The following is a 72,089-nucleotide window of genomic DNA, read 5'->3' on the forward strand; positions in this document are numbered from 1 at the left end:
CAAAACAGGATAGCAGTGGGCAACCCTGCTTCGTTACAACTCCCAGCAGTTATTTCCAAAACTTCACCGTGACTCCCCATGTTTGCTTCACGGGGTACACCTTTTCGTCCTTCCAGCGATCCTACGGCTCAGTTATTAAATAGCATGCGTCACTCTTCTGTCCCTTACTCATTCCCTACTCCTCTTCCCAAGTTCTCGTACAAAACGTTTACGGTCAGATATTTCAGACAGACAGCTAAGAGTAGCTGCCAGACACACATTGAGACAGCGCCTCATCGATTAGCGGGTAACGCTGCGTGCGGAATTAAGCTGCGTCCACGCACCTGCTCGGCACGGCGCAACCGTTCCCGCATTTGTTGCGTTTTAATTACGGCTCGACGCCAGTCGCTTCCACGGGCTATTAAACAGATTAACTCCACTTGCAGGGTCCGTTCCGAACGACAGAGTCCACTGCAGAATGTCGCCGTTAATGGAAAGGTCCGCAAATTTGATTTGGTGTCCAATATCTAGATTTCAATTAAAATTGTGATGTTGAAAAATACAGCGAAATCGTACGTCCTGACGTTTGACAAGTAGCTGTGAACACGAGACAAACTACATTTACAGATTTACAGTCTGTGAACGTGTGTGTGTGTGTGTGTGTGTGTGTGTGTGTGTGTGTGTGTGTGACTATCTTCAGTCTTTATGCTAGCCTGTTCCGCCTAATTTTCTTCAGCTCTCACTTTATTAGCTTGGACTAGTTTATTGCTATCGAGCCTTGGTCTCCACCACCTTCACTCCGCATACGCATACTTCTTTCCATTACCAGTTTAACTACTGCCTGACGCCTCAGGATGTGTCTCATCGATCTACTCTTTCTTTCAGCCAAATTTTCCCAGAAAACCCGTTTCTCCTCAATACGATTGAGTACCTCCTCATTAGTTACCGATCTACCCATAAAAGCTTCAGTATATTTCTGTGAAACCACATTTCAAAAACATCAGTTCTCCTCTTGTCCATATTGTTTATCATCAATGTTTCACTTCCATACAACGACATACTTCAGACAAATTCATTCATAAAAAAAACTTTCTAGCACTTAAATTTGTATTAGTTACTAGCGTATTTTACTTTTCCAGAAATGATTTTCTTGCTAAAGCAAATTCACATATCATACCTGTTTGCTTCGCCCATCATAATTTATTTTGCTTCCCAAGAGCAAAACTGATTTATCAGTTGTAAAGTCTCATATCCTAATTTAATATACCCAACATCACTTGGCTTAATTCGACTACACTCCTTTTCCTTTGTTCTACTTTTGTCGATGGTCATCATATTGTATGATTATATGATAGCGGAACAAACACTGGTAGCAGTTACTTCTGTAAAATAACTGGGAGTGTGCGTGCAGAACGATTTGAAGTGGAATGATCATATAAAATTAATTGTTGGTAAGGCGGGTACCAGGTTGAGGTTCATTGGGAGAGTCCTTAGAAAATGTAGTCCATCAACAAAGGAGGTGGCTTACAAAACACTCGTTCGACCTGTACTTGAGTATTTCTCATCAGTGTGGGATCCGTACCAGGTCGGGTTGACGGAGCAGATTGAGAAGATTCAAAGAAGAGCGGCGCGTTTCGTCACAGGGTTATTTGGTAAGCGTGATAACGTTCGGAGATGTTTAGCAAACTCAAATGGCAGACTCTGCAAGAGAGGCGCTCTGCATCGCGGTGTAGCTTGCTGTCCAGGTTTCGAGAAGGTGCTTTTCTGGATGAGGTATCGAATGTATTGCTTCCCCCTATTTATACCTCCCGAGGAGATCACGAATGTAAAATTAGAGAGATTCGAGCGCACACGGAGGCTTTCCGGCAGTCGTTCTTCCAGCGAACCATACGCGAGTGGAACAGGAAAGGGAGATAATGACAGTGGCACGTAAAGTGCCCTCCGCCACACACCGTTGGGTGGCTTGCGGAGTATAAACGTAGATGTAGAAGTTCAATTGGTCTTCCAAGTCCTTGCTGTTATCACAGAATTATATATTCTCGAACATTCTACATCTGCATGGTTACTCTCCAATTAAAAATTAACTACCTGGCAGAGGATTCCTCGGACCACCTTCATGCTATTTCTCTATCGTTCCACCTTCGAACAGCGTTCGAGAAAAACGAAGACTTAAACCTATCCGTTCGAGCTCTGATTTTTTTTTTAATTTCATTATGATGATCATTCCTTTCTGTGTATGTGGGCGCCAACAAAATATTTTCACACTCTGAGGAGAAAGTTGGTGATTGAAATTTCATGAGAAGATCCTGCAGCAAAGAAAAACGCCTTGTTTTAATGATTACCATTGCTTTCACAACTCTCTCGTTTACTGCTTGCTGTACCTATAGGTTGGATACCATCAGAGATAGGCTGCAACACTGAGCCACTTCCTTCTCAACTAATACTTCCGTTTCATGTCCGTTGACACTTGTAAGTATAGTCTGTTTCTGTACGACATGTAGCAATTTATAGACAAACATTGGCTTCCTTAATTTTTGTCCCTGATAAAATTCTAATTTGAAACAGTGCATTAAAGCCAACACTGCAAAGGGTTTTTCTGATTCCACAAATCCTATAAATCAACTTACACACTGAATAGCCAAAGAAACTGCTACATCTGCCTAATATCGTGTAGGGCCCCCGCGAGCACGCAGAAATGCCGCAACACGACGTACCATGGATTCGACTAACGTCTGAAGTAGTGCTGGAAGGAACTGACACCATAAATCCTGCAGGGCTGGCCATAAATACGAAAGAGTACGAGAGGGTGGAGATCTCTCCAGAAAGGCACGTTGCATGGCATCCCATATATGCTCAGTGATGTTCATGTCTGGGGAGTTTGGTGGCCAGCGGAAGTGTTCAGACTCAGAAAAGTGTTCCTGGAGCCACTCTGTAGCAATTTTGGAGATGTTGTCAGTCGCATTGTCCTGCTGGAATGCCCAAGTCCGACTAAATGCACAATGGACGTGAATGGATGCCGGTGACCAGACAGGTTGCTTACGTGTGGATCACCTATCAGAGTCGTATCTAGACGTGTCACGGGTCCTCTATCACTCCATCTGCTCGCGCCCCACACCTTTACAGAGTCTCCACCATCTTGAACAGTCCCCTGTTGACATACAGGCTCCATGGATTCAGGAGGTTGTCTCCGTACCCGTACACATCCATCCGCTCGACACAATTTGAAATGAGACTCGTCCGACCTGGCAACATGTTTTCAGACATCAACAGTCCAATGTCGGTGTTCACGGACCCAGGCGAGGTGTAAAGCTTTTCGTCGTGCAGTCATCAAGGGTACACGAATGGGTCTTCGACTCCGAAAGCCCATATCAATGATGTTTCGTTCAATTATTCGGATGCTGACACTTGTTCATGGCCCAGCACTGAAATCCGCAACAATTTGCGGAAGGGTTGCACTTCTGTCACGTTGAACGATTCTCTTCAGTCATCATGGGTCCCGCTCTTGCAGGATCTTTTTACGGTCGCAGCGATGTCGGAGACTGAATGTTTTGCCGGATTCCTGATATTCACGGTACGCTCGTGAAATTATCGTACCTCGGAGAGGCTGTATCCCATCGCTCGTACGCCGACTATAACACAACGTTCAGACGCACGTAAATCCCCATAACCTGCCATTGTAGCAGCAGTAAGCGATCAAACAACTGCGCCAGACACTTGTTGTCTTATATAGGTGTTCCCGACCGCAGCAGCGTATTCTATCCTTTTACATATCTCTGTATTTGAATATGCATGCCTATATCAGTTTCTTTGACGGTTCGATGTATAATAAAAATAAATATCGTGTGTCTGTATACACCCGCCACAACTCTGCTAGCAAATGTCGCACCCCCAAGGGGGGTTATATGGTGTGATTATCCTTCATCCCCAATACGTGAAGAAGCAGCGGCTGTTATGAAGATACGGGTGTCTAAAGAGAACATTTGTTCACAACGACATTACCGATGTCTGCCACACACTCCCGCAGCCCCATAGGGGTTATTTGTACTGTAGCCTACCATCCCCATTCACGAAGAAGGTTTTGTTTGGAACTGCAGGGATTAGGTTCGGAGGTATAAGTGTGAAAAGGGGGCATCGTACGAATGGACTTCTTATGAGACGACGGTAAAACAAAGTGGAATCGTGAGCTGCGGTGGCTGAGACTAGCGACAATGTTCTTTCTATAATTTTACAGAATGTTCAAAAAGAATGTAACACCTTTCAGAAGATTAGAGAATGTTTTAGATCGCCAAGGTAATCCGGTATTAATTAGAGATGCATTACTTACACATTCTGCACATTTTCGCCAAACGCTTCCAGTTATTCCAAAATGAAATCAATATATGTTTGAAGAAATCGTTTCTTTCCTCTCCAATGAGGAAGATACAACTAACGATAAGAGAGTTCAATTTTCCAATGATGAAGATGCAAAACATTTTGTCGAAAAACTCCTTCAAATTAGTGAAGCCACTCAGTTGATTGTGTAACTGGCCAAACTGAACTTACAAATGATTTATGTAACATTGTAAACACTCCAAATAAATTCATAGATAAAGTTCTTCCAAACATTGTTCAAAATGACTCAGTTGGTCTATTTGAAAGAGACATTTCAGCAATATGAAATGAAGCAGCTGACGATATTAATTTAAAAATTCAAAACAAGAAATGGTCTTGAACAGTTACCAAACAATATAATTGAAGCAGAAATAATATCAGGAAAAGATAAAGGAAAAACAATATTTATTCCGAGGATTCCCCTCGTGTCTACCGAACTGCCGTTTCAACTCAAAAACAGCATTTATTCCGAGGATTCCTCTCATATCAACCGAACAGCCGTTTCAACTCAAAAGACTACAATTTCCAGGAAGATAAACATTTTAGTATCATTGTAATTAAGGCACAAAGACAAAAGTTAAGATGTTATGGTATTCATTTGAAAGAATCATGCATTTCTCACGATCAGTTAGGGATGGGAAACCCAAAGGTTTTATGTGTGTACTCATCAAATAACAAGATGACAAATGTTGTTCGAAAGCAAGTACTGTGATGGAATAAGTTAATTAAGTATGACATATAGTGAAAGCAAACCAAAATACAGCTGTGTTGAGAATACGACGATTTAGTGTAGCTTTGTAATCAGAATATATAAAGGCTACTTGTTCTGGAGTATATGAGTGTTTGAAGTGTTCGTTATCACATTTTGGTGTTCACCAGAAAATCTTCCATCTTTTTCACTTCAATGTAAATTTTAAGCGAAAAAGTTCGAGATTTATCTACGTTACCGAGCTTTTACGACGTTCTAGAAAGTTCCTGCATTAGAGAATACGTATTACCGTGTTTTAGAGAGACCCAGAATGTTCGCAGAAAACGAAGGAAAATGAAAGTCATGCGAAGCGGGTCTTTTTCATCTAGTAGTATAACAGAACATACATGAAATAAACGTTTCTGTGACGCCCGCTTAACTCATGGAGACATTTGGTCTTTTTTTACGGAAATGAAGTAACTGCATTATTGATTAGCACTGAAATGAAAGAGCGGACGCTAATTAAAACTTCTCACAGACAGTGGCGCTAATCGAAAGAGATGCCTACTCTTTTAACCATTTCGAGAGAAGAGTATCACGACTTCAGTACAGTTATAAAACCGTCACTCGTGACTTAGTCGCAATATAACGGTAGACGCCATGTATGGCGCACTGGTGTAGAATGAGATAGCAACTGTGCCGTAGAGTGGTTGTGACCAATAAGCAACTTTAGTGTCTGAGGGAAGTACCCAAATACATAAATGACCAATGCGTTTTCGCTAACTGATTTTGTTGCAAAAGAAACAGCTGTGTTATTTGTATAGGGTGTATCATAATTAATGGCGTAAACGCATACAGTTGAAAGTACACGATACTAGAATCAAAAAAGTCTCCGTAAACATAGGGTCGAAAATGTATACCTTAAGAGCTACGAACAATTTTTCGTCTTCGATACTGTGAAGCAAATCTCTTCTACTGCAAGTTCTTTGCTTTCCACATTTTCGGGAATGGTAATGTGGACCAAAACAAGAAAAAATATCCAGTAAACATGTGCTCTAAAATGCATATCTCAAGAGCTATGAGCACGTGCTCATCTTCGCTACTTGGAAACACAACTCTTCTAATGAACAATTGCTCATAACTTTTGAGGTATGCATTTTAGAGCAAATGTTTACTGGACATTTTTTCTTGTTTTGGCCCATGCTACTACTTCCCAAAATGTGGAAAACAAAGAGTTTGCAGTAGAAGAGATTTGCTTCACAGTATCGAAGATGAAAAATAGCTCGTACCTCTTAAGGTGTGCATTTTCGACCTTATGTTTCCTGACACTTTTTTTACTTCTGGTATAGCGTACTTTCAACTGTATGCGTTTACGTCATTAATTATGATAATATACATAGGATGTGACCTTCAGGAAAACAATTTCGTTTGAAACAGATAAAACAGAAAACAGCCAAAAAGGGTTTATGTTAATTATAATAAGCAATTTCCGTTACTCGGTTGTTTAAAATCCCAGTTAGTGTTTTTACAGCACGGAGACCATTTACAACTAAAATGTTTTTGGTAACAGAGAAAAAGATGTAGCCCCTATCGTAATTTCTTCTTCGTGACTGTTAGGAATAGAATACTATGATGCAGTTTTACTGTTTAATTAATAAGTTTAAGAATAACAATTACGATGGAAATTTGCTGGCACCGTACAGGAGTCGCAACAATAGTGAGTTCGCTTGGGAACGTGTGTCTCAGCTAATTTATGAACAGCGACAAGCGCTCCAGACAGTACGCTTATGACTTTTTGTATACACGAAAAATCTGTCACATATAATATTGGATTATTAGATGATGATTCTTCGAACTTTGAAGTTATTTACCTCCTCTTCTTCTTTGAAGACAATGTTACGGCGTCCAGTTTGCTATGCTTAAATTTCTTGCTTCTCCGAAGTATCACAGATACCGCTAACACAGACACATATATAAGGTGAAATAAGGAATTAGTAAAAGAAGTTGACTTCGCACTATAAGAATTAATGTATTTCACATTTGCGAAGTGCTGGGGCAAGCAGTGTATTTAACATTGAATTCTTCTAGAATCTTCATATGGAAATGATGCTCTAAGCCCCCCCCCCCCCTTTTCTAACTCCGACTTTTACTGTTGCACATGGATTAAGAAGAAGCGTGAACTTACTGTAATAGACCCTGCAAGTGGAATAGAAAAGAGTTTGGCACCTGCAATAATTTAATTTGACAGAAATTAATTGGATAAAGGAAAGTTTCATTAACGTGGTGAGAAATGAAAGAGTTGCTCTACCGATCTACAGAATGAAAATTCTGTCCAAAATAACAATTTGATTTAGTATGACTAAACTCAAAATAATAAACAAAACACATGAAACATTTACAATACGTCAAATTGGATACTCAAATAAATATTGTGAAGGTGAAGTTGTCCATAAACTAGCTTGTGACATTTATGACCAAGTGGTATGTGGAGCCAATTCCTTGCAACTCAAATCTTAAGAGAAACACCCAGCCCATCCAACATTAATTGTTGCTACAGTAGGGAGAACTCAGACAGTGAATATCCAAGACAGAACAAAGTTAGAAAAGACGAACAGGCGCGCTCTGCTGAGCTCTGATTATCACCTAGTAGAATTCCCTAATCTGCCGGTGCTGCGGACATACATTACCAAGCTGTCTTCTTAACAGCAAGGACACGATCTGGCATACTGGACCTGATGGCTGGTTGCTTCGATGTCCCGTCGTGGTGATGATAATATCGCGAGTATAGCCCGAAACAAATTATCATGGTCTGGTTGTTCCAGACTAAAGACTTCCTAGCAACACAAATGCGCCTCTGAGGGAGATGAAGAAGGCTCGCTAAACAATCACTGATGGTACAGTGAGTGATTTTAACAAGAGAAGTCACACAGTAACTCCGATACAGTCAACTTTAGCCAAAACTGCTCAAGACGGACAACATAGGCCGCTTGTACGCAGAACGCTCAATTGCCAACTGTACACGGAAAGTTACGTTGAAGTCGAAACTTCAGCAACTTTGTCAAACAGTTACAATTAAATGAAAGTATGTTAGACAGCCAACGGAAGGCAGGCTGTCCAGAGCAGCGAGAGCTGAGTCTTGTAACCTACTCTGACCGAAAGGCGAGAGCCCACCCTCTCAAGAGCACCCGTACATGCCGAACACAGAACATTCCCGCCCCCACGACAGTGGCCGTGATTAAATGTTCTAATCAGCAACTCTAAAACCGGCGGAAAATTCCACTCTATTGCCGCCACACTACTATTCCACCTATGGAGATACTTGGCGCCAATTTCTGCGCCGATTTTGCTACGTCACGGAGCTATCCCCTGAGCAAGCCAATCACAGTTACGATTTTGCAGAAAACGCGGGAATTTGCCCGCCAAGACTGCCTGGGAACACAAGTCATTCCTTCGCCTCGCTGGTAGCCCGCCAGAAAGTGTTTTAAGTAAGTTTCTGCGAAGTAACGGAATCTCTAGCCCAGCCGCTCCGTCAGGCCCCTGTGGACACGTCGCCCCCGCTCTTATGACAATGTCGGCGTCTGGAAAGCATCCATTCGACTCACAGTCGTCGGCTTAACCCTCTGAAGATCAGCAGAACCCGCCTGTCACCTGACCACCTGGGTGACGAGTGATGCTGTGTGGGAAGTCCGCGTGTGAAGGAATAGCAACTTTTCACCGCATGCAACTAGAGAGGAAAATCGAATTACTCAGAGTAAGATAGAAATATGAGAGGGGACTCATGCCACCTCTCACATTATTAGTGGACTAAACAGAACTCTACGTTCTGCCTCTGTCATGGACGGGAAAAGGCAGACAGGACGAGATCGATGAAATATCAGATACAAGTTTTCACAAACCTAATAAAATTAATGTTCTTCATCTTTTCTCGTTTGGCTCTACAGCCTTGGTTGCTGCAGGCATATCGCGTTTTAATCTTTGCCATAAATTATTTAGGCAACTGAATGGATAAAAAAAACAGAAAGAATGTTCCAATACACAGTTCTTTCACGTTATAATCAATCTCTTAATGCATGGTAGAATTTGGTTCTCTTGCAGTGGTAACATGGTGAGAGGAACAAAAGTCGCAATGTGTGTCTAAAATAACGGACTGCAGTGGCTGATGACAGTCAAAGCGTATCCCAGTTTACAACTATGTGTTCAAGAACGAGCATGTGGTTCACCAATTGAATACCTGAAAGAGTAATAGATCATTGCAACACCGCTATACATTCACTGTACGTACTCTTTTCTTGGGTTTATCAGTTTCCATAGAACCTTGTGATTGAGTCATGCATATTTTGTTGTTCTTGTTGTCTTTAGTCCAAAAGCTGATTTGATACAACTCTCCACGGCACCCTAAACTGTGCAAGCCTCTTCATCTCCGCTTATCTACTGACACCTACATCCATCTGTAGTAGTCTTGGTCTGCCTCTACAGTATTTAGCCCCACAGCATCCTCTGTTATCAAACTGATTGATCCTTGACGCTAAACTACGTGCCTCGTCAAATGACGCCTCTACTCGTCATGTTGGGCCACAAACTTATTTTGTCACCAACACTTCAGCAGTTATCTGACACACCCCCGACGCACTGCATTGAAAGAGCTATTGTCCTTACCTGAACTCTTTGTTGCCCACATTTCACTTCGTACAATGTAACATCCCTCACAAATATCTCCAGAAAAGATTTCTTATTGCTTAAAGTTATATTCAGTGTACACAAATTTCTCTTTCTTAGCTATACTGTTCTTCCAATTACCGCTCTGCGTTTTATACCCTCTCTACTTCTACTATTATCAGTTACTTTACTGCCCAAATAGCAAAACTCATCTATTACTTTTAGTCTTTCATTTCCCAATTTAATTCCCCCAGCATCGTCTGATTTAATTCAAATAACTTGAAACAATGTTGTGAATACGTCTTTTTTGTATTCCTAACGTACAAGGGACGTCAGCGCAGTAATTACGGTGTCAGCTTAAAGTAACAACTCTAAATTACAGATGTGTATTCCACCAGTCAGTTGTGAGCAGGCCGTGTTAAGCAGTGAACGAGAGGCCGTAGTGCGTCTGCTTTGTTCTGTCACAAATCACAGTCGAGAAAATTCTCTAAATCGAGTGTTCAAAATGTTTTCCAGGATTTAAAATGTTAACAGTGTTGACGCTGGATAAGTATTTAATAGTCGCTAGATGTAAGACCACCGATTTATTGACGCATTTCGAATATACTCATCTTCAGAATATCAAGTCAGGTATAAGAACTTCACACATGCAGCGTGGGGTCATGTGAATAAGACACATTTCAAGGCGTAACGTTAAGTTTCGGAATGTGTCATATTCACATGACCCCATACAACATGTATGAAGTTATTCTTTAAATGCGAATATTTTTAGGTTAGGCTTTACCGTGACTGTTACTGACATTAAATGAAACAACAAGTTCACTGTTACCAGTCACCGTTTTATTTAGTAAGTATTACATTTGTAAAGACTATACATCATAACAATATCATTGTTTTTGTACTCGAAAATAGCCTTGATTGCCTGACTGGGCAGATTAACTTTAAATGCGAACATTTTTAGGTTAGGCTATACCGTGACTGTTACTGATATTAAATGTCATTCCTCCACAGACATTCAGACACATCATTGAAAGAGTCGCCAGTAGAGTTCAAACTGGCATAAACCCAAAAGATGGACGATCCTTTTTAATGTTCAGTAACAGGTGTCCAGATAGTTGTGATCAGATAGTGTAAATTTCCGACTGATGTCTACTGCACGGTGCTAGAGCAGGTTCGAATATTGGGACCTGCAACAAATTGAGCCTCTTTCGGAGTATCTATGCCGACAGATTTACGAAATCTACAGGTATCGTGGAAATAGTATATCCAAGCCATCAGATGGTTTCTGTCGTTACGATTTCCAAAAGCCTTTCGATACTGTACCGCTTTGTCGAATTCAAGATACCTTCATACGGAAACTCTTTACAAATGTTTTATAGGAATATCTATTCCTTGTAGAATACTGTACCCGTGGTGTATGGGTAGCGTCGTTGATTCATAATCAAAACCCTTTTGGTCCCGGGTTCGATCCCCACCACCCCCTAAATTTTTGATAAATAATCAGCATTGGCGGCCGAAGACTTCCGGCATAACAAGTCAGCCTCATTCTGCCAACGGCCTTGTCAAAGAGGGCGGAGGAGCGGATAGAGGTTCAAGGCACTCTCTTGTCCTAGGGGTGGGAAATTGCCCCTAAAGGTGGAAGAATCAGCAATGATCAACGACATGAGGATGGAAACCACTGCATTAAAGACACGTTACGTGTATCCACAGGACATGTGGCCTGTAATTGAAGAAGTGTCATGATGATCTCTCCATTGGCAAAAGATTCCGGAATAGTCCCCCATTCGGATCTCCGGGAGGGGACTGCCAAGGGGGAGGTTACCATGAGAAAAAGATTGAATAATCTACGAAGGAATAACGTTCTACGAGTCGGGGCGTGGAATGTCAGAAGCTTGAACGTGGTAGGGAAACTAGAAAATCTGAAAAGGGAAATGCAAAGGCTCAATCTAGATATAGTAGGGGTCAATGAAGTAAAGTGGAAGGAAGACAAGGATTTCTGGTCAGATGAGTATCGGGTAATATCAACAGCAGCAGGAAATGGTATAACAGGTGTAGGATTCGTTATGAATAGGAAGGTATAGCAGAGGGTGTGTTACTGTGAACAATTCAGTGACTGGGTTGTTCTAATCAGAACCGACAGCAGACCAACACCGACAACGATAGTTCAGGTATACATGCCGACGTCGCAACTGAAGATGAACAGATAGAGAAAGTGTATGAGGATATTGAAAGGGTAATGCAGTATGTAAAGGGGGACGAAAATCTAATAGTCATGGGCGACTCGAATGCAGTTGTAGGGGAAGGAGTAGAAGAAAAGGTTACAGGATAATATGGGCTTGGGACAAGGAATGAAAGAGGAGAAAGACTAATTGAGTTCTGTAACAAGTTTCAGCTAGTAATAGCGAATACCCTGTTCAAGAATCACAAGAGGAGGAGGTATACTTGGAAAAGGCCTGGAGATAGGGAAAGATTTCAATTAGATTACATCATGGTCAGACAGAGATTCCGAAATCAGATACTGGATTGTAAGGCGTACCCAGGAGCAGATATAGACTCAGATCACTATATAATAGTGATGAAGAGTGGGCTGAAGTTCAAGACATTAGTCAGGACGAATCAATACGCAAAGAAGTGGGATACGGAAGTGCTAAGGAATGACGAGATACGTTTGAAGTTCTCTAACGCTATAGATACAGCAATAAGGAATAGTGCAGTAGGCAGTACAGTTGAAGAGGAATGGACATCTCTAAAAAGGGCCATCACAGAAGTTGGGAAGGAAAACATAGGTACAAAGAAGGTAGCTGCGAAGAACCATGGGTAACAGAAGAAATACTTCAGTTGACTGATGAAAGGAGGAAGTACAAACATGTTCCGGGAAAATCAGGAATACAGAATTACAAGTCGCTGAGGAATGAAATAAATAAGAAGTGTAGGGAAGCTGCAGGAAAAATGTGAAGACATCGAAAAAGATATGATTGTCGGAAGGACAGACTCAGCATATAGGAAAGTCAAAACAACCTTTGGTGATATTAAAAGCAACGGTGGTAACATTAAGAGTGCAACGGGAATTCCACTGTTAAATGCAGAGGAGAGAGCAGATAGGTGGAAAGAATACATTGAAAGCCTCTATGAGGGTGAAGATTTGTCTGATGTGATAGAAGAAGAAACAGGAGTCGATTTAGAAAAGATAGGGGATCCAGTATTAGAATCGGAATTAGAAGTGCTTTGGAGGACTTGCGGTCAAATAAGGCAGAAGGGATAGTTAACATTCCATCAGAATATCTAAAATCATTGGGGGAAGTGGCAACAAAACGACTATTCACGTTGGTGTGTAGAATATATGAGTCTGGCGATATACCATCTGACTTTCGGAAAAGCATCATCCACACAATTCCGAAGACGGCAAGAGCTGACAAGTGCGAGAATTATCGCACAATCAGCTTAACAGCTCATGCATCGAAGCTGCTTACAAGAATAATATACAGAAGAATGGAAAAGAAAATTGAGAATGCGCTAGGTGACGATCAGTTTGGCTTTAGGAAAAGTAAAGGGATGAGAGAGGCAATTCTGACGTTACGGCTAATAATGGAAGCAAGGCTAAAGAAAAATCAAGACACTTTCATAGGATTTGTCGACCTGGAAAAAGCGTTCGACAATATAAAATGGTGCAAGCTGTTCAAGATTCTGAAAAAAGTAGGGGTAAGCTATAGGGAGAGGGAATAATAAGAGTGGACGATCAAGAACGAAGTGCTCGTATTAAGAAGGGTATAAGACAAGGCTGTAGCCTTTCGCCCCTACTCTTCAATCTGTACATCGAGGAAGCAATGATGGAAATAAAAGAAAGGTTCAGGAGTGGAATTAAAATACAAGGTGAAATGATATCAATGATACGGTTCGCTGATGACATTGCTATCCTAAGTGAAAGTGAAAAAGAATTAAATGAGCTGCTGGACGGAATGATGGGGGGGTGGTTTGGATGTGTAAGGGGGACTAAACAGCGAAGGTCATCAGTCCCGGACGGAATGAACAGTCTAATGAGTACACAGTATGGTTTGAGCGTAAATCGGTGAAAGACGAAGGTAATGAGAAGTAGTAGAAATGAGAACAGCGAGAAACTTAACATCAGGATTGATGGTCACGAAGTCAAAGAAGTTAAGGAATTCTGCTACCTAGGCAGTAAAATAACCAATGACGGACGGAGCAAGGTGGACATCAAAAGTAGACTCGCTATGGCAAAAAAGGCATTTCTGGCCAAGAGAAGTCTACTAATATCAAATACCGGCCTTAATTTGAGGAAGAAAGTCAAAGAAGTTAAGGAATTCTGCTACCTAGGCAGTAAAATAACCAATGACGGACGGAGCAAGGTGGACATCAAAAGCAGACTCGCTATGGCAAAAAAGGCATTCTGGCCAAGAGAAGTCTACTAATATCAAATACCGGCCTTAATTTGAGGAAGAAATTTCTGAGGATGAACGTTGGAGTACAGCATTGTATGGTAGTGAAACATGGACTGTGGGAAAACCGGAACAGAAGAGAATCGAACCATTTGAGATGTGGTGCTACAGACGAATGTTGAAAATTAGGTGGACTGATAAGGTAAGGAATGAGGACGTTCTACGCAGAATCGGAGAGGAAAAGAATATGTGGAAAACACTGATAAGGAGAAGGGACAGGATGATAGGACATCTGCTAAGACATGAGGGAATGACTTCCATGGTACTAGAGGGAGCTGTAGAGGGCAAAAACTGTAGAGGAAGACAGAGATTGGAATATGTCAAGCAAATAATTGAGGACGTAGGTTGCAAGTGCTACTCTGAGATGAAGAGGTTAGCATAGGAAAGGAATTCGTGGCGGGCCGCATCAAACCAGTCAGTAGACTGATGACCAAAAAAAAAAAAACCTACCGTATCGACGACATTCCAGTTTTAAAATGGATACGTTACTGAGGACGTAACGCATCGGTGAGAAGAGGTTTAGGTACTTCAACAACAATATGGAAACACAATACAAAACGTTTATTATTCACTTCTCCTAGAGTAAACAATATCCAAGCGAACAGTGAGAACATGAGAAACCCATCGAGGGAGGTGGTGCAGTGGTTTGCACACTAGACTCGCATTCGGGAGGACGACGGTTAAAATTCGCGTCGGCCATTCTGATTTAGGTTTTCCGTGATACCCCTAAATTGCTTCAGGCAAATGACGGGATAGTTCCTTTGAAAGGGCACGGCCGGCTTCCTTCCTGATCCTTCCCTATTCCGCTACTTGGTCCCGTCCCCCGATTCAACTAAGCATGACAGACTGTCGAAGGAAACAATTCTGTGCGTTGTTACCGATGTAAACTGTCAGTAAAGCCTGCGGTGACGAACAACACACTAAGAGAACTTCCATGTGTGAAACTAGGATTCTGTGGAACACATATACAGCAATATCCTTGTTACATTTCTTGTAGTTGTTTATAACGAAACGCACTGGATCACTTTATGTAACGAACACCTTTTGTGACAGTATAATAATGTAAAGGAAAAGATCATCTGTCCACCGATTAGCACTGCACAAGAGACTTTTTGCACTGTGCGTCAAAAAAGGTACTTATGGCTAATTTTTGTGTGCTGAACTCAGATTTGATTTTAGTTTTTCCCCACAACGCACAGTTTCTTCTGGATATCGGTTTCTTCTCTGTTACGGAAAGATGCTTTAATTTAATTGAAAGAAATTTCATTTCGTATGCAACAGGGAAACTTTCTTGTCTATGTGTATTCTGATCTCTGCGATTGTCCTGCTAGTGATAGGTATCATAAACAGAACTCACAATTCTGACTTGTGCTGCCATCTGGTAAGATCTCTTGTAATTTCGAATGCATTGCAGTTACTGCTGTACTGAGTGTTGCGATTTAGAGAAATTTGTGATATACGAGTATATTGTCACAAACTTCAGCACCAAATGCCTAGAAGATGTGTAAATAACCCCGATATGTTTTGTTACGTATTTGGGGAACGTACAGTGAAAAGCTAAAGGCCTAATTTTATCCTATAGTTAAGAAGACATACGAGTTGTATTCTGGCCTCATAACTAGGGACAAAAATAAGCCTTTTGTTCCTCATCTTTTTTGTACCACATCTGCAAGTAACTTGCGTAAGTCTGCGCAGGATTCTCAAACAACAGTGCCGTTTATGGTACCAAGTGTGGCACAAACGAAAAGATGATACCACTAACTGCTGTTTTTGGTTGACAACAGTGAAAGAGTATTCTGAAAAATCAGAACATGCTATTAAACATCAAAACCTGCCCTCAACCATGCGCCCAGTTCCTCATGATGCTTCCCCACCTCCTAAGCCACCAAGTCAATGGACCATTGACGGACAACGTATAGAGACGGTGTCTGGCAGCAGTGGGAACGAAACAGCAGCAGCAGTAGCCAGCCCAGCACGTGTTGGTCAGGATCCGGAGTATTTGACACCACAAGCAACATCATGTAATCGCCTTACGCAGAGAGAACTTTACGAACTATAAAGGGAAATGAACCTTCATAAGCATAATCTGTGTTAGAGGCTTCACGACTCCAAGAATGGAATTTGCTCGCTTAGGATATTAAAATGACTACATGTAGAAGGCGACAGTGTGAGTTTGAAACCTTTTTCTCTTCCTCCAAAGAGTTTGTTCACTGTAGTGAGATGAACTGTTTGCAGCACTGCGTCGTGTCCACAACCCTGGGAATACGAACTCCGTACTAATCTCGACATCAAGTTTATAGGCAATCATCCTTCCCAATGGTAACAAATATCCTTCAGTTCCAGTCGGACACTCAATTAACAAGAAAGAGAATTATGCAACAATGCGAAATTTGCTCAGTTATGTACACTACGATATGTATAACTGGAAATTGTGTGTTGATCTGAAAGTAATACGGTTATTGACTGGTGTGCAAGCAAGTGACACGAAGAACTGCTGCTTTCTGTACGAGTGACATAGGAGAAATAAGAAAGAATATTACGTGCGTGAAGAGTGACCATAACCAAACGCTTACTTTCCAGATAAAATGAGTGTGTTGTATGAGGCGTTAGTAAACAATGAATGTGGACGCCTCCCAAAGCTGCGTATTATAATGAGGTTAACTAAGATATTTGTAAAGGTGCTGGACAGAGAAGGGGATGCTTTTGCACACGTGAAGACGAAGTTTCCCAGAAACAGTGGTGAAAAATTGAAGAGGGAGTATTTATTGGTCCACAAATGCGATAGTATATGCAAAAAACAGATTTGCCAAACTCGTTAAGTGATACTGAAGCAAATGCATAGAATGTCTCCAGCTCAGTGTGTACGTACTTCCTTTGAAATCAGAAATCTGATGCCTATAAAGACACTTTATATAACATTATTATGCCTGCCGGAGTGGCCGAGTGGTTCTAGGCGCTACAATCTGGAACCGCGCGACCGCTACGGTCGCAGGTTCGAATCTTGCATCGGGCATAGATGTGTGTGATGTCCTTAGTTTCGTTAGGTTTAATTAGTTCTAAGTTCTAGGGGACTGATGACCTCAGAAGTTAAGTCCCATAGTGCTCAGAGCCGTTTATAACATGATTAGACATTTCTATTCCATGAAGTGTCATATGTCACCAAAGTTACCTTTCCTAGGTTGCTATCTTGACTTTTTACCCTCAGAACTTGAAGTAAGCAAGTGATCAACATGGCAAATGGTTTCACCAACACATTGTAGTAATGAAAAAGCGATTTGTGGGGCGATCAAACATCAGCAAGTTGACAGAATATTTTTGGTCCTTAGTGACACTGCAGAACATAAATACAAAAGAAAATTACCAAAAATATTTCTAAAATTATCCTTAGGTGAAATATTGGTCTTTCCAAGGTTTGAAAGTTATGTATTTTTCGTAAATAATAGAATCTCTACTCTTGGGAAACGGTATGTGTAGAAAGTTGTTAATTTCAAATCCTTATTCCCCGTAATTATTACAAGTGAAAAACCATAACTTTATCCAGAGGGCGGACAAAAAGTTAAAATGTGTTGCACAGTGTTATCGAACACAGTAATTATAGGCAAATAAATGATAAACCGATTATGAAACCATAAAATATCAAATTTATTAGTCACAAGTAACACCTGTAACTCGTTTGTAATCAGTTATTGTTTTTAGTCTTAATTACCTTCATTAGGGTGGAATAACACATCGACAGCAAAACGCTGACAAAACTTTTGACGGGTTCATATTGTAGTTGAACAACCTGAAACCTATATCGGGAACCTGTGACTAGAATATGAACTACGGTGCTACGTAATATGTGCTGTATTTTCGGTCATTCCGTTTCCTTCTTCAGGAGTCGTTACCAAAACGAAACTCACAATTGAAAGAATGTACAAATGAGGAAATAAAATGAGAAATACTTCTTCGAAACATTTGTTCGTATTACTTTCGGAGTGGTAAAACATTTTCATACAGAAACACTGTGTATTTGGATTTTGTATCTCTTTGATGCGAACGATGAATGGACGAAATGAATCTTAGTTGGCGCACCTCTTTGAACCTTACTCAGCTGGTCGAAAAGCAGGATGATTACGCACCACGGCCACGAAAAGTGTCGAAAAGACCGATTTTTTCCTTTCCCTTTTGAGTGAATAGAATCTGAAACATTTTTTCATCCTTTTAAAACTAGATTAAACATTAAGTTCATTAGTAGCTGAGTTAACAGTGTTAAACCAGGAAATCTTTGTACCTTAAGTACACGATAAAATATTCTTCATCCTTCCACAATATAAATTTACAGGCGTACTGACGTATTAGTCAGAAACAATCATTTAAATTTCAAAATTTACTGACGGAACTCAAGACTGAAATATAAATACAAATATGATTGTTAGCGCTGTCTCCATGATAGTTCTGCCGCATACCTGAGTCCATGTGAATTATTACCACATAGAGTTCAAAAATCAGAGCTTAACAAAATCATGAAATCTAAGGCTTAATTTTACGATATACTATTTGCACTTCTCAGTGCCTCCGTGCTATTCAACTACTAAGCAGTTAGAACATGTTGATCAATATTCAGAGCAACATGCAGCTGGAAATGAATCGTGGGCGTTATAAGCTATCAGTTCTGTGCCGTACGAATCTGCAGAAAAGAATAATTTTAAGGAGACAAGTGGATTAGGTTGAGAATGAATTTACGACGAAATATTGCAGCTTTGACAGCGAAATCACAATAGAACATTACAATTTCGAGTCGTTACAAAACTGTACGTTAGAAACGCTATATACCATTAGAGTTTCTCTGTGACAAAAGCGTCATTTGTGTAATAATTATGACAGTTAGAGAATTCCAGAAAACAACAGCTTTTAAGCAAAATACTCGGCAAAGGAAAATGGAAATGAGTCTAGATGCGTATAGTAATATAGCTTTCCTATTCATACTTAAAGATCCGTACACCTGGTGATTCAGTAAATCCATGGTTGGCTATTAGGTACATGTGACTAAACAGAAATTTGAGCATATTGTCTCTAAGCATAAAGGGTTTGCATGACATGGCGTAATAAGTGAAGAAAACACTCATAGGATGACTTACAAAGAATTCGATATGAAAAATGTAACTTAATTGTTTATCGATTTTCATGATACTGAAACAGTTTTCTTTCTTAGAGTAATATAGTGTGCTATCCATACGATGTGAGGTCTGAAGAATACAAGAGAAAGACTGCCAAACTGAAACAAAGGATAGTTTAGTTCACATGAGCATTATCCACGAAAGGCAAGTGTCCTTATTCACGTCCCTAAGAGAGGCCATACATTTACATATTACTCCTTGCCATACCTATTATTAACTATGGACTTGTATTTCTTTTTTAATCGACATGTTTGCTATAACGGCAATGGCCTTGCCGCAGTGGATACACCGGTTCCCTCCAGATCACCGAAGTTAAGCGCTGTCGGGCGGCCCGGCACTTGGATGGATGACCATCAGGGCCGCCATGCGTTGTTGCCATTTTTCTTGATGCCAGTTGAGGATCTACTCGACCGAATAGAAGCGGCTCCGGTCAAAAAAAACATCGTAACGACCGGGAGAGCGATGTGCTGACCACACGCCCCTCCTATCCGCATCCTTACCTGAGAATGACACGGCGTTCGGATGGTCACGATGGGCCACTTGCGGCCTGAAGACGGAGCGCTTTTTTTTTTGCTATAGCGGAAAAAAGCTATAAGTAAAACGGAGCTGACTGTAAGGATATATGTGAAAAGCTGTATATCTTTTCTTACTTATTGTACGAATAGCTGTTGTCATGTGCAAGGTGCATGTGTGCACTATTAATAAACATAGGTTCTTAAATGAAACAACAAGTTTACTGTTACCAGTCACTGATTGTTTATCTCCACGATGCGTTTCAAAGATTTAAACATCCATGATCGGGTGGATTTACTTTTGTTAGTGTGACATGTGTGTGTGTGTTGCGTTACGATTTTTTGGAGGAAGTTGTGGCACTCTCCAGTAGAGAAACAAAACGCTATTTCACAACATGGTTTTTGGTTTATTTTGCAAAAAACTAAACACATGTTCACCAAGTTCAGTCTGGTATGAGCAAACAGACTTCAAGCAAAGTAAGTAGGGGAGAGTATTGTATCATGGAACACGTCTCAGACAGTCCATGGTAATCTATCGAGGACAATGGGACAGTAGGCACGCATGAACGACTTGAATAATTATAACTGAAAGTACCAGCTATAATGCAATCCAACGTCGTTTATTCAAAACATGCAACCAGTTTCGAAGGCAAAGAGGATGATCTTCAGGCCACTGTATACAGACACATACACAGCATGATTTAAAGATATGATAGTACAGACAACAAAAATCACAGTTTGTGATTAAAAAGAGGACTATTCACATGATAAAAATATACTGTCGTTATCTACACAAGACAAAACACAGCATCTAACTTATATTCTCTTTAAAAAAAATCCAATAATCACACACTCCAGTGTCGTAAAGTACCCGAATTACACTAGAAAAACAATCGAAGTCACATACATCCCTAATCGAAACACCTACGAAAATGAGATTTACCAGCAAGTAATGAGCATTAGTAAAGATCGTGTAGAATTCTTTGTTTTATTAACTTTTACTCGTTTTGTTAATATGACAATGGTTGTTTTGAGTCATTCTGGTTACAAATAATGCTTCTTTGCACTGTTTAGCGGTACTTCTACGGCTGTCGCTTCTACTGTATTTTATAGTTGTCTCAATAGCGATGATCACTATGTTTTCGCTTTTGGTAGCTGAGTGTTACACGATCAAAACTGAGAAGTCTCTCGCATTTACATTTAATATTATGACATGAAATTTTAATTAAATAATGCAGTGAGTGTAATGGCCGATTGAATCCTGCTAGGGTAGATGAGCTCCCTGCACTACGAAGTTCTGCAAAAACTTTGTTAGTTATAATTCATGGTGGCGATCATGAGAGGTGACAACTAAGTCAATACACACACTTTCTAATAACAATTTCTATTATATTTTTCAAAAATACAGATAAAACTTACGTTAATTATCAGATAGCACTACAATGACGGCCTACCTCTAGACGAAACAAAAAAAGGAGAGCGCCTTCAATCAACGCATTTTCTCTGATCTTCATGGCCTATGTTACACAGAGATTATACCAAAAAAATGTGTTTTGTTAATTGCATCGATATTTGATAATAATAACTTACGTTCTTTACTATATGTTTTATATCGCGCAGACATACTTAGTCTTTAGATAATTTATGTTTCATACGTCTCATAGCAAAAACTTCTTTTCCCTTTTTCCAAATGTGCCGGCCGGGGTGGCCGAGCGATTCTAGGCGCTACAGTCTGGAACCGCGCGACCGCTACGGTCGCAGGTTCGAATCCTTCCTCGGGCATGGCTGTGTGTGACGTCCTTAGGTTAGTTAGGTTTAAGTAGTTCATAGTTCTAGGGGACGGATGACCTCAGAAGTTAAGTCCCATAGTGCTCAGAGCCATTTGAACCATTTTTATCCAAATATCCATTTATGTGACGTACCGTCACACTTCCCCATGTACGTCTGTGTTATTACAATGGTTGATTACGTGTATGCCACTCGTTGCTTTGCTGGTATTAAAATATTTCGTCCTTCTGTGTTTCTAAACACGTATATATGTTACCTATGACTTGTCGTTTCCGTTATGAAAATGTATTTAGTGTTAGAGTTTTCTAAAGTTTTTATATTATTTTAAGCTTTCTGTGGTGCTTGTCTATAATATGTTCATTTTGGTGGTTAACATGCGTACAGTCGTTGCGGCTATTTCCAAGTGGCTGCTGAGGTTATTTGTAGCTTACGGTTACTGGGTATATTACTAACATGTTTCCCAGTGTGTGGTATTAGAATGGTGGTTTGGACCATTTGATCTGGGAGTTTAACGTTCAATTCCCATTTTAAGGTGTGTGAGCGTATCGTTTGTTTGCCCTTTTATTACTCTGTGTGTTATTGTGCAGTGTTTGGTTGTGACTTTGTTGCGATTGATGTTGTCCTACTTAATGAACGATTTCAACTGATACTTTTATTTTCATTTTGAATGTACGGTAGAGTTCGGTTCATTACTAACTGGGAGTGGGTTTGTGTTGATTTTCCCTGTACTAAGTACTTTTTGGGCACACAATTTGGCTTTCCACTGGTGTTCCGTTTTCAAAACGTAGTTTAGATGGTTGGCGGGGGAGGGGGGGGGAGGCTTAATATAAGATTTGTGCAACTCGTCTCTCATATTACGTCACGTAGGTTCGAAAAGGGAATAGGAAAAAATGGCACCACGTTTTTGTGGGTTAGCGAAGACGTTTACGTAAGTTATTTTCTGGGTTCCCATTCTTATAGAATCTTCTGAGTTCATAGTCTTACTATCGTTGTTGTTGTTTTTGCGGTCTTCAGTCCTGAGACTGGTTTGATGCAGCTCTCCATGCTACTCTATCCTGTGCAAGCTTCTTCATCTCCCAGTACCTATTGCAGCCTACATCCTTCTGAATCTGCTTAGTGTATTCATCTCATGGTCTCCCTCTACGATATTTACCCTCCACGCTGCCCTCCAATACTAAGTTGGTGACCCCTCGATGTCTTAGAACATGTCCTACCAACCGATCCCTTCTTCTAGTCAAGTTGTGCCACAAGCTCCTCTTCTCCCCAATTCTATTCAATATCTCCTCATTAGTTATGTGATCTACCCACCTAATCTTCAGCATTCTTCTGTAGCACCACATTTCGAAAGCTTCTATTCTCTTCTTGTCCAAACTATTTATCGTCCACGTTTCACTTCCATACATGGCTATACTCCATACAAATACTTTCAGAATCGACTTCCTGACACTTAAATCTATACTCGATATTAACAAATTTTTCTTCTTCAGGAACGCTTTCCTTGCCATCGCCAGTCTACATTTTATATCCTCTCCACTTCGACCATCGTCAGTTATTTTGCTCCCCAAATAGCAAAACCCCTTTACTACTTTAAGTGTCTCATTTCCTAATCTAATTCCCTCAGCATCACCCGACTTAATTCGACTACATTCCATTATCCTCGTCTTGCTTTTGTTGATGTTCATCTTATACCCTCCTTTCAAGACACTGTCCATTCCGTTCAGCTGCTCTTCCAAGTCCTTCACTGTCTCCGACAGAATTACAATGTCATCGGCGAACCTCAAAGTTTTAATTTCTTCTCCATGGATTTTGAAAGAGAGTATTCCAATCAACATTGTCAAAAGTTTTCTCTAAGTCTACAAATGCTAGAAACGTAGGTTTGCCTTTCCTTAATCTTTCTTCTAAGATAAGTCGTAGGGTCAGTATTGCCTCACGTGTTCCAACATATCTACGGAATCCAAACTGATCTTCACCGAGGTCGGCTTCTACTAGTTTTTCCATTCGTCTGTAAAGAATTCACGTTAGTATTTTGCAGCTGTGACTTATTAAACTGATAGTTCGGTAATTTTCACATCTGTAAACACCTGCTTTCTTTGGGATTGGAATTATTATATTCTTCTTGAAGTCTGAGGGTATTTCGCCTGTCTCACACATCTTGCTCACCAGATGGTAGAGTTTTGTCAGGACTGGCTCTCTCAAAGCTGTCAGTAGTTCTAATGGAATGTTGTCTACTCCGGGGGCCTTGTTCCGACTCAGGTCTTTCAGTGCTCTGTCAAACTCTTTACGCAGTATCATATCTCCCATTTCATCTTCATCTACATCCTCTTCCATTTCCATAATATTGTCCTCAAGTACGTCGCCCTTCTATAGACCCTCTATATACTCCTTCCACCTTTCTGCTTTCCCTTCTTTGCTTAGAACTGGCTTGCTATCGTACAGTAATACATACATGGTCTTGGTTTTATTTTGCTGGATTTCCATATGGGCGTTCCTGAGCTCATGGGCTTGTATGTGCATGTTACACATATGTGGCTACTAGTTTTACTGACGGACTTCTGCTAGGTTTCTTTGCAGGCTGTTGTTACATATAAACAGAGAATTGGTCACACAAGATATTCTTCGGAAATTGTTTGTCGACATGCATCATATATTCATGTATGTCACTTTTAACCCGGTGGGTACAAATTGACTTCAGATGTTATTCAAGTTTTGCGTCCAACAAATTTTCTGGAATAAGTAGAAACATTGGTGACTTGTTTCGTTGTTACTTTGGAGATATTCCATTTAGAGTCTTAACTTACATAAGTTACACATTTGCTATGCTAGTGTCGTGGACCTAAGAGTTATGTCCTGGTTGCTGCATAGTAATACCAATGAAGCATGTGGTTTTTACTTCAACGCTATTTGTATACTAGGTTTTAGACCATGTTTAACATTGTTTATGTGTCAGAGGTCATTAGAGTACTGAATTTTGTTTTGTGTGGATAACGACAGTATATTTTTATTATTTAATTTTTTTGTGATTTATCCTCTTTGTAGTACCAAACTGTGATTTTTTTTAGTCTGAGGTCTCTTACCGTTCTATCATGCTATGTATACAGGTATTTCCAAATGCCGGATCCTGAACACGACGCTTTTTGGCATCGAAACTGATAGCACGTTTTTAGTAAACGACGTTGGATTACAATGCAGTTGGTGGTTTCAATTATAATTAATAAAATACTTTTCAGACATTTGCCTGTAGCTAGTCGCATAATAGGAAGTTAATATATTTCCTTACTCCATTTTTGAATGATGACTTTCGCTTTAGGCGTGCTGCAACCGTTTCCTGATATTAAAAGAATTGCTCCGGAAGTGTTAAGTTTCTCCAAGTGTGAAAAAGTGTTTCAAGACACAACACGGTCGTTACCTAGCAACAAAAATTGTGTTAAAATTTAAAAGTGTTTCAATCGACAAAATTTGTCAATACAGTACTTTATAGTCTGTGTGTTACATTAGTATTCTACTACACATCAATAATCAGCAAGTGAAATCAATTAAGAAGAAGTATTATCAAAAACCAGTTTACAGGCTAAAATATTTTGAATTAGAAGTTATTGAAAACAAATTCTAACTTCCATTTTCAGACAAGGACTCTTGTTTGGAGATTTAAAAAATTCGTACCTTTACAATTATCAAGTATTCAAAGTAAAAAGACAGAAAGCACAAGATGCCGCACGACTCACGATGTATGGCTTAACCTACACACGCTGTGTTAAAAACATACCCGAATTTTACAGAACATAGACCTCTGTAACTGAAGAACTAACAGTATCCTGAAAATAGTAATCTAATACAAAAGCACGAAGGAATTGTCTGAATGGGAAGGAAATCAGTATATACACTATGTGATCGAAAGTATCCGGACACCTGGCTGAAAATGACTTACAAGTTCGTGGCGCCCTCCATCGGTAATACTGGAATTCAATATGGTGTTGGCCCACCCTTAGCCTTAATGACAGCTTCCACTCTCGCAGGCATACGTTCCATCAGGTGCTGGTAGGTCTCTTGGGGAATGGTAGCCCATTCTTCACGGAGTGCTGCACTGAGGAGACGTATCGGTCAGTGAGGCCTGGCACGAAATCGGCGTTCCAAAACATCCAAGGTATTCTATATGATTAAGGTCCGGACTCTGTGCAGGCCAGTCCATTATAGGGATGTTATTGTCGTGTAACCACTCCGCCACAGGCCGTGCGTTATGAACAGCTGCTCGATAGTGTTGAAAGCTGCAGTCACCATCCCCGAATTGCTCTTCAACAATGGGACTCTAGAAGGTACTTAAAACATCAGTAGGCCTGTGCTGTGATAGTGCCAAGCAAAACAACAAGGGCTGCAAGCCCCCTCCGTGAGAAACACGACCACACCACAACACCACCGAATTTTAGTGTTGGTACTACACACACAGGCAGATGACATTCAACGGGCATTCGCCATACCTACACCATGTTATCGGATCGTCACATTGTGTACCATGATTCTTCACTCCACACAACGTTTTTCCACTGTTCAATCGTCCAATGTTTACTCTCCTTACATCAAGCGAGGCGTCGTTTAGCATTTACCGGCGTCATGTGTGGCTTATCAGAAGCCGCTCGACATCCCGCCTAACTGTCATAGTCCTTGTAGTGAATCCTGGTGCAGTTTGGAATTCCTATGTGATGGTCTGGATAGATGACTGCCTATTACACATTATGACCCTCTTCAACTGTCGGCGGTCTCTGTCAGTCAACAGACGAGGTCGGCCTGTATGCTTTTGTGCTGTACGTGTCCCTTCATGTTTCCACTTCTCTGTCATATTGGAAACAGTCGACCTAGTGATGTTTAGGAGTGTAGAAATCTCGCGTACAGACGTATGACACAAGTGACACCCAATCACCTGACCAAGTTCAAAGTCCGTGAGTTCCGCGGAGAGCCCCGTTGTGCTCTCTCAAGATATCTAATTACTACTGCGGTCGCTGATATGGAGTAGCTTTCAGGAGATAGCAGCACAATGGACCTAATAAGAAAAACGTATGTTTTTGGGGCTGTCCGGATACTTTTGATCACATAGTGTACGATGCACACCTACAGATAAGCGTATGTTTACAATTTCCGAAAAAGTTGATGACTTATTCAAGAGAAAGAGATTCACATATTGAGCAAGTCAGTGACGCGTAGGTCCACATCATGTACTTAAGCAAGCAGTTATTCGGCGCAGCACTGATTGATATACACTACTGGTCATTAAAATTGCTACACCACTAAGATGACGTGCTACAGACGCGAAATTTAACCGACATGAAGAAGATGCTGTGTTATGCAAATTATTAGCTTTTCAAAGCATTCACACAAAGTTGCCGCCGGTGGCGACACCTACAACGTGCTGACATGAAGAAAGTTTCCAGCCGATTTCTCAAACACAAACAGCAGTTGACCGGCGTTGCCTGGTGAAACGTTGTTGTGATGCCTCGCGTAAGGAGGAGGATTGCATACCATCACGTTTCCGACTTTGATAAAGGTCGGATTGTAGCCTATCGCGATTGCGGTTTATCGTATCGCGACATTGCTGCTCGCGTTGGTCGAGATCCAATGACTGTTAGCAGAATATGGAATCGGTGGGTTCAGGAGGCTAATATGGAACGCCGTGCTGGATCCCAACGGCTTCGTATCACTAGCAGTCGAGATGACAGACATCTTATCCGTATGGCTGTAACGGACCGTGCAGCCACGTCTCGATCCCTGAGTCAACAGATGAGGATGTTTGCAAGACAACAACCATCTGCATGAACTGTTCGACGACGTTTGCAGCAGCATGGACTATCAGCTCGGAGACCACGGCTGCGGTTACCCTAGACGCTGCATCACAGACAGGAGAGCCTGCGATGGTGTACTCAACGACGAACCTGGGTGCACGAATGACAAAACGTCATTTTTTTCGAATGAATCCAGGTTCTGTTTACAGCATCATGATGATCTAATCCTTGTCTGGCGACATCGTGGTGAACGCACATTGGAAGCGTGTATTCGTCATCGCCACACTGGCGTATCACCCGGCGTGATGGTATGGGGTGCCATTAGTTACACGTCTCGGTCGCCTCTTGTTCGCATTGACGGCACTTTGAACAGTAGACGCTACATTTCAGATGTGTTACAACCCGTGGCTCTACCCTTCATTCGATCCCTGCGAAACGAATGTTGCAGGTCCTGTACAGGCCTTTCTGGATACAGAAAATGTTCGACTGCTGCCCTGGCCAGCACATTCTCCAGATCTCTCACCAACTGAAAACGTCTGATCAATGGTGGCCGAGCAACTGGCTCGACACAATACGCCAGTCACTACTCTTGATGAACTGTGGTATCGTGTTGAAGCTGCGTGGGCAGCTGTACCTGTACACGCCATCTAAGCTCTGTTTGACCCAATGCTCAGGCGTATCAAGGCCGTTATTACGGCCAGAGGTGGTTGTTCTGGGTACTGATTTCTCAGGATCTGTGCATCCAAATTGCGTGAAAATGTAATCACATGTCAGTTCTAGTATAATATATTTGTCCAATGAATACCCATTTATAGGGTTGCCATACGGCACGGATTTCACGGACAGTCCGCGATTTTAGGGTAAATGAAAACGTCCGGGCCGAAAAGGCGAATGTCCGCGATATTTGCTGGATTTGAAGTCAACTTCTGGTAATTTCAAAAATTGCTGTCATAGAAGCATCAATATGTTATCTCTTTGCCTTCACATTATATAAAATCCAAACAGAACAGAACAGCTTACGAGATAAGGAAACAATGGGCAGTCAGGCTCAGGCGTACGGTACATCCTCTTCGATTTGCGAGATTGCGAGTTGTCGATACAGTGGGCGGTCAGTCATCTCTGGCAATGAAGAGTATTATCCTCTTTGATTAGCTTGTTGAATGTTCGCATGGTTTGTTGTGCTTGTGATTTCGTTGTGTTATATTGTATTGAATAGTTGTTATTATTTGCCTGGTGGTTTAATAATGTCGGCTAGACGGAAGGTTAAGTACAGGGAGGAATATACTGAACTTCAACAGAAAATGTTGAAAAGACACTCAAGTGGATGCATGAAAACAAAAGCTGTAAATTGAATGAGTCCCTCCTCTTTGACCAAGTACTGAAATTAAAGTGTGTTTTGTGGGAGGTCAAAGATGAAAGTTTTGAGAATATGATGTCACATAAGAAATGAGTGTTCTTCATTCATAATTGTATTTCTAGTGAGCAGTATTCAGAGTTGGTGAAAATTGTGGAATTTTGTTTCTCCATTGCCAGTCATAACGCCAATGTAGAGAGAGTCTTTTCCCTCATGATTTCTCAATGGACAGAAGAAAGGAATAGGTTAACAGTAAAATCAGTTAATGCAATGATGCAAATACAGTACAATATGAAAAATGTAAGTTGCAGTGAATTTCATAAACTGACTGAGAACCAGATTCAGTTCCTTTCATCTATTCAAGGTCCTGAGAAATACGATGACAATAGAACTTCGTGTACTGAATAATGTAATGCATATTCTAATTTTTTGTAATAAATGCTTTCTTAATGAACCAGTCCTTCCTAAACTCTGGATCATTAATTAAATGCACATTTCCCCTAGCTTATGGGCATGAGGACTCCTTATTCGTCTTATTTCCTTCGATCGGCTACGGTGACCGTAAGTTTTGTCCTGGTTTTGGATTCCGAGATTATGGCAACCCTACCAGTTTATCATCTGCATTTCTTCTTGGTGTAGCAATTTTAATGGCCAATAGTGTAGTTGTTGGATGTCCTCCTGAGGGACATCGTCCCAAATTATGTCCTACTGGCGCGTTAGATATTCAAAACCCCGAAACGGTTTGTAGGCCCTGCGCATAATACTCCAAACATTCTCAGTTGGGGAGAGATCCGGCGACTTTGCTGGCATAGGTAGGGATTGGGAAGCACGAAGACAAGTAGTCTTGATTTTGCTCAGGATGACTTGCCATGAATATCAAGTAACGATGCGTAGAATATCGTCGACGCACCGCTGTGCGGTAAGGGTGCAATGGATGAATATCAAAGGGTTCCTTCTATGAAATGCAACAGCACCCCAGACCATCAGTCATGGTTGTCGGGCTGTATGGCGGGCGGAAGTCAGATTGGTATCCCACTGCTGTCCGGGACGTCTGCAGACACGTCTTCGCCCGTCATCAGGCCTCGGAACTCATCACTAAAGACACTTCTACTTCAGTCAATGAGATTCCAGACCGATGACGTCTGCAGAGGCACCGGACAGTGCTGGAATATCAACCTGACTGTTGCCCCCCATATGCCCCCACAATCAAGACTGATGGTGTGGGGTGCGATTTCTTGTCACAGTACGACCCCCTGGCCGGCTAGGTCGCCGGATTTCTCCCCAACTGAGAACGTCTGGAGCAGGGCCCTCCAACCACCTCGGTATTTTGACGATGTAACGCGCCAATTGGACAGAATTTTGAATCATATCTCTCAGGCAAAATAACTGCTCGTATTATGGCCGGAGGTGGACAGACGCGTTATCGACTTGCTCAGTTTGTGAGCTCTCTCTCTCTCTTAATTAAATCGTCCAATATTTCTGAAACTGTAATCATTCGTTTGTCTGTACAGGTACGTCACACCTGCCGATTTCCGTCCCATTCGGGTCATTCCTTAGTGTCGCTTTGTTTTTTGCCTTACACTGGGAGCTCCCCAATGGTGGGATCGACTTCTTGAAACCATCTATACGGTTGTTGTTGTTGTTGTGGTCTTCAGTCCCGAGACTGGTTTGATGCAGCTCTCCATGCTACTCTATCCTGTGCAAGCTTCTTCATCTCCCAGTACCTATTGCAGCCTACATCCTTCTGAATCTGCTTAGTGTATTCATCTCATGGTCTCCCTCTACGATATTTACCCTCCACGCTGCCCTCCAATACTAAGTTGGTGACCCCTCGATGTCTTAGAACATGTCCTACCAACCGATCCCTTCTTCTAGTCAAGTTGTGCCACAAGCTCCTCTTCTCCCCAATTCTATTCAATATCTCCTCATTAGTTATGTGATCTACCCACCTAATCTTCAGCATTCTTCTGTAGCACCACATTTCGAAAGCTTCTATTCTCTTCTTGTCCAAACTATCTATCGTCCATGTTTCACTTCCATACATGGCTACACTCCATACAAATACTTTCAGAGATGACTTCCTGACACTTAAATCTATACTCGATGTTAACAAATTTCTCTTCTTCAGAAACGATTTTCTTGCCATTGCCAGTCTACATTTTATATCCTCTCTACTTCGACCATCATCAGTTATTTTGCTCCCCAAATAGCAAAACTCTTTTACTACTTTATGTGTCTCATTTCCTAATCTAATTCCCTCAGCATCACCCGACTTAATTCGACTACATTCCATTATCCTCGTCTTGCTTTTGTTGATGTTCATCTTATACCCTCCTTTCAAGACACTGTCCATTCCGTTCAGCTGCTCTTCCAAGTCCTTCACTGTCTCCGACAGAATTACAATGTCATCGGCGAACCTCAAAGTTTTAATTTCTTCTCCATGGATTTTGAAAGAGAGTATTCCAATCAACATTGTCAAAAGTTTTCTCTAAGTCTACAAATGCTAGAAACGTAGGTTTGCCTTTCCTTAATCTTTCTTCTAAGATAAGTCGTAGGGTCAGTATTGCCTCACGTGTTCCAACATATCTACGGAATCCAAACTGATCTTCACCGAGGTCGGCTTCTACTAGTTTTTCCATTCGTCTGTAAAGAATTCACGTTAGTATTTTGCAGCTGTGACTTATTAAACTGATAGTTCGGTAATTTTCACATCTGTAAACACCTGCTTTCTTTGGGATTGGAATTATTATATTCTTCTTGAAGTCTGAGGGTATTTCGCCTGTCTCACACATCTTGCTCACCAGATGGTAGAGTTTTGTCAGGACTGGCTCTCTCAAAGCTGTCAGTAGTTCTAATGGAATGTTGTCTACTCCGGGGGCCTTGTTCCGACTCAGGTCTTTCAGTGCTCTGTCAAACTCTTTACGCAGTATCATATCTCCCATTTCATCTTCATCTACATCCTCTTCCATTTCCATAATATTGTCCTCAAGTACGTCGCCCTTCTATAGACCCTCTATATACTCCTTCCACCTTTCTGCTTTCCCTTCTTTGCTTAGAACTGGCTTGCTATCGTACAGTAATACATACATGGTCTTGGTTTTATTTTGCTGGATTTCCATATGGGCGTTCCTGAGCTCATGGGCTTGTATGTGCATGTTACACATATGTGGCTACTAGTTTTACTGACGGACTTCTGCTAGGTTTCTTTGCAGGCTGTTGTTACATATAAACAGAGAATTGGTCACACAAGATATTCTTCGGAAATTGTTTGTCGACATGCATCATATATTCATGTATGTCACTTTTAACCCGGTGGGTACAAATTGACTTCAGATGTTATTCAAGTTTTGCGTCCAACAAATTTTCTGGAATAAGTAGAAACATTGGTGACTTGTTTCGTTGTTACTTTGGAGATATTCCATTTAGAGTCTTAACTTACATAAGTTACACATTTGCTATGCTAGTGTCGTGGACCTAAGAGTTATGTCCTGGTTGCTGCATAGTAATACCAATGAAGCATGTGGTTTTTACTTCAACGCTATTTGTATACTAGGTTTTAGACCATGTTTAACATTGTTTATGTGTCAGAGGTCATTAGAGTACTGAATTTTGTTTTGTGTGGATAACGACAGTATATTTTTATTATTTAATTTTTTTGTGATTTATCCTCTTTGTAGTACCAAACTGTGATTTTTTTTAGTCTGAGGTCTCTTACCGTTCTATCATGCTATGTATACAGGTATTTCCAAATGCCGGATCCTGAACACGACGCTTTTTGGCATCGAAACTGATAGCACGTTTTTAGTAAACGACGTTGGATTACAATGCAGTTGGTGGTTTCAATTATAATTAATAAAATACTTTTCAGACATTTGCCTGTAGCTAGTCGCATAATAGGAAGTTAATATATTTCCTTACTCCATTTTTGAATGATGACTTTCGCTTTAGGCGTGCTGCAACCGTTTCCTGATATTAAAAGAATTGCTCCGGAAGTGTTAAGTTTCTCCAAGTGTGAAAAAGTGTTTCAAGACACAACACGGTCGTTACCTAGCAACAAAAATTGTGTTAAAATTTAAAAGTGTTTCAATCGACAAAATTTGTCAATACAGTACTTTATAGTCTGTGTGTTACATTAGTATTCTACTACACATCAATAATCAGCAAGTGAAATCAATTAAGAAGAAGTATTATCAAAAACCAGTTTACAGGCTAAAATATTTTGAATTAGAAGTTATTGAAAACAAATTCTAACTTCCATTTTCAGACAAGGACTCTTGTTTGGAGATTTAAAAAATTCGTACCTTTACAATTATCAAGTATTCAAAGTAAAAAGACAGAAAGCACAAGATGCCGCACGACTCACGATGTATGGCTTAACCTACACACGCTGTGTTAAAAACATACCCGAATTTTACAGAACATAGACCTCTGTAACTGAAGAACTAACAGTATCCTGAAAATAGTAATCTAATACAAAAGCACGAAGGAATTGTCTGAATGGGAAGGAAATCAGTATATACACTATGTGATCGAAAGTATCCGGACACCTGGCTGAAAATGACTTACAAGTTCGTGGCGCCCTCCATCGGTAATACTGGAATTCAATATGGTGTTGGCCCACCCTTAGCCTTAATGACAGCTTCCACTCTCGCAGGCATACGTTCCATCAGGTGCTGGTAGGTCTCTTGGGGAATGGTAGCCCATTCTTCACGGAGTGCTGCACTGAGGAGACGTATCGGTCAGTGAGGCCTGGCACGAAATCGGCGTTCCAAAACATCCAAGGTATTCTATATGATTAAGGTCCGGACTCTGTGCAGGCCAGTCCATTATAGGGATGTTATTGTCGTGTAACCACTCCGCCACAGGCCGTGCGTTATGAACAGCTGCTCGATAGTGTTGAAAGCTGCAGTCACCATCCCCGAATTGCTCTTCAACAATGGGACTCTAGAAGGTACTTAAAACATCAGTAGGCCTGTGCTGTGATAGTGCCAAGCAAAACAACAAGGGCTGCAAGCCCCCTCCGTGAGAAACACGACCACACCACAACACCACCGAATTTTAGTGTTGGTACTACACACACAGGCAGATGACATTCAACGGGCATTCGCCATACCTACACCATGTTATCGGATCGTCACATTGTGTACCATGATTCTTCACTCCACACAACGTTTTTCCACTGTTCAATCGTCCAATGTTTACTCTCCTTACATCAAGCGAGGCGTCGTTTAGCATTTACCGGCGTCATGTGTGGCTTATCAGAAGCCGCTCGACATCCCGCCTAACTGTCATAGTCCTTGTAGTGAATCCTGGTGCAGTTTGGAATTCCTATGTGATGGTCTGGATAGATGACTGCCTATTACACATTATGACCCTCTTCAACTGTCGGCGGTCTCTGTCAGTCAACAGACAAGGTCGGCCTGTATGCTTTTGTGCTGTACGTGTCCCTTCATGTTTCCACTTCTCTGTCATATTGGAAACAGTCGACCTAGTGATGTTTAGGAGTGTAGAAATCTCGCGTACAGACGTATGACACAAGTGACACCCAATCACCTGACCAAGTTCAAAGTCCGTGAGTTCCGCGGAGAGCCCCGTTGTGCTCTCTCAAGATATCTAATTACTACTGCGGTCGCTGATATGGAGTAGCTTTCAGGAGATAGCAGCACAATGGACCTAATAAGAAAAACGTATGTTTTTGGGGCTGTCCGGATACTTTTGATCACATAGTGTACGATGCACACCTACAGATAAGCGTATGTTTACAATTTCCGAAAAAGTTGATGACTTATTCAAGAGAAAGAGATTCACATATTGAGCAAGTCAGTGACGCGTAGGTCCACATCATGTACTTAAGCAAGCAGTTATTCGGCGCAGCACTGATTGATGTACACTACTGGTCATTAAAATTGCTACACCACTAAGATGACGTGCTACAGACGCGAAATTTAACCGACATGAAGAAGATGCTGTGTTATGCAAATTATTAGCTTTTCAAAGCATTCACACAAAGTTGCCGCCGGTGGCGACACCTACAACGTGCTGACATGAAGAAAGTTTCCAGCCGATTTCTCAAACACAAACAGCAGTTGACCGGCGTTGCCTGGTGAAACGTTGTTGTGATGCCTCGCGTAAGGAGGAGGATTGCATACCATCACGTTTCCGACTTTGATAAAGGTCGGATTGTAGCCTATCGCGATTGCGGTTTATCGTATCGCGACATTGCTGCTCGCGTTGGTCGAGATCCAATGACTGTTAGCAGAATATGGAATCGGTGGGTTCAGGAGGCTAATATGGAACGCCGTGCTGGATCCCAACGGCTTCGTATCACTAGCAGTCGAGATGACAGACATCTTATCCGTATGGCTGTAACGGACCGTGCAGCCACGTCTCGATCCCTGAGTCAACAGATGAGGATGTTTGCAAGACAACAACCATCTGCATGAACTGTTCGACGACGTTTGCAGCAGCATGGACTATCAGCTCGGAGACCACGGCTGCGGTTACCCTAGACGCTGCATCACAGACAGGAGAGCCTGCGATGGTGTACTCAACGACGAACCTGGGTGCACGAATGACAAAACGTCATTTTTTCGAATGAATCCAGGTTCTGTTTACAGCATCATGATGATCTAATCCTTGTCTGGCGACATCGTGGTGAACGCACATTGGAAGCGTGTATTCGTCATCGCCACACTGGCGTATCACCCGGCGTGATGGTATGGGGTGCCATTAGTTACACGTCTCGGTCGCCTCTTGTTCGCATTGACGGCACTTTGAACAGTAGACGCTACATTTCAGATGTGTTACAACCCGTGGCTCTACCCTTCATTCGATCCCTGCGAAACGCATGTTGCAGGTCCTGTACAGGCCTTTCTGGATACAGAAAATGTTCGACTGCTGCCCTGGCCAGCACATTCTCCAGATCTCTCACCAACTGAAAACGTCTGATCAATGGTGGCCGAGCAACTGGCTCGACACAATACGCCAGTCACTACTCTTGATGAACTGTGGTATCGTGTTGAAGCTGCGTGGGCAGCTGTACCTGTACACGCCATCTAAGCTCTGTTTGACCCAATGCTCAGGCGTATCAAGGCCGTTATTACGGCCAGAGGTGGTTGTTCTGGGTACTGATTTCTCAGGATCTGTGCATCCAAATTGCGTGAAAATGTAATCACATGTCAGTTCTAGTATAATATATTTGTCCAATGAATACCCATTTATAGGGTTGCCATACGGCACGGATTTCACGGACAGTCCGCGATTTTAGGGTAAATGAAAACGTCCGGGCCGAAAAGGCAAATGTCCGCGATATTTGCTGGATTTGAAGTCAACTTCCGGTAATTTCAAAAATTGCTGTCATAGAAGCATCAATATGTTATCTCTTTGCCTTCACATTATATAAAATCCAAACAGAACAGAACAGCTTACGAGATAAGGAAACAATGGGCAGTCAGGCTCAGGCGTACGGTACATCCTCTTCGATTTGCGAGATTGCGAGTTGTCGATACAGTGGGCGGTCAGTCATCTCTGGCAATGAAGAGTATTATCCTCTTTGATTAGCTTGTTGAATGTTCGCATGGTTTGTTGTGCTTGTGATTTCGTTGTGTTATATTGTATTGAATAGTTGTTATTATTTGCCTGGTGGTTTAATAATGTCGGCTAGACGGAAGGTTAAGTACAGGGAGGAATATACTGAACTTCAACAGAAAATGTTGAAAAGACACTCAAGTGGATGCATGAAAACAAAAGCTGTAAATTGAATGAGTCCCTCCTCTTTGACCAAGTACTGAAATTAAAGTGTGTTTTGTGGGAGGTCAAAGATGAAAGTTTTGAGAATATGATGTCACATAAGAAATGAGTGTTCTTCATTCATAATTGTATTTCTAGTGAGCAGTATTCAGAGTTGGTGAAAATTGTGGAATTTTGTTTCTCCATTGCCAGTCATAACGCCAATGTAGAGAGAGTCTTTTCCCTCATGATTTCTCAATGGACAGAAGAAAGGAATAGGTTAACAGTAAAATCAGTTAATGCAATGATGCAAATACAGTACAATATGAAAAATGTAAGTTGCAGTGAATTTCATAAACTGACTGAGAACCAGATTCAGTCCCTTTCATCTATTCAAGGTCCTGAGAAATACGACGACAATAGAACTTCGTGTACTGAATAATGTAATGCATATTCTAATTTTTTGTAATAAATGCTTTCTTAATGAACCAGTCCTTCCTAAACTCTGGATCATTAATTAAATGCACATTTCCCCTAGCTTATGGGCATGAGGACTCCTTATTCGTCTTATTTCCTTCGATCGGCTACGGTGACCGTAAGTTTTGTCCTGGTTTTGGATTCCGAGATTATGGCAACCCTACCAGTTTATCATCTGCATTTCTTCTTGGTGTAGCAATTTTAATGGCCAATAGTGTAGTTGTTGGATGTCCTCCTGAGGGACATCGTCCCAAATTATGTCCTACTGGCGCGTTAGATATTCAAAACCCCGAAACGGTTTGTAGGCCCTGCGCATAATACTCCAAACATTCTCAGTTGGGGAGAGATCCGGCGACTTTGCTGGCATAGGTAGGGATTGGGAAGCACGAAGACAAGTAGTCTTGATTTTGCTCAGGATGGCGTGCCATGAATAGCAAGTAACGATGCGTAGAATATCGTCGACGCACCGCTGTGCGGTAAGGGTGCAATGGATGAATATCAAAGGGTTCCTTCTGTGAAATGCAACAGCACCCCAGACCATCAGTCATGGTTGTCGGGCTGTATGGCGGGCGGAAGTCAGATTGGTATCCCACTGCTGTCCGGGACGTCTGCAGACACGTCTTCGCCCGTCATCAGGCCTCGGAACTCATCACTAAAGACACTTCTACTTCAGTCAATGAGATTCCAGACCGATGACGTCTGCAGAGGCACCGGACAATGCTGGAATATCAACCTGACTGTTGCCCCCCATATGCCCCCACAATCAAGACTGATGGTGTGGGGTGCGATTTCTTGTCACAGTACGACCCCCTGGCCGGCTAGGTCGCCGGATTTCTCCCCAACTGAGAACGTCTGGAGCAGGGCCCTCCAACCACCTCGGTATTTTGACGATGTAACGCGCCAATTGGACAGAATTTTGAATCATATCTCTCAGGCAAAATAACTGCTCGTATTATGGCCGGAGGTGGACAGACGCGTTATTGACTTGCTCAGTTTGTGAGCTCTCTCTCTCTTAATTAAATCGTCCAATATTTCTGAAACTGTAATCATTCGTTTGTCTGTACAGGTACGTCACACCTGCCGATTTCCGTCCCATTCGGGTCATTCCTTAGTGTCGCTTTGTTTTTTGCCTTACACTGGGAGCTCCCCAATGGTGGGATCGACTTCTTGAAACCATCTATACGGTTGTTGTTGTTGTTGTGGTCTTCAGTCCCGAGACTGGTTTGATGCAGCTCTCCATGCTACTCTATCCTGTGCAAGCTTCTTCATCTCCCAGTACCTACTGCAACCTACATCCTTCTGAATCTGCTTAGTGTATTCATCTCGTGGTCTCCCTCTACGATTTTTACCCTCCACGCTGCCCTCCAATACTAAACTGGTGATCCCTTGATGCCTCAGAACATGTCCTACCAACCGATCCCTTCTTCTGGTCAAGTTGTGCCACAAACTTCTCCCCAATCCTATTCAATACTTCCTCATTAGTTATGTGATCTACCCATCTAATCTTTAGCATTCTTCTGTAGCACCACATTTCGAAAGCTTCTATTCTCTTCTTGTCCAAACTATTTATCGTCCATGTTTCACTTCCATACATGGCTACACTCCATACAAATACTTTCAGAGATGACTTCCTGACACTTAAATCTATACTCGATGTTAACAAATTTCTCTTCCTCAGAAACGCTTTTCTTGCCATTGCCAGTCTACATTTTATATCCTCTCTACTTCGACCATCATCAGTTATTTTGCTCCCCAAATAGCAAAACTCTTTTACTACTTTATGTGTCTCATTTCCTAATCTAATTCCCTCAGCATCACCCAACTTAATTCGACTACATTCCATTATTATCGTTTTGCTTTTGTTGATGTTCATTTTATATCCTCCTTTCAATACACTGTCCATTCCGTTCAACTGCTCTTCCAAGTCCTTTACTGTCTCTGACAGAATTACAATTTCTTCTCCATTGATTTTAATACCTACTCCGAATTTTTCTTTTGTTTCCTTTACTGCTTGCTCAATATACAGATTGAATAACATCGGGAAGAGGCTACGGTTAAGTAGCTTAAAATCCCATGTATCACACACTGCAGTAATTTACCCTGATCGGTCCTCGTTTGTGAGTAATTAAAGAAACAACAGTTTCGGAATTTTGCATGACACCCAATAATGTTAAAAAAGTAACAATGTAATGACCAGCTCCATGGCGTAATCAATGGGTTAACGTTCTCGCATGTAGAAGGTCGTGGGCCCGAAACCTAATAGTTGTTTTTGTTTATTTTTTAATCGTTATTGAATTCTGTTAACTGGTTGAAATGTAATATATTATTCGTATTCCTTTATCATTTGTCATTGTTTTCCAGTTGAAATCTCTTTCATATGATTTTAATTAATTTTATGTATTAATATCGATTTTATGTGTTTCATTTTATCATTCTTATTTTTCGCCCATGTTCTTGTATTCATTAGTTTTGTCCCTCATTTTGTTTGAGTTTCATTTTACTTATAATCCCATTTTTTGTTTAAATGTTCATCTTAATTATTTTGTCTATAGTTTATATTATAACAGATAAATTCAATTAAATTGATATTCATAAAAATTCCGAGTGTAAAAAGAATGTTATAAATTAAAAAATTGAGAAGAAATCAAAAAGTTTATACAGTGATTGAAATGTCGTGACAGAGGAATAGAAATAGAAAAATACATTTAAGAAATTAATTGATAAAGATTCTTTTTAGTTAATGTAACTGGCGACATTAGAACCCAAAACCCACATGGGAAAGCCTTACCCTATTTATTAAACCACGCAGCCAGCCTAAGCAGTACTACATTTTTAATGCTATTGAGCGTCACGCAAAATGCCGAAATTTTTTCGTCTGTTTCTCGAAAACAAGGGCCCACCAGGCTGAATGACTGCAGTGTGTGATACCTGGGATCTTAACCTCCGGCCGGTCGAGGTGGCTGAGCGGTTCTAGGCACTAAAAAATGGTTCAATGGCTCTGAGCGCTATGCGACTTAACTTCTGAGGTCATCAGTCGCCTAGAACTTAGATCTAATTAAACCTAACTAAGGACATCACACACATCCATGCCCGAGGCAGGATTCGAACCTGCGACCGTAGCGGTCGCTCGGTTCCAGACTGTAGCGCCTAGAACCGCACGGCCACTCCGGCCGGCTAGGCACTACAGTCTGGAACCGCGCGACCGCTACGGTCGCAGGTTCGAGTCCTGCCTCGGGCATGGATGTGTGTGTTGTCCTTACGATAGTTAGGTTCAAGTAGTTCTAAGTTCTAGGGGACTGATGACCTCAGAAGTTAAGTCTCATAGTGATCAGAGCCATTTAAAACATTTTTTCTTAACCTCCATAACCGTACTTGTAACACTGCGCTAGTGCACACGATACTCATCAAAGCATGTACTATGGCAAGTTGACGGGCTTCACCTTATGAGAAAGGATTTTTGTATAGAAACTGACCGCGTGTACCTGAATGGAGGCAAATCAGACTTACACCCACTCTGTAATAACAATGATACGTCAAACAAGTCCGAAATGCAACTACACGTCTCGACGGACAAGAAACAACACAGAAGATGCTACCAATTTGTTAATAATACGGTCGCCAGCCTAATTAGGCATTAACTGAGTTTCTTCCCTGTACAAGTTGATGTACGTTCAAGCAAAACAACACGTAGTAACACAGCATAATATGGTAAATTTTAGAACCAGAAAATCTGTTGAACTGATAATTTCACTTTCTGTGCTGATAGGGATAAACCATAAATTCATAACACTACACTATAATGTTTACTACAAAACTTCGTACTGTCTATTGATCTGATTAAAATCGGGCATAGGTTACCCTAGAAATAGCACTTTCGAATCACACACACAATGTCAATTTTGATAAAGGTAAAACACTGATAAATTTTGGTTTTTTATATTGACTTTAACTTTGCTGATCAAATCAGTCTAGAACACATCAGAATTCAAATGAATAAAAAAGAGGGGGGGAGCACCCTGAAACTGTTGTGATTACTGTATTAAAAAATTCGATTACTGAAATCATTATGTGCTCAAGATTTCCAATATATTAGTTACTACTCTTTTCATTTTATTTCCTGCTCATTTAAATACCATTATATCTGTCTCGAAATGATTAAACTTCACTACTAAATCAATATGAAAATTATCTTCCAACTTTGTCAGACCTTTGTTATTCGTCTATTAGTTCATTAACAAAAAAGTTCTTTAAACATCATTCTAATATAGCTAGGTCTGCAGGTAATTATTATTAACATAAACTTTAATTCTTCATTTCGGGACACTCGGATTGCACAACATTTGGAAAGGACCCTGGCTAGGTTAGTTGTGAGGATAATTAAATGATAGGACAGTTCTGGTAAAATTTAAGTTGTTATTGAACAGTATGGAACAAAAGTAACACTGGTCCACACGAATACAGTACTAAAAGTTTTAACCTGTTCGTATCGATGCGGCGGTTGGCGGGCGGCGAGATGGCGAGGCACGGAGCACACATACAACCACAGCAATGGCTCTTGATGTATCGGCACTTAACTTCTTCATAGCGTCGCAATACTTTTCCATTTAGTGCCTATGGAATTTTGCCATGCTGTATAGGCGTCGGAACGGCATATCCGAGGCTCAATGAAACTACGTCTTCCAGGAGAGCCTCCTCGATCCAAAACGTGTTACTCAGACCAATGCCCAACTCCGACTACCACTGCTGAGCCCGCTATGCCGTGCAGCGTCCGTGTGCATTTTTCCGCGCTCACCTGCCATCCACCTTTTACCGCTCCCCTACAGACAGGGTATTCACCAGAGGTTTTGCATTATACATATCCTAACACATTGCCTACGTGTGGACCAGACGCACAATTACAATTTTAAACATGTTACAATAGATTCAACGTTTGTTACACTTCAATTCTATTACAATATTGCCTGAAATCTGACATAAACATTAATATTCACATTGAAAATTGTTTAAAGTTTCTTCAACATAATGGCATGAAACAAAAAAAAAATGAAATCGGCACATCGATTACACTAATTTATCGAAAAATCAGAAAAAAATATTATTTGTATAATAGTACAGCGTTGTTGTTGTTACACACTGATAGTTTCAAAAAGTCGATCCCACCGATGAGGACATCTCCTTGTCAGTGTATACCACTGAAATATGTATACCTGCATAGGTTAAACAAAATGCATCCTCAAGTTTCACACACACACACACACACACACACACACACACACACACACACACACAAGGAAACTGCTTATGGTGGTCTGTAATGTAAATTCGTTAATTTGTTTGCACAATCGATCATCAGATTGAGACACTGAACAGGAAATGTCATGTTTTTATAGGTACACTTCCCTCCTATTACAACACTCCAACTGCTTAAAGACTTCATACTGATGAACGGGGGTAGGCATAAAGTCTGAACTATCCACATAAAAATAAATTTACGTAATTAACTTATTTTTTCCAGGTGCATTTATGCAGTCCTGGTACACACTGGAGTCCTTGGGCCACAGTACCGTAGCACACTGCTAGATGCCAAAGCAAAATGGCACTGCCTACTTATAAAGTGGAGATCAGCTGTGTCGTGGAGATTTCAATGTGCCCCAGTAAACCTGTAGGCAAACAAAAGATTATTTACGAGGTGAGATTGGAAAGTTTTAAGAATGGGCTTGTAATTGTACAATGGTGTTACTTACATGCTACTGTGATTCGTCTCTTCAAAATAGTCCCCTTCTGACTGAACGCACCAAATGGTTCAAATGGCTCTGAGCACTATCGGACTTAACATCTGAGGTGATCAGTCCTAGAACTTAGAACTACTTAAACCTAACTAACCTAATGACATCACACACATACATGCCCGAGGCAGGATTCGAACCTGCGAACGTAGTGGTCGCGCAGTCCTGGACTGAAGCTCCTAGAACCGCTCAGCCACAATGTCCGGCCTGAACACACCAACTCCTCACTTTTGTAAACATTCTTGGAATTTATTTTCCCCAAATACGCTCTCTGTACCAAGTACCTTTTGGGAGCACAATTTGGCTTCACAATGGTGTTCCAATTTAGGTGGAGGGGGGGGGGAGGACGTTTAAAATAAGAATTACGTATCTCGTCACATATTACGTCACGTAGACACCGAACTGGGAATAGGAAAAATGACACCACATTTTTGTGGGTTAGCGAAGACACACGAAGTTTTACTCGGTGTTTGTTACATTTGCGTAAGTTGTAAATAATAGATTTCAGCTATGGCCGTCGGTCTGTTTCAGAAAAAGAGGTGTTCGCCTGCGTTCAATCATCGTCCCGGAAGCAACTGCAAACATTTTTCCGTGAAAGCATTGGCCGTCTTGTCTCACAATGGGATTAATGTATTAACAGTTTTGGCTACTTAGCTTTTTTCCGTCTGGCTCGCTTACATCTGACTGCCACTTATGGTATGTGCGGCGATAACCGTCTTCTACATCACATAAGCATAGTACACTTTCAGATGGCGAAAAGTTGCAGAGGACAAGGCCGTCTCCCATCATCACTTAGTTCAGTGAAGGGAAGTGAAAAATGAATTAGCAGAAATCAGCGTCACACAAGCAGATTCTAGATAGGCCAGCTTTCCGAAACAAGATTACAAAGGTTGCGGTTTTTTCAAGAAAATGTCTGAAAGTGTATCACTGTATGGGCAGAAAGAACAAAAGAACACAGCGAATGAATGAACAAACACTGAAAAGGCCGTAAATCAGGAAAGAAGACGTCACTACTTCAACATCACTACTTCAAGAACATTAGCTGCGTCAGATGGTCCTCAGATGACTGAAATCGAAGAAAGAGAAGAAAAGCAAATTTTATTAAAAAAATGATGGAAAGTGAGGGAAAATGATTATACATCTGAAGTAGATGATTAACAAAAAGAGATAAAGTAAAAATGAGTATATACGTAACAGACGGTAAAATTTGTTTAAATTTAAATAGAATTCGGAGTGGAATGAAAATTCAGAAATGTGCACGTATCAGTCGTATTGGAACATAAAAATGGAGGACCACAATTATGAAGAGTTTTCTGTGAGTTGTTGATTCGTCATAATGTTTTGGGCTCTGTAACGGAACGAATTCACTCAACAGCAAGTATATGAAAATCAAATGCATTAACACTCGTCCAACCTAAGGGTCACCACCAGACTCTGAACGTAACTGCAACTGGCATCAACTAGGTACCAGGGCTTAACAAAGAAGTAAACGGCAAAATAATAATTTTACCTGGGGCATTATTCTGTAGGCTTGAGGGATCGACTTTCATCGCTCAAACACACAAGACGCTCTACTATAACCTCAACTTAATTACCTTTAAGTCTGCAACGATTCTGCACCGCATTTTACCAACCACATTTTGTACCATCTATAACTACGTGCAAAAAGTCTGATTCCTTTTTTGGTCCTTCACGAAGAGAACCAGCTTGAAATGCTATGTATGTTCTTTCACTCTTGAACAAAGTAAAGTTGTTCGGACCAATTCCTAATCTGTTTCTCTTGATCGTCGTTCAAACTTCGATAACAGTGCATGCTGAGTCGTGCGAAATTCGCTTGCTTCGATCGATCGAGAACAGAGCGGCCCCTCGCCTTCCTTGGATGGCGATTTGTAGGAGGGACTGCTTTGAGTTCCAAACCAAGTGTGCCTGTTTCCAGTCAGCCTGCGGGCTGTGAAAACTATGAATCTTTTCGTCTAACAGTGACTATTCGTACTTTTCCAGTGGAATGAGTGAACGATTCGGGCACTCATACAGCTTTTGCGATTTGTCTGATTCTTCCTCGCACATTTCTCATCGCCTTTTCACTCTACACCAGTGTCAGATTGACGTCAGTAATAAACAAACATAGTGTGAACTGTGAAAGGCAGCAGAGGATCAAGTAGGTAAAAAGACGAGGGCTAGTAGAAATCCTTGGGCGACAGAAGAAATATTGAATTTAATTGATGAAAGGAGAAATTATAAAAATACACTAAATGAAGCAGGCAAAAAGGAAATTAACGTCTCAAAAATGAGATCGACAAGAAATGTAAAATGGCTAAGCAGGGATGGCTAGAGGACAAATATAAGGATGTAGAGGTACATATCACTACATGTAAGATATATACTGCCTACAGGAAAATCAAAGAAACCTTTGGAGGAAAGAGAACGTATGGAGATCAAGAGCTCAGACGGGAAACCAGTTCTAAGCAAAGAAGGGAAAGCAGAAAGGTGGAAGGAATATATAGAGGGTAGGGTCTATACAAGAGCGATGTACTTGAAAGCAGTATTATGGAAATGGAAGAGGACGTAGATGAAGATGAAATGGGAGATATTATACAGCCAGCCCTGGCAAAACTTTACCATCTGGTGAGCAAGATGTATGAGACGAGCGAAATACCCTCAGATTTCAAGAAGAATATAATAATTCAAATCCCAAACAAATCAGGTGCTCACAGGCGTAAAAATTACTGAACTATCAGTTTAATAAGTCACAGCTGCAAACGCTGACACGTATTCGTTACAGACGAATGGAAAAACTGGTAGAAGCCGACCCCAGGGTATATCAGTTTGGATTCCGTAGATATGTTGGAAGGCGTGAGGCAACGAATTATCTTAGAACATAGACTAAGGAAAGGCAAATTTACGTTTCTAGCGTTTTAGACTTAGAGAAAGCTTTTGACATTCTTGACTGGAGTACCCTCTTTTAAATTCTGGTAGTGGCAGGGGTAAAATACAGGGAGCGGAAGGCTATTTACAATTTGTACAGAAACCAGATGGCAGCTATAAGAGTCGAGGGGCATGAAAGGGAAGGTAGTGAGACAGGGTTGTAGCCTATCCCCGATGTTATTCTATCTGTATATTGAGCAAGCAGTAAAGGAAATTTTGAGTAGGAATTAAAATCCATGGACAAGAAATAAAAATTTTGAGGTTTGCAGATGACATTGTAATTCTGACGGGGACAGTAAATGACCTGGGTGAACAGTTGAACAATATGCACAGTGTCTCGAAAGGAGGATATAAGATGAACATCAACAGAGGCAAAACGAGGATAATTGAATGTAGCCAAATTAAATCAGGTGATGCTGAGGGAATTAGATTAGGAAATCAACTTCTAAATTTATATCTACATGTTTACTCTGCAATTCACATTTTAGTGACTGGCAGAGGGTTCATCGAACCATTTTTATACTACTTCTCTACCAATCCACTCTAGAATGGAGCATAGGGAAAAAGGAACAACTAAATCTTTCCGTTCGAGTTCTGATTTCTCTTATTTTATTATGATGACCTTTTCTCCCTACGTAGGTGGGTGTCAAGCGTTTAGTATTGGAGGGATGCGTGGAGGGTAAAAATCGTAGAGGGATCCAAGAGATGAATACACTAGGCGGATTCAGAAGCATGTAGATTGCAGTAGGTACTGGAAGATGAAGACGTTTGCACAGGATAGAGTAACAAGGGGAGCTGCATCAAACCAGTCTCTGGACTGAAGACCACAACAATAACAACCGCTCAACTACTGTGGTCCTTGGAATTTCAATAGTGGTGGATCTTTTTGTTCAAATTAGTGCTGGTAACAACTGAACATTTTCTCCGAGAGGGTATTCAGATGTTCCATTCTGTTTGTAGCATCTCCCCGTCCCCTCTCCTTCTTGTTTCTTAGGATTGCGTCCATGCCTATTTCCCATGTGTGTTGAAAGTATTCAAATTCTCGTGTGCAAGCATATATGAGTACTTTGGTTTGGAACTATATAATTTATTGGAACTATTTTTGCACATATTGGACTTCTTGTCGATTAACTCTTTGGATGCATAAAGTTAAGATGAATGAATCGTACAGTTTCTTTAGACCAGTGCTGACCCTTTGTGCATGAACTCTTTAAATCATTCGCCTGAAAGAGTGCTGATATTGTGTCAATGGGCAAATAAAGTTTTCTTTCATTTTCACAGCCCTTGTGGCATTTAAGAGATTTTTCTTGTTTTTGATTCCTCTTCAAATTACATGCCGCTAGCAAAGCCAGCAATGCTTTGCAGTTGCTAAATGTGTATGGGAATTCTATATGCATCCTGAACTCCTTCCTCTACTCTCTATGTACATCTCCTCAAAAACAAAACGACACATTGTTGTGTGTATAATATTTGTTTTATATTATATATGAGAGGAAAGAATGCATAAATGAGAAATGATTTTTCTAACGATTAATATGCGCTGCTATCGTAACCGAAACTCACTGCAAGAAAGAAAACGAAACCGTACATTTTCCCACCTCAGCGGAGCACAGTGTTCTAATTCTCGCAGTCCAAAAGTTGATTAGAATATCGTGTAAAAGTGTGAAATAAATAGCTCAAGAACATTTCCAGACTTTTGCTAACAACATTTCATATATATACACTCCTGGAAATGGAAAAAAGAACACATTGACACCGGTGTGTCAGACCCACCATACTTGCTCCGGTCACTGCGAGAGGGCTGTACAAGCAATGATCACACGCACGGCACAGCGGACACACCAGGAACCGCCGTGTTGGCCGTCGAATGGCGCTAGCTGCGCAGCATTTGTGCACCGCCGCCGTCAGTGTCAGCCAGTTTGCCGTGGCATACGGAGCTCCATCGCAGTCTTTAACACTGGTAGCATGCCGCGACAGCGTGGACGTGAACCGTATGTGCAGTTGACGGACTTTGAGAGAGGGCGTATAGTGGGCATGCGGGAGGCCGGGTGGACGTACCGCCGAATTGCTCAACACGTGGGGCGTGAGGGCTCCACAGTACATCGATGTTGTCGCCAGTGGTCGGCGGAAGGTGCACGTGCCCGTCGACCTGGGACCGGACCGCAGCGACGCACGGATGCACGCCAAGACCGTAGGATCCTACGCAGTGCCGTAGGGGACCGCACCGCCACTTCCCAGCAAATTAGGGACACTGTTGCTCCTGGGGTATCGGCGAGGACCATTCGCAACTGTCTCCATGAAGCTGGGCTACGGTCCCGCACACCGTTAGGCCGTCTTCCGCTCTCGCCCCAACATCGTGTAGCCCGCCTCCAGTGGTGTCGCGACAGGCGTGAATGGAGGGTCGAATGGAGACGTGTCGTCTTCAGCGATGAGAGTCGCTTCTGCCTTGGTGCCAATGATGGTCGTATGCGTGTTTGGCGCCGTGCAGGTGAGCGCCACAATCAGGACTGCATACGACCGAGGCACACAGGGCCAACACCCGGCATCATGGTGTGGGGAGCGATCTCCTACACTGGCCGTACACCACTGGTGATCGTCGAGGGGACGCTGAATAGTGCACGGTACATCCAAACCGTCATCGAACCCATCGTTCTACCATTCCTAGACCGGCAAGGGAACTTGCTGTTCCAACAGGACAATGCACGTCCGCATGTATCCCGTGCCACCCAACGTGCTCTAGAAGGTGTTAGTCAACTACCCTGGCCAGCAAGATCTCCGGATCTGTCCCCCATTGAGCATGTTTGGGACTGGATGAAGCGTCGTCTCACGCGGTCTGCACGTCCAGCACGAACGCTGGTCCAACTGAGGGGCCAGGTGGAAATGGCATGGCAAGCCGTTCCACAGGACTACATCCAGCATCTCTACGATCGTCTCCATGGGAGAATAGCAGCCTGCATTGCTGCGAAAGGTGGATATACACTGTACTAGTGCCGACATTGTGCATGCTCTGTTGCCTGTGTCTATGTGCCTGTGGTTCTGTCAGTGTGATCATGTGATGTATCTGACCCCAGGAATGTGTCAATAAAGTTTCCCCTTCCTGGGACAATGAATTCACGGTGTTCTTATTTCAATTTCCAGGAGTGTATATTTGAAGTAAATCGGCCAGCAACTTTTTAAAATTTTTCGCAATAACGTTAAACTACGACTTGTCTAATTTAGAAGTATAGATTTCATATATATTGTAATATACTGTATATATTTAAAATATGTAGCCTATGTCTGTCGGAAGTTTCATCAGAGTATAATGTATAAATCTGAAACAAATCGGTCAAGAACTTTTCCGAGATTTTTGCCTTCAATATTTCCTCGTTGGGTAGGATTTTTACACGGTGCTCTAATAAACGTTCGGACTATAGAGCAGCGTGTAAAAATCTGAAGTAAATTGATCAAGAACTTCTCGAGATTTTTGGTAACAACGTTAAACTGCGACTTGTCTTTGTAAAGTAGTATAAATTACTGACGTATTTGCTCATGGTAATCACCGTAATGGTTTTAGATACTGTAAGATATGACCTGGATTATGGCTACAATGTTTCAATAACCTAGGGACTTCTTTGTATGTTTCTGTCATTCTCCATCCGATTCTGTAATAATAGTGATCCCTTCTTTCGGTGAACGTATTCCCTGAGATAGCTTCCAGTTTATTTATTCATTTATATCCTGTTTCCTCTCTTTTGCAATCTAGGCTGCGACTAGCAAGTCACTGATAGAGAAGTGGTGTATAATTATGAGAAACGCAGATCTAAAATGGGACACAGAGGTAGTGAATACAAGTACTAAAAGATAGCTATGGAAATGTTGATACAAATGGTATTTTAAGGATAATATTCTTACTACAGCAAGGCAGAAGTCGCTGTAGTGAAACTGATATTGCTGCAGTACAGCAGGAATGCAGGAATGTTGTGGCGTGAAAGAGTGTCTTGGGAGTAACCCTGATAGTGTGATAACGAAAGATGACTTGAAAGGAGTCCCTAGTACAAACTGTAAAAGTATTGAAGAAATAAAAGTAGAAGAGTATATAGTTGTGGTAAAAGAAAAACAGATAGTAACAGCAGGAGATGCTGTTATTGAGACCACAGGAGAGTAAATCTTAGCTACAGAACGAAGCGCCAAACCTCAATATAGATTTACTGAGGGTACTTTATAGGTAATACCAGTAATAATTTAAAACACTCGCCAGAACAAAGTGAGAATATTATCTTAGTAGTAGACAAGTATGTAGCTCTTTAATGAGAGGTCTTCTGAGGCAATGCAGAGACACAGAGATGAGACTGTAGGTGGAGTGGTAATCGTCTGCTGCAAGGCAATCATACGTAAACGTTATTCACATACTGATATTGAAAGGTCGGGGAAAATACGCCGACCATTCGAATAGACTTGCAACTTCACCGTGTGTGTTAGTTATTTCCGTAACAACTCCGTGAACGACGGTGCAATAAGAGTTAGACTTAACTTGCAGTTACGAATAAAACGTAAATAAAAACTAAAACACTATTTTCTATCATTGAATAGAATAATACTACAAATACATACAAAGATTAACAAGATAACTGAAACTAAAAGGTTTAAAGCCGCACTTAAAGTGGGTCTCTTAAATAATGAATACTACACTACCAGTATCATTTGGATAACACAAAGCAGGGGTTAATAAAAATGCAGTATGAGTTAATAATAAAACGCTTCCGCAATATATAAAGCATCTTACTTGAAAATCCTATGTCCAGGATCAGTAGCAAATAATAGATTAACATCCAGTCATCCTCTTCAACTCAACATCTCATTCACACTTATGTGATTTTGAGACTGGCAAATGGGAAAGCATGAAGAACGTAACTGAAATGCAACAGTACAATGTTAGCTTAGGCATTATCGGCTAACTTTTATGAAAAATAAATGCATACAATGAGTAAATCCCGGTCAGACTAGTGCAGTAAGTAACCCCGTAGTACAATAGAGAATAAATTAACACTGAATTATATGTTACCTTTGTTCCACGGTCGCATAACCAATATTATTTTAAAATGACCATTTTTAATAGTACTGCTACTAATGCTTTAAGGAAGTTGAATTATGGCATATTGTACTAGGTGAAAATTTGATCTAGGTTGAATGAAGACGTAAGGAACACAATTAGAAACCGAATGCTTAATATTACATGAAAACTGTTTATAACCTGCACTGCGTTCTTTTCTGGAGGCAGACGCTCACAGCTGGATGAAACATTGCGAACACCTGCTTAATAGTGTGTTGTTCAATCTTTGGAGCACAATACAGCAGTGATTCCGCGTAGCATGGGTTCGACAAGTCCTTGTGAGGTATCGAGGGACGTGTTGCGCCAGAGGTCTACGCATATTTCTCGCAGTTTCCGTCAATTACGGGCCGGTGGTTTATGTCCTAGCCCCACCGTTGTACTTTGTCGTCAAATTGCTACGGATCGTCACCTATCTTGTTTTACCTACTAGGCAAGTCTCCGACTTCCACGTCCTGTAAACCCCGTATGACACGGAATAACTTTCTCCGCAGTTTTCTAGAAGGTGCGCATGGCTGCCGTCTATCAGCTGGGAGCGACAGCTACTTCCAATGCTGAATATCTCAATCGGTGTATGATTCGGGGCGGAAGATAGCTGGCTGGCTTGACTCCGCCTACGGCAGGGAGCATGAGCCGGCCGAGCAGTGATCTTTCTGAAACGATTCTGAATAAACTTAGGTAAAAAAAAAAAACTGATTCTCACATGATTATGGCTTCATTCGTCGGGTTCTTGATTAACTGCCTATCATTGCGTCACTGGTCATATTTATTGTGACATTTTAGGTTTAAGTAAACTATTTCAAACTTTTCGTAAAATTTGTAGTGAAAAGTAGAGTTTGCTATGTATTTACTTTTGGTGCATGTCACGTCATATGTTGCTGTCTACAAAATGTAGTTAACCTTTAAACTTTGACAGAGATTGCTATCTATTACTAATATCGAGGAAACAGATCGTATGTAAAGAGCTTCGTCCCGAGCACGCGCGCCAGAGAAAAAGCCAGAATGGAATATTCACAAAGTTCCTCGTATCTCATAAACGGTTTCAAATATTGGAGATATAGTTATTTTAATGCGCATCAGAAACCGTCTTTCATAGTAGGAAAAGTAGTAACTTCATTGTGGCACGCCGTACTATAATTAATAAATGATATGTGTAACTCTGCGATTGTTAAACATTATTAGCATCATCAGAAATCCGTGATGTTCCAGATTCTTACCTTTGAAAGGGTACATCCTTTGATTTCTTGCCTATTTGTGAATATAGTGCTTTAGTTGGCTACTTTAGTTAAAGAAATTGATTTATCCCTGCGATCTGAGGCACTTATTAGTGCAGTAGTCAAAGAATGTATCTAATTACAAAATCAAACAATTTTCACTATAAACTCATTGTATTACAATCTTTATCTCCTTGAATGTAGGTAATGACATCTTACAAGAAAATATGTTTAATGACTGCTGAAATCAATAAGCTACACTTAGGTGACAAAAGTCGTAGGATAGCGATATGCGCATATACATATGGTGGTAGAATCGCGTACACAAGATATAAAAGGATATAGCATTAGCGGAGCTGTCATTCGTACTCAAGTGATCTTTGTGAAAAGGCTTCCGTCGTGATTATGGCCGCATGACAGGAATTGACACTTTGAACACGCATCGGTGGCTGGACCTAGACGCACGAGACATTTCACTTCGGAAATCGTTAGCAAATTCAATACTTCGAGAGCCACAGTATCAATAGTGTGCCGAGAAAACCAAAGTTCAGGAAATTCCTGTCACAGTGGTCCACACAGTGGCCGACGGCCTTCACTCAAAGACCGAGAGTAGCCGTGTTTGCGAAGAGTTGTCAGTGCTAACAGACAAGCAACACTGCGTGAAATATCCACCGAAATCTATGTGGGACGTACGACAAACGCATCCGTTAGAACACTCCAACGAAATCTAGCGCAAATGGGCTATGGCAGCAGAAGTCCGACGCGAGTACCTCTGCTTAACGGCACGACAACGCCTGCAGCGCTTCTCCTGGGCTCGTGACCATATCGATTGGGCCCTAGACGACTGAAAAACCGTGGCCTGGTCAAATGAAACCCGATTTCAGCTGGTAAGAGCAGATGGTAGGGTTCGAGTGTGGTGCAAACCCCAAAAAGCCATGGATCCAAACTGTCAACAATGCACTCTGTAAGGTGGTGGTGACTTTGTATTGCAGTGGTCTGTGTTTACATGGAATGGGCTGGGTCCTCTGTTCCAATTGAACCGATGATTGATTGGAAGTGGTTATGTTAGGCTACTTGGAGACCATTTCCAGCCATTCATGGACTTCAGTTTCCCAAACAAGATATCATGTCACCGGAACACCATTGTTTTCGGTTGGTTGGAGAATATTGTGGGTAGTTCTAGCGAATGATTTGGCCATCCAGATCATCTGCGTCTGCTATACGGACGTCTGAGTCACAGCTCCCGTACAAGATAAGTAATTTAAGTAGTAATAAACTGTTTTTAACACTTTAAACTAATTTATTACGTTAATTACAGTGCTCTTCAAGCGTACCACTAAAGGTTTTTGTCTTAATCGCGTATTTTCACAGTAATCACGTAAAGTTCGTTTTGTTTACATATCGCGGCCAGGCCGAACATTTGAGCTTTCAGATTAAACTCCATACCGCAATTTTAAGTGCATTTACTGATAGTTTAGTGTGCTAAATACGTTTGCTGCCACTTTTTACCTGTAGAGTATCGTCATCTCTTAAGTAATTTCTGGTAAAATACTTCTGAACCACTGTTTACATAGTCGTGAGTAGGCCTAATTTTTCGTTCACGTATTTTCATTGTTTTCCGATAACTTAATTGTCTTTCTGTCACTAAAATCGATTTGTACCATGAGTGTAAAGTGCCTCACGTGCCGTAGAATCGTTAGCTCCGGGGTCTGGTGTGCTGGATGTAGTAACTTTTTTCATTGGGGCGATTGTAGTGGCGTGGGAATTGGGAAAATGAGCGAGACTGATCAGTGGTTCTGTAGGCTATGCAGTAGAGATAGAAAGATTGTGGAACAGGAGGGGAAAATTGCTGCCCTTAGGCTGAGTTAGATGAGGCTAGGCGAGAACTGGGAGGTAAAGAGGGGAGAAGGGTAAACAGGGGTGGGAAGTGGCAACAGGCATAAGGAAGAGGCCAAGAAATTCTTCTGACAGCTTTGTTATTAATGTACAAAATAGGTTTGACCTGTTGCCTCAGTCAGAAACTGATGAGCCTCTCACAGAAGTAGATGTAGACAGGGCTCAACAAGCTTTCAGCAGCAAATTGAATAAGAATGTAGGGAAGTCTGCAAAGAGAGAGAAAGTCTTGTTGCTAGGTAGTTCGCATGCTAAGGGTGTGGGCCAACTTCTGCAGGATGAATTAGGGTCAGAATACCAGGTCACAAGTTTTTTCAAACCTAGCGCTGGACTGGGGCAGGTTACAGAGGATTTAGGTTCACTATGTAGAGGCTTTACTAAGGAAGATACCGTGGTTATTGTGGGTGGGCCGGGCAACAGTATTGACAGAGATCCGGGGTACAGCATACAGTGTGACCTGGCAATGATTGCATCAACATCGAGTCATACCAGTGTTGGGTTTGTGTCGGTTCTGGAGCGCCACGACCGACCTCATTTGAGCTCTTCTGTCAGGAGAGTTAATTTGGAGTTGGAACGGCTACTTGGTCTGCTGCAGGGTCACACATTGGTGTGGTTCCTGTTGATTCACTCTGTAGGTGGGACTATACTAGACATCGCCTACACCTCAACGAGAAAGGGAAGGGTAAACTGGCTGGGCTGATAGCAGGAAATTTAAAGGGGGGAGGAACTACATCTCATGGTGGAAACTCTTTTTTAGTGTAAGATCAGTTTCCAGTGGGAAACTCAGCCAGGCAAGTACTAAAGATGTTAAAAAAGTGCAAGATACTCGCAAAAGTAAAGTGAAAAATAATGTTAGTATATTTCATCAAAATATTGGGGAATTGAAGAATAAAATTGGTGAGTTTCTGCTTTGTTTAGAAGATATAGAAACTGAGAATGTAATAGATGTACTATGCCTGTCTGAGCATCACATTGTCACTGATATGCAAAAGGTTAGCATCAATGGGTACAAATTAGCTGCACATGTAAGCAGAGATAACATGATGAGAGGAGGAGTTGCCATATATGTCAAAAGCTTCCACAGTGTAAAAAATTTAGAAACTAAAAAATTTTGTGTAGAGCAACATATGGAAGCATGTGCCACTGAACTTAAACTAAATGATGGCACTTTCATAATTGTAACAGTGTATAGGTCCCCCTCAGGGAATTTCCAGCTATTTCTAGAAAACTTGTATGCCCTGTTGTGCTATCTGTCAGACAGGGGGAAGCAAATTATCATTTGTGGGGATTTCAATGTTGATACCCTGAAAGCGTGTAATAGGAAGAATGACCTTCTAGTACTACTCAGTTCTTTCAATTTGAGCTCAGTCATTGATTTTCCTACTCGGATAACAATGAACAGCAGTACATTGATAGATAACTTTTATATAGACCAAGATAAGTTTAAGGACATAAATCCTTATGCTGCTGAGAATGGTCTTTCAGATCATGGTGCACAGCTGGTTACAGTACATGACATAGCTCCATGCAGTATATCAAATCAGACTTTCAAAGCAGTGCGTTCAATTAACAATATAAATATTGCAAACTTTAGGGAAAGCCTACAGCAGCTAGACTGGGATGAAGTGTATAAGGAACCCAATGCAAACTTGAAATATAACTTATTTCACGATACATTTTTAAGGGTATTTGAAAATTGTTTTCCCAAGAAAATAGTTAAACATAATTCCAAGAAAACATATAAAAAACCTTGGCTAACTAAAGGAATACGAATATCTTGCAACTGTAAAAGAGAACTGTATCTAACAGCAAGAGGGAGTTGTTGTTGTTGTTGTTGTTGTTGTGGTCTTCAGTCCTGAGACTGGTTTGATGCAGCTCTCCATGCTACCCTACCCTGTGCAAGCTTCTTCATCTCCCAGTACTTACTGCAACCCACTTCCTTCTGAATCTGCTTAGTGTATTCATCTCTTGGTCTCCCTCCACGATTTTTACCCTCCACGCTGCCCTCCAACGCTAAATTTGTGATCCCTTGATGCCTCAGAACATGTCCTACTAACCGGTCCCTTCTTTTTGTCAAGTTGTGCCACATACTCCTCTTCTCCCCAATTCTATTCAATACTTCATCATTAGTTATACGATCTACCCATCTAATCTTCAGCATTCTTCTGTAGCACCACATTTAGATAGCTTCTACTCTCTTCTTGTCCGAACTATTTAGCGTCCATGTGGCTACACTCCATACAAATACTTTCAGAAACGATTTCATGACACTTAAATCTATACTCGATGTTAACAAATTTCTCTTCTTCAGAAACGCTTTCCTTGCCATTGCCAGTCTACAATTTATATCTTCTCTACTTCGACCATCATCAGTTATTTTGCTCCCCAAATAGCAAAACTCCTTTACTACTTTAAGTGTCTCATTTCCTAATCTAATACCCTCAGCATCACCCGACTTGATTCGACCACATTCCGTTATCCTCGTTTTGCTTTTGTTAATGTTCATCTTATATCCTCCTTTCAAGACACTGTCCACTTCGTTCAACTGCTCTTCCAAGTCCTCTGATAGAATTACAATGTCATCGGCGAACCTCAAAGTTTTTATTTCTTCTCTATGGATTTTAATACCTACTCCAAACTTTTCTTTCGTTTCCTTTACTGTTTGCTCAATATACAGATTGAATAACATTGGGGAGAGGCTAGAACCCTGTCTCACTCCCCTCCCAACCACTGCTTCCCTTTCATGCCCCTCGACTCTTATAACTGCCTTCTGGTTTCTGTACAAATTGTAAATAGCCTTTCGCTCCCTGTATTTTACCCCTGCCACCTTTAGAATTTGAAAGAGGGTATTCCAGTCAACATTGTCAAATGCTTTCTCTAAGTCTACTAATGCTAGAAACGTAGGTTTGCCTTTCCTTAATCTTTCTTCTAAGATAAGTTGTAAGGTCAATACTGCCTCACGTGTTCCAATATTTCTACGGAATCCAAACTGATCTTCCCCGAGGTCGGCTTCTACCAGATTTTCCATTCGTCTGTAAAGAATTCGCGTTAGTATTTTGGAGCTGTGGCTTATTAAACTGACAGTTCGGTAATTTTCACATCTGTCAACACCTGCTTTCTTTGGGATTGGGATTATTATATTCTTCTTGAAGTCTGAGGGTATTTCGCCTGTCTCATACATCTTGCTCACCAGATGGTAGAGTTTTGTCAGGACTGGCTCTCCCAAGGCCTTCAGTAGTTCTAATGGAATGTTGTCTACTCCTGGGGCCTTGTTTCGACTCAAGTCTTTCAGTGCTCTGTCAAACTCTTCACGCAGTATCATATCTCCCATACTAGATAAAAAGGGACACAGAACTGAAGAAAATAATTATAGAGGTATTTCCCTTCTTCATGACTCATATAAAATTCTGCCTCAGTGTCTCTTGGACCGAACACAACAATTTGAATGCAAAACTGGTGAGTTTCAAGCATGTTTCAGACCAAATAGATCTTACCCTAAACAAATGTTAATCTGAAGCGTCAGGATTATTCAAAATTATGTTACCACTCTAGATGCATTCCTGGTCATGAAACGAATAAAGAAATAAAGACGTACGTATGGCGTTGCGGCCTGGGTGGTCCATGAGGGCAAATTCAGCCACCTACTTTAAAACCTTATTGTCCTTTATCACAATGGACCTTTCCTTCTCGAATGTGAGGGAGTACTGACCCCGAAATTGTTCAATATTATAAAAACTATTGTGCGGTACTAAGAAAAGTTATTAAAAAGTCCAGAAGCATGTGTATCATGTCTGAGATTAGTAACTCTGATAATAAAATTAAAGCAATTTGGAATATTATTGAAAGGGAAACAGGGCAACCAAGAGCACAGGAAGACTTTAGTGCCATATAACTAAATGACAAGTGTACTAACAAACAATCAGAAATTGAAAATATTTTCAATAATCATTTTTTAAATGTTGTGGAGAAAATAGGATCTAGATCTTCACTAGAAGAGGCAAGGCTACTAATAGAAGAGGCCATACCTGTGCAGTTTGAGACAACTGTAATTCCACCAACCTCTCACTCTGAAACCAGTAAAATAATAAACTCACTGAAAAGTAAAAGCTCTTACGGAATTGATGGCATTTCCAGCAAGGTACTTAAAGCTTGTTCCCCACAGATAAGTAGGATTCTCAGCCACGTATGTAATAGCTCTTTGGAGCAGGGTGTTTTCCCCGATAGACTGAAATATGCCATTGTAAACCCATTGCATAAAAAGGGGGATATGTCGGATGTCAACCTACCGCCCAATCTCTCTTCTGACAGCCCTATCAAAGATTTTTGAGAAAGTAATGTATTCAAGAGTAGCCTCCCATATTTGTACAAATAAAGTACTGACAAAATGTCAGTTTGGTTTTCAGAAAGGCTTTTCAACAGAAAATGCTATACACGCTTTCACAGATCAAATATTAAATGCTCTGAATAACCGGACGTCACCTATTGGTATTTTCTGTGATCTCTCAAAGGCATTTGATTGTGTAAATCATGGAATTCTTTTAGATAAGCTAAATCATTATGGTTTGAGTGGGGCAGTGCACAAATGGTTTAATTCATACTTAACTGGAAGAATGCAGAAAGTTGAAACAAGTGGTTCATGTAATGTTAAAACAACAGCTGATTCCTCAAACTGGGGGGCTATCAAGTACGGGGTCCCACAGAGTTCGGTCTTAGGTCCTCTACTGTTCTTGATATACATTAATGACTTACCATTCCACATTGATGAAAATGCAAAGTTAGTTCTTTTTGCTGATATACAAGTATAGTAATAACATCCAAAAACCAAGAACTAAGTGATGTAATTGTAAATGATGTTTTTCACAAAATTATTAAGTGGTTCTCAACAAACGGACTCTCTTTAAATTTTGATAAAACACAGTACATACAGTTCCTTACAGTAAATGGCACAACTCCAGTAATAAATATAGACTTTGAACAGAAGTCTGTAGCTAAGGTAGAATTTTTAGGTGTGTCCACTGATGAGAGGTTAAACTGGAAGCAACACATTGATGGTCTGCTGAAACGCCTGAGTTCAGCTACGTAGGCTATCAGGGTTATTGCAAATTTTGGTGATAAGAATCTCAGTAAATTAGCTTAATATGCTTACTTTCATTCACTGCTTTCGTATGGCATCATATTCTGGGGTAATTCATCGTTGAGTAGAAAAGTATTCATTGCTCAAAAACGTGTAATCAGAAAAATTGCTGGAGCCCTCCCGCGGTCATCCTGTAGACATCTATTTAAGGATCTATGGATCCTCACAGTAACTTCACAGTATATGTATTCACTTATGAAATTTGTTGTTAATAATCCAACCCAGTTCAAAAGTAATAGCAGTGTGCATAGCTATAACACCAGGAGAAAGGATGATCTTCAATATGCAGGGTTAAATCTGACTTTGGCACAGAAAGGGGTAAATTATGCTGCCACAAGTCTTTGGCCACCTACCAAACAGCATCAAAAGCCTGACAGATAGCCAACTAACATTTAAAAATAAATCAAAAGAATTTCTAGATGACAACTCCTTCTACTCATTGTCTGAATTTGTAGATATAAATTACGGGAAAAAAACAACTTAAACATTAGTGTCATGCAATATTTTGTGTAATGTAATATCTTGTACAGTCATCTTTTATTAACCAGACACGTTCCACATCATTACGAAGTGTCGTATTCATGATCTATGGAACAAGTATTAATCTAATCTAATCTAATCTAATCTGACGTGAGACCCATCGAAAATTTCTGGGTCGTGGACGAGATGTCAGTTCAAGCACAAAATCCTGCAATGGCAACACTTTCGAAATTATGGACAGATTGTGAGTTAACCAGTGTTTCGCTCTCATTTAAATATATGGCCGAAAGAGTCAGCCTTCAGGAATTGTGAAACGATCCATGTCGTTCAGGACCGCATGCCACAAAGAGCGCATATTCACCACGAGATGGGGAAACTCAAAGGCGTCTATTGTCTATTGAGGCCTAAGTGCTGTAGCGTGTGAGTGAGACACACGAGTACCTGTATCATAGGAAAACCCAGTAGATGCCGTTCGTGACCAAGGAGACGTAGCAGCGTTAAATATGGCGAACCTAAGATCAGCCATAAAGGGAAACATTTGTGGAAACTATTTAATTCTGTAGTAATGTAGGGAATGAAGCCACAGTAATTTTAATCTTCCATCCTTCATAAATTTTCGTGGTAATCCCAATAAAACTTGAATATTGTTCATATCTATAATAATTTAGGATTTACTGTCAAAGTGAAATTAAGAAGTTTTGTAACAAAGACCTGAATGCTAAAATCTGAAGGCTTTGGTCGATCTTAACGATCGATATTTCATATAGAAGAGTATCATTAAAATGACAAACGTTGTAAATATCAACGCTGTAACTTTATGTGTTTAAAAGATACAGTAAATTTAAATTATCAGGATTTTCAGTTAAGCATCAGATCACATTTCCGCCACACAAAACACATTGAACGATGACAGCATGACACCTTATTGAATCATTAGGTAATAGAATATTTGTTGTAAATTTTAGTGCGTAGTAGTTACTTTTGTTCTTAATTATTTATCAGAATGCATATTGGTACAAGGCTACTGGCCGTGACATTCAAATTTAAGAAGGAAATTGTATTGGTTTTATGTAAAGGAATTTAACATGTAATGGATATAATTGTTACTTTATTTAGAACGTGAATGTGGTCAAGTTTTGATTATTTAAATATTTTAAAATGTAAAATAATGTAGAATAAGCTGTATTCAATGAGATGGACGGCTTCAGGAAAAGGGAACTGTCTGGAAACGGGTCCGGGGACGGGCAGAGGGACAGTGCCGGTGCAGACGCGAAAGCGGACAGTGCTGGTCTAGACACCAAAGGATACAGTTAGAAATGAGACACGAAAGTGTACAGTCGGTCTTTCGGCAGCTAGGAAGTGAAACGACTTAGAAAATTTCGTGTTGTGTGGTATCGCGGAACTTAGTCTCTGAGTGGTGGGCAGCCACGCGCGTGGTGTGAACTCTAACTTTTCGCGCAGATAACATGTATTTCGCGATGAGATTGAGAATGATCGAACTGCGTCAAATGGAGTGTAGCAATAACTCTAAATACGACCACTTTCGCTATTAGTTTGCTTTCTAAATAAACACCTAATCAAATCGCAACTGTGTGTCCTACATCGTTAATGGGTCGTTATTTTATGTTATGTTAACTTTGTATTTCGCAAACTTGCCATCAGCCAGACTATTTAACCATAGAGTCACAAGTGTCTAATTTATGGCACGTAATGCGACGCTTGCGTTTCAACCGCTAGACGAGTTTGAGCCAAGACATTTTGATGAAGGGGAACCGCGTGGGAGGTCGAACATCTTTGGGATTTTAGCTCGCAAGCTATATAGGCAGCATGCTTCAATATTTCTGCAGGAGACATCCAACGTCTTGTTGAGCCCATGCCACAATGAGTGGCTGCACTACGCCGGGCAAAAGGAGGTCTTCCATGGTAGTAGAAGGTATTCCTAGACTTTTGTCATCTCAGTGTGATATCTCGGCAAACTAGGATAAAGGAGCCGGAATGATAATTCAAAATTAAGTCATATCTGAAAATAGTATTTACTTCCGTGAAGATGGTACTGTGATAGCCCTTGTTTAGTACATACAGGAAGAAAATAGTACAGAAGAATTTAAATGCGCATCTATTGCTGGAGTTACAAGAATGATGAAATTCGACTTAGTCTTAGAACTTAAAATTAGAAATGCTGAACATCGTTACGTAAAGTCCACCTTTCCTTACAGACCATTTGTCTGTTGTGACTGTGCTTCAGTATGTTTAGAGTCTCCAAGTGGCGACTGCGGTGACTGCAAAATCAGCCATTGGCTCAACACCAGTAACTTCTCTCTGCCTGCCTCTAAGTACAAGCTCAGCTGGACGGGAGCCTCTCATCCCAGACGTGTGGCGTCAAAGCAGAAGTATGGTCCAAGAACTGGAGTCAAGAACAGAAGTGACTGCCTGTAGAGTGCTTCCGACAGGGAAAACTTCGAGGTCTGTGGTTTCAGCACTGCGTACTTTTCATTGGCTGAATACTGATGCTTGTGAGTGCCGACCAATAATATGTTTCCTTACAAAATGCTTGCCTTCCTCTCTCACTCGAACTTCATGCGGTTAATCAATTAAGAAACTTGTTAGGCTTGGAGCTCCGGGATTGTGTACGTTTTACTACCTCTATCTGACTTCTTTCGAGTACTGGCCAGTATCTTTAGAGCTCTACAAACACAGTTGTACTCTCTTCTCCCACTCCTCGGTTGTTTGTATAAACTAATGGGGGCTTCTTTATGTTTCTTGAAACATTCAATTAGTTTGGCGTACCACCGCTTGGTGTCGGTGGCTCACGCACTACAAAGAAGTCCTAACTTTCTGTTCCCATTTCACTTTCTAAAATGCTATCTCAGCACCCATGTTTTTCTACGATGTTTGATTTCCTGCTGCGTTTCCCCAAAAAATCAGATCTTCCATGTCTCTGGCCATTCAGCGGCACTTATCGTGTGGACATAGCCTGTTAAAATCGACTCTGTTGTCCTCGTTCCTGAGTTGTACTTAACATCGCCTGACGGCATACGCACAGTGCCAACTGTCTTGAGACGGTTTTTCCCCTCTCCCTCCCACTAAACAAAATATTGCACCAGCTATTTTCAGAGCTACCTCGCGTTTCCTTTCGCACGGGGAGGCGAGAAGGCAGTTCTGTGTATTGCGCAGGGTAGACGCACTGGGGGCTTTTATGACTTACACAGCGTTCCACGCACTTACCGGCGTTGAACTCGCTTTTCCAGTAACCTTTCATTTAGCTATGCATGCAATTTACTACATGAAATCAAAATCCAAGTGGTTATGTGTTAGCAACCACTTCATATTTTATGACCTGGTGGGGAGTAATTTATTCTAAATGGGCTCTGAGCACTATGGGACTTAACATCTATGGTCATCAGTCCCCTAGAACTTAGAACTACTTAAACCTAGCTAACCTAAGGACAACACACAACACCCAGTCATCACGAGGCAGAGAAAATCCCTGACCCCGTCGGGAATCGAACCCGGGAACCCGGGCGTGGGAAGCGAGAAAATTTATTCTAATTTAACTTGGTCATCTCGTACGGGTTTAACGCATGGTATGGAACAGTTGGATAAAATGGGCACCAGCTTCCAGAAATAATCGGCATAAATAAGGTACTGCTGAATTTGAGTGCTGAGAGTAAACCGGATCTGAAACTCTTCCAGGTTGCGTATGTATAACCTCTCCGCAAATGGTACTATCATAACTTGAAAAGTTGTGCACAGAGTTCACATCCATATAAATAGGTATAGCACTGGCATTGATAGGCAATCAGCTTCCAATTCTAGAATCATACAAGTGATGTAGTTAAATCACGTTTCTTAGCACCAGACTATGCACCTTTCTTTACCTTATTCTATCTGGAAATAATTTATGTTAGATTTTTCGTTTTTATTTCACTTGTGGAGGTGTTATAGGATAAGCTATCTTTCCTCTATGTAAACTTACTTTTTCTTTAAAACAGTGCAATATATTGAATTATAGTTAAAATTCAGCAATCAGGTTGAACAATTGTAACTAGCAGCTCTTAATGCTGCTGTATTCTGTACACTGTGCTGTAAGCTCTGCTCCATGTATGCAGCATAGGCTTACATACTGTTGTCAGTGTGAGAGGGTCCACCACCGAAGTGGCCGCGCGGTTCTGGCGCTGCAGTCTGGAACCGCGAGACCGCTACGGTCGCAGGTTCGAATCCTGCCTCGGGCAGGGATGTGTGTGATGTCCTTAGGTTAGTTAGGTTTATCTAAGTTCTAGGGGACTAATGACCTCAGCAGTTGAGTCCCATAGTGCTCAGAGCAATTTTTTGAACTGCTTCACTTTGCCAGTTCAGATTACAGTCTTGACTACCTTTCAGTAACTGGAATAAAGCCAGATTTAATTTAATGTGCCTTCATTACAAGTGGTTGTCATACAGTGCGTTACAGATAACTAGAAAAGTTACTACTACAGAATCAGCTGCAGTATCCAAAAGTGTGAAAGTGATGTGGTATGAGCACATAAAAATATATTGTAACGGCGGAAAACATCAATCACCCACTTTAATATCTCCCTTGCAATTCTAACGTTACATAGGCCAAATTTCTACCAGTATCGATCCCTGGGTGGTGGTAGCGATCGCACTACGTCCGTTTACATAGACGTCACTAGATACACCCCATACTAAATGTTGCTTTCAAAGACGATAACTAAGCAGTGTTCAGTGCGGATGCGACCATCCCTACTTGTCCGACTCCAACAAAAGAAGTGCCAGAGACAAGTATACAGTCTGTTACTATATAAGACTCTCTTAGAAGAGATGAATTTTTCACTAAAGAAGTATTTAGGAATAAAATACATGAAAGTGTAGGTTTAATTGGATTGTGACAGCACCAGCCGTGCCATTAGGTAAAGGCTGTTATTTTGCGAAATGTTCCGTAGCCTCACGGTATTTGAACAATATTCGCCTATCGGCTTATATAAATTCGATACCTGCCTGTATTATATCTGTCGCAAATCAGTATTCGCCTCACAAAATTCTGGTTTACTGCTATATAAGGCAACGAGGATTATATCTAATTGATCCAACATATTTCTTCAGTATGCATCTCTATAAAGTCTGGTCATGTTTTACCAAATAAATGTACTTAATGTAAGATGTAAGATAAGGTAAACCTGTAACCTTAACGTTATGATCACTGCCTACCACTAGACTTAATGCCGCCTCCTGGCGTTTCGGCCACGTGACACGACAAGGAAAGTAGGTTTATGTAACTGGAGCAGAGACGAATGAGGAGTCATTGTAGCGAGGGTACAGGTCGCCAGCGGGGATATCCAACGACATAAGCGCCTTTGACAAAGGGGGTACAGTTTTGGCCCGGTACCTACGGACGAGCATATCGAAAAAAGCAAAGCTGGTATGTAATTTATATGCTGCTGACGTGAGGATCTAAGAAAAATGGTTGAAGGTAGGTAAAGCCACAAGACGGCGACAAGGTGTTAGACATCCGCGCCCCGTTAAGCCCATGTCGCACCGTGTAAGATTCGCTGCCATCTTACTTGCCCGCTCATGCGGCAGCTCCCTTGAGGGCTCTGTCATCTGCTAAGCCGCTGCCTTGCAGGTAGTCGTGCATCTTTCCCGTGATATGTCGGGTGCTATTTTGCTTGTAAGACCTAGTCGGGTTATCTGCATGCTACCTGCGCTGGCAAATCAGGAATGCGGTTTGCGACTGACGTCACAGCCTACAGGGCCGGAGCTCTTGAGACAATGCCAGTCAAACCGCGAGACTAAACAGAAGGTCATGCGCTGGCCGTCCAACGTCCGATCTCCCTCAAACGATTGTATAGAAACTACTCGGTAAAAAAAATTATTCTCACACATCTTATAGCCTCATTCTTCAAATTCAACATGAGCTTTATGTTAATGGTCATATTTACTGCAGTATTTTAGGATTAAGTAAACTACCGGAAACATTTAGAAAAGAGTGCAGCAAAAATGGAGGTTGCTATAAATTTGCTTTTGGTGCATGTCACGTCGCATGTTTCTGTGTATAAAATGTAGCTAACATTCAAATTTTGAAAGATATTGCTATCTATTACCAACCTCGAGAAAGTGGGTCGTATGTAAAGCGCTTCGTCCCGAGCACGCGCGCCAGTAAAAAAGCCAGAATGAAATATTCACAAAGTTTTTCGTATCTAATTAACGATTTCAAATATTGAAAAAAGATGTTTGCAAATGACAGTATACAAAGAGGGGAATATTTCGCCATATGATTAATACGTAAAGCTTCCATATTTATTACGATTTCAAGCGACTACAAATTTTTTTCACTGAAATGATGTAATATTTAAGCGCCATCAATAGCTGGTGAAACGAGAATTACTGTGGGTTTGTAACAACATACGTGAGACAATTTCACCTTATTTTTATACCAAGAATTACCATTTTCATAAACTGATGACTTGTCTTTTCACCAGTTACCGCTTATCGAATCTCTCGCAATTTCAACTGCATTAGAATGTCACTCACATGAATATTTACAAACTCTGTTGAAGCAGATTTGAATGTCGCTACAAGGTAACTTAACACATTACTCAAAACTCTGTAACACGCCCGGGAGTACAATTGGGTGGGGTCCCTTCAACTGGCTTCTCGTTTCGACCGTGCGCCCTGTCCACATCACGTACCTGATAATCCCGCAGCGGTCGTACTGTTCTGCTCCACACTGCTGCTGGCTTGCCTGAAATTATGTATGTAATATGCAAGCAAGTTAGGGGAGCCACTCAACATCAAAGCACAACACTGTTCTACGTATGAACAACTATATTCCGAGACGATAAAAGAAAAACGCAGGTTGCACTGTTTACATTCTAAGTCGTAAATGTTTATCCCAATTAACAATATTGATGATTATCTGTCCACAATATCACTCAGAAGAGCGGACGCGTAACCGACACGAGGCGGGTGATTGTTGATGATGCGGAAGCCGAATGATCGAACGAAAGTTCCTACGCTCGTCACACATACAGATATCTGGTAATAGTCCTCCTTGACAGTAGTAATGATATAACACTGTTCATAAAGTTATTTTTTCAGTTCTCAATTCTCACTTCTACAAGTGTGCGCGTAACCATCGCGGCGCGGCTGATTGTTGATAATGCGGAAACGCGATGATCGAACGCACGTCCTCACGCTCACTACAAGACACTGGCACTTAACTGCACTCTTTTATGGTAACTAATTTTTACTCATTCACATCGGTTCATTCTGGGAGAGCGAACACGGTGCGGATGATTGATGTTGTGCGGCACGCAACGAGAGGATACACAAATACGTTATCGGGGGCACTGCTCATTTTTAATTACATGTTGACGCACTTTCCATGAATCACTTCCATATTTCATCACTTTACTGTAATAGAACTTGTAGCAACACTTCAGCCTCCATACTAACAATGCCTCTCACATGCAGAGCTACCCACAATACCACATAACAGTTTCGTGTCCGGTGCTCGACTCTGCGGACGCGGCTGCCCACAAAGATACTCCACAACTAAGCCAGCGATATGACAATACGCTTACAACTCAACACTGATAACGTCTGTCCAAACAAAGTTAAGCGGAGTGATAAGACTGGCGAAAATAAATCGACACTCCTGTTGAAATTTTAATGGAATCCTATACCCCAGTGTGTGTTTAATAATGAATGACGTGGATTGACACTGGCCATAAACTTTAATTTCTACATCTCGGTCAACTGAAAAGCATGCAAACATTTAAATTTGCAAACTGCAGTTAACTACCTATCAAGGTGTATGCAACTTCCTGGCAGATTAAAACTGTGTGCCGGACCGAGACTCGAATTCGGGAGCTTTGCCTTTCGCGGGCAAGTGAGCTACCTAAGCACGACTCACGTCCCGTCCTCAAAGCTTCACTTCTGCCAGTATCACGTCTCATACCTTCCAAACTTCACAGAAGACGTCCTTTCTTCCAGGAGTGATAGTTCTGCAAGGTTCGCAGGAGAGCTTCTGTGAAATTTGGAAGGTAGGAGACGAAATACTGGCAGAAGTGAAGCAGTGAGGACATGTCGTGAGTCGTGCTTGGGTAGCTCAGATGGTAGAACACTTGCCCGCGAAAGGCAAAGGTCTGGAGTGCGAGTCTCGGTCTGGCACACAGTTTTAATCTGCCAGGAAGTTTCATATCAGCGCACACTCCAATGCAGAGTGAAAACCTTCTTCTGGAAACACCCCCAGGCTGTGGCTAAGCCATGTCTCCGCAGTATCCTTTCTTCCAGGAGTGCTAGTTCTGCAAGGTTCGCAGGAGAGCTTCTGTAAAGTTTGGAAGGTAGGAGACGTGAGACTGGCAGAAGTGAAGCTGTGAGGACGGGGCGTGAGTTGTGCTTGGAAAGCTCAGATGATAGGGCACTTGCCCGCGAAACGTAAACGTCCCGAATTCAAGTCTCGGTCCGGTACACAGTTTTAATCTGCCATGAAGTTTCATATTAGCGCACACGCCGCTGCAAAATGGAAACCTCATCCTGGGAGGTGTATGCAGATTACCAATATCTTTACAAATTAAAAGATATTTGTGGTGAAAAAGAACGATTTCTCATTCTGTACAGTGACAGGAAAGAAAAGATGGCATGCTATACGCTGTTAATTGCTTCTATATTTCTTAGACTAGTGAGACATACAAATAAAATCTTTTACCCAGTTTCAATCCATATCATTCATTATTACTTTGAAAACTACACTGCGGTATAGGATCTCGCCGAAATTTCAACAGAAGCAGCGATTTATTTTCCCCATACTTTCCATCACCTTTATTTTTCTTCAGAGAAATGTTGTCAGTGACGAGCTTTTAGCAATGCGTAAGATTCCTTGTTGCCATATTATCGGTTTCTTTCGCCAAAATGCAGCTGAGTTTGTAAATATTCATCTTACTAACATTTTAATGCAGTTGACGTGAATACATGTCAATAGTTTGTGAAAATGTCCATTCTCGTTGTACGAATAAACAGTCATTTCTTAATATATATTGTTCCAAACCCACTGCAATTCTCGTTTCCCCACCTAAAGTATCTCCAACAAATAAGCAATTACACTGCTCTAGTGGGACATTCATTGATATTCTTCGAGTCAACGACTCTAACATATGTCTTGTCCTAGATGAACACGCTTATTATTCTAGGTACAGGAATTTTTCTCAATAAATAAAGTACTTGCGTGAACTGGAATGCTCACAAACTTATTGGTCTCCAGCGATTCATCAGTGGTTATCGTTGCATACATAACATATCATTTTCACCTCTGAGAATGTTTGTTAGTGTGAAAAATACTAACCGCACGTCGTTCGGAGTTAATGTTAAACTACAGATCGCACAACAACTGGCTCGGTAACTCAGTTCCAAAGTCAGAGGAAGGCAACTGCACAGCAACCCAGCAGGTTCATAACCAGTCATGCGCTCTTGAATTGGAATCTCCAGCCATATAAATTTCGATACTGAAAACAAAGATATTATTCATTGCGTCCAACGATAAAACATCACGTCAAACAGAATACACTGCCAAAGAAATTAGACCGTTATGTTCAAGATGTAAGCCTTTGGTACACTTAAGTTGAATGTTTGATTGTTGCCTATATATTCTAATAAGTTATTTATAAATTGTTTATTACAATTACGCCTCAGTTGCGTACTATTACCAAGTTCCTTTTCAATCCAGGCGTATTACAACGGTTCACCCATTTTCGCCTAACTAAGCACTATTAGTGTATGTTCAACAGAGCGGGCTTGAAAATGAACTTGGTAGTTAGAAACTAGTCGTCAGCATAATAAACCTAGCTGTGACAGAATTACAATAAAGAATTAATGTTATCCAAGTTGTCGGTCCTTTCCTAACATTATGTTGGAAATATGTAGTTGTTCATAATGTTAAAATGTGAGATAATGACGAACTGAGACGGTTGTACTGAACTGATTATTATAACAGATTTTTCAATTACTAGTTATGTTTTAGTGAAGTAAAACTGAACGTCTTAGAGACTGTGATGCCTTGGTCACCGCTGCACAAGAATTACTCTGTCCAAGGTGGCCGAAAGAAAACTCGGATATGATGAAATGCAGAGGTCTGTTTGGTAAACGATTTTTGGGTAAGCTAATGGCGATACGTGAAAAGAAGCAAGCATCCTCCACAGAAGCTATTCACTGCTTGATTTGATCAGGGTTATAATATCTAGTGAGAGTAACTCGTATAGAAAATAAGAAAAAGGTAGCGGATTTAGGAAGTAATTCTCCGTAGACGACGTTGACGGTTTTGACACGGATGTAGCAACATATCATTCCTGTCGAAAGGAGACCTGCGTGCAACTGCATTAAGTGAATTAGGAGAACTATTAAAAATTTCTATATGGATGGTTGAATGGCGATTGGAGCTCAAAATTTACTCGCTGCAGTTCGTGTTATGGTGACATATGGTACAAAGAGTTTGCAAGATAAATGTAGTTTGAAATATAATTGGTCATCCTCAATATATTCTGTCTTTACGTATCTTGGTCTCATGAGCAGTCTTTGCTATCTATTGCAGATCGATCGGTTTCCAGATATTAAAGGCTGCTTCGACTATACGAATGTACCTGACTGAGGTCTTCGAGACAAGAGTGTCTCCGGCCAATGGTTTTGAGGACGTGGTCGGCACACATAGCTTGACGGTTTGGAAGGAAAACAAGGCGTTCTGCTTCATTTTCATGGCTATTTCGTTTGGGCTGCTTGAGAATGAAGGTGCGTTTTTCTCTCCTATTTGATATGGTATGCTAACGAGCGTGGCTGCTTTTGAATGAGAAGAGCGAGGAGGCCATCCCTGAAATCAGCAATGGTGTTGTATTAACTAAGTGACTGTAACAACCATTTCTATCCACCTATTCCGCAACACAAGTCATGTGTTTATTTTACGACCTGTCGACCTATATTGGAACAGTGTGTTTGCTTAGGAAATGTCGAATGAGCAGCAGAGTGAAAGATCTGGGTTGACTGCTGAGTTGGGAAGACGGAAGGAAGATAACGGAAGTAAAGAATAAATACTGTAATTACTTTCGCCTCCTGAGGGTACAACCACTTTATTTTCTGGAAAGGCGTCACTCCACGAAGAATGTTACTCACAAAGAATGCTGATACTGATCATTGTAGTTTACATCAGACTTGTAGAGGAAGGATTCACTAGGCTGAAAACGTGGAATGTCGCATTTATGAAACGTAATACAAAACGCGGGTGGTCAGTCACGTTATGCTGTATGATTAATTAAATGTCGGATTTCGTTTCTGAGAGACTACGGGTTCATTTGTGCACAAATAAAAGGATATAATCTGATAAATTAGCATGTCATATTAAGCCAATGGCGGAAAAGTCCCAAGTCTGAAATTTTGCATAATATCTGTAAATGGAAAGCTGGTAATTACACACCATTAATATACAAGGATACGCTCTGGCTTTGAAATAAATCAACCAAATAAACGTTAATGAATTCAGCATTTTATTACTTAATAAGATGAGGTACTATTCTATTGATGCTTACACGATGGTAGCTGGAACAAGAAAGATAACGCGATACAGCTCGCAGAAAAAAGTGAAAGCTGCTCCTTCCTTTATTTATAAACGATCTTATCAAAGTAAGATAAAAATCACTAGCGGTCTCTTTGGTCCTCTTTCTCATGACATACGTTTCAACTTCACATATAGAAGACAGAAAAAGAAAACTAGATATAGGGCTCTTACAGAGTCGTGATTAGGAACAATGTTGCTCACATCCCTTTCTGTTTACGCGTTGTTTGATTCGCGATCGTGTTTAGCAAGTCGGTATCTCATTCACCAAAATGCTTTTACTTGAAATTACGTTTTCTTTTTTTCCTAAAGTCACGTTATGGAACATGTATTCGTATGATTGTATTGAGAGCTTTAACTCACCTTAATTAGAACAGGGCGAGTTAAATTGATGAATTATCTACGGATTTAAAATTTGTAAGAGACAAAATATTATTCTCTCTGAATAACTGATTTGGTTCGTATTTTCAGCACGCTGAAGATCTAGAATATCTGAAGTGCGCTAATTTAACATGTACTGGGCAATCAGTTTTTTTAAAATCAAATGATACTGAGGTTCTAAGCAATTACCACAATTCGCAATTATCTCCGTGACGCGGCCGTAATGACGGCTATGCAGAACTCGCCCACATTTCGTTTCAAAATCTGTTAACAACATATAGAGGGTGATATTAGTGTAAATGAAAGACCACAACACAATGTTTGGACAAAAAAATGAGTGATTACTTTCACTTAAACAAACTTACGTTACTATGTGCGTCGTAACAGTACAACCCCAGGAGGAGGAAAGATAACGAACGAAGTGCCAGAAAAAAAGCCAGACAAAAGACAGATATCACATCATAAAAACATTGTAATTTACACCCCTTCATCAAGATTTTGAAACACTGTGGATTCATATTTTGTAAATGAGACTCCTTTCCTTGTCATTAATGGCTCAGTGCATAATTAATTCATTATAGTTAGTAAAAGTAATTCTGTTAGCACAAGGACAACAAGATAAAATACTGGTACATTGTTGTAGAGCACAACGTGACT

The sequence above is a fragment of the Schistocerca piceifrons genome, chromosome 1 (assembly GCF_021461385.2).
Source record: "Schistocerca piceifrons isolate TAMUIC-IGC-003096 chromosome 1, iqSchPice1.1, whole genome shotgun sequence".
NCBI lineage: Eukaryota > Metazoa > Arthropoda > Insecta > Orthoptera > Acrididae > Schistocerca > Schistocerca piceifrons.